This window comes from Podarcis liolepis, assembly GCF_965112155.1.
Source record: "Podarcis liolepis genome assembly, chromosome: 8".
In the NCBI taxonomy this organism is placed as follows: domain Eukaryota; kingdom Metazoa; phylum Chordata; class Lepidosauria; order Squamata; family Lacertidae; genus Podarcis; species Podarcis liolepis.
Window position 1 is genome coordinate 77981600 of NC_139560.1, and position 60948 is coordinate 78042547.

At 44.2% G+C, this 60948-nt stretch overlaps 1 long non-coding RNA gene across 1 annotated transcript; it reads right to left on the minus strand.

Annotated features, from left to right (window-relative positions):
- Positions 1 to 17112: 17112 nt before the first annotated feature.
- On the minus strand, positions 17113 to 36505 carry LOC310714512. The gene is made up of 4 exons (XR_014529854.1): positions 36398 to 36505; positions 19411 to 19495; positions 17675 to 17762; positions 17113 to 17154 (listed from the first exon to the last, which is right to left on the minus strand). It is a non-coding gene; the product is annotated as an uncharacterized lncRNA (long non-coding RNA).
- Positions 36506 to 60948: the final 24443 nt, after the last annotated feature.

The following is a 60948-nucleotide window of genomic DNA, read 5'->3' on the forward strand; positions in this document are numbered from 1 at the left end:
GATCCCAGAATGTCCCCATTTTCCCCACCGGTGCTGCTGCCACTAATAATAATAATAATTTATTATTTATACCCCACCCATCTGGCCGGGTCTCCCCAGCCACTCTGGGCAGCTTCCAACAGAATATTAAAATACAATAATCTATTAAATATTAAAAGCTTCCCTAAACAGGGTTGCATTCAGATGTCTTCTGAATGTCAGGTAGTTGTTTTTCTCTTTGACATCTGGTGGGAGGGTGTTCCACAGGGCGGGCGGCACTACCGAGAAGGCCCTCTGCCTGGTTCCCTGTAACTTGGCTTCTCGCAGGGAGGGAACCACCAGAAGGCCCTTAGAGCTGGAGCTCAGCGTCCGGGCAGAACGATGGAGGTGGAGATGCTCCTTCAGGTATACTGGGTCGAGGCCGTTTAGGGCTTTGAAGGTCAGCACCAACACTTTGAATTGTGCTCGGAAACGTACTGGGAGCCAATGTAGGTCTTTCAAGACCAGTGTTATGTGGTCTTGGTGGCCGCTCCCAATCACCTGTCTAGCTGCCACATTCTGGATTAGCTTAAGAAGGAGGATGAGCCAGTCCTTTCCCTGAGCAGCAGCAGTGGCGGATGTGAGGATCTTGTTGCCTTTCCGTGGTCTTTCCATGGCCACCACTGCCAGCCTCCCCCCTTGGGAAGCTTCTAGCATTTGCTAGACAGCACCCAGCCCTGGAGATCCAGCCCTGTGAGACACGTCAGCTCTGAGAGGCAGGCATAGGGCAGGGTTGCCCTGGGCAGAAAGAAACGGGGAGCAGAGTGGAGCACAATTGGTGTGCATTTTGTGTATGTGTGTGTAAAATAAAATCAGGATTCAGGGGTTTTCTCAGGATGGTGGAGGGGATGTGTGCTGTTGGTGTGGTGGTGGGGGGCACTCACCCTACTCCTGATAGGGCATCCTCTGCAGAGGGGCGGAGAATGGGGGGGTCAAGGAGCGTCAATTGGCCAGAGGGGAGTGTGTGAGAAATGTCCCCATTTCCATCTGAGGAATGTTAGAGGGCATGCTAGAGTGTGTAATATACAGTTGTTGAATGGTTTCTTTAAATTTTAGGTTTCATTATTGTTCCACAAGATGCGTATGTCTTTAAGGGCAAATAACATGACCTAGTTTTACAGCTGTGAAGCAGGATAGCAGGTGCTGTTGAGTTATGTTGATTAAGCTGTTGGGTATAGTATATAAAGAGCAGCAAGCAGCTCTCTCAGTACCCTGGTGGATGGGTCACACTTATTGATATAATGTAATTTAGTGTAAAAGGAGTTTTTGTTTTTGTTATTAAACCAAGCAAAAGTTACTTTTGCATTTCTTGAATGTGTGGTCTCCCCAGAACGCCTTCTGCAGCCCAACTAATCTGCAAATAACCAACAACAACATGTCCCAGAATCCTCTGCAGTGTGCAAGAATTTGGTGGTGACAGCAGCTTCGAGGTTCCTCCACAGGCAAGTATGTCATTGAAATTCTACTCAGTATTGATCCAGAGTAGATTCCAATGCAGAGTAACAACTTTAACACATTGCAGGATTCCCAAAAAATAGACCAGAGGCAATTGTATTTCATTCAGCAGAGCTTTTCTGCTACTGAAGACAAATGAGCATAATGGTCACAAATCCAGCATATTCAGGATTGACACTGTCCATAAGAAATCCAGTTGCAGACTTAACTTAAACTTACAATAACTTATAATAAGGCCAGTGTTTTTTTTCTGGGAGGGGCACGGGGGGGCACATACCCCTAAACATTTTGTGAATTTAAGTTTGGCCTCATTGAGGGGCAGTACTTCAATATGTATAGGAAAATGAGAGTACCCCTAAACATTTTTTTCGAAAAAAAGTAACGAATAAGACTAATCCTTAACACTATATACAGAACACCACACCAGAAGGAAAAGAGATAGAAAGAGAAAGTGGGAGACCCACGCTCCTTCTGACCTCTTGTTATAGTCACAGGGACGCGGACTTATAAAAAATATTGGGGGGGGGGGCGGGAAAGCTCATGAATAATAAATAAGCTCATGAATATGCAAATAAAGTGACGACGCCTCCTCATGAGCGAATAGGGGAGAGCGTGCTGCGCCTATTAATCAGCTCCGAAGGAAATTGGGTGGAGCTTTTGCTCGGGAGGGAGGGCAGGAGGCATGCAGCCCGACCCTGTGCATTTTGGGCTGGGGGAGGGGCGGCGATGGCGCTCTGCTGGAGGGGTGCCGGAGATTATTGGGGGGGCAGAGCCCCCCCAAACAAATTTTTGAGGGGGCTCGGGCCCCCTCAAGCCCCATGGAGTCGGTGCCTATGTATAGTCAGCATGACCTTGAATAAGAGATAACAGAACCAGTTTAAACCAGCTGTACTCAGCTTCTCTGAAGGAATAACCGAAACATCCTGAAGTTTCTTTCACACAGAGAGGCTTCCACACCCTCTTGAATTAAGTAGAATAGGAAAGATCTCCACACATCTGATCAATACTTTCTGTACTAAGAAATGCAAACTGACAAAGTAAACATGAAAAAGTTTTTCCCCATAGAAAGCTGAAAATTTGAATATTATTGCCATAGAACACAGTCTGATTAAGTTGGTATTGTGCCTGACTTTCTGACTAGCCAGAAAATAAATGGTCTGGCCCTCCATTGTTGCTTTTGGGTCAGCTGAAAGAAACACAAGAGGCAAGGCCTTTTCCTCCACAAGTACCCCACCACCATCTCTTGGCTGTTTTATTATTATTTTTAAGCCATACACCATGAATAGATGGGCTTTGTGCTGGGCTTCTCTCCAGATTCCCCCCAAATGGCCTCATGCAAACAATAAGGGTGCACTGTTGGCACTCCCTCCCAAACATGCTGTGCCCCAGAATCAGAAAGGTCCCCAAGTCCCAGTCAGATTCTTGAATATTTGGATTCAGGATTGGCAATCCTATAGTCTCCATCGTAACCACAGCATTCCATATTAGCAGATAAGCCTAACCATGGGCTCATGGAATGTGACCAAGTCCTACTCTTACTCTGGAGTAAGAATAAACATTCCTTCCTATGTGGACCACAATGAGGCTTAGAAGAGGGAGATGTTTTGAGAGGCAGACTAGGCAGACTACTTCTTTCCTATCCGTTCAGGAAATCTCAGAACCATCATGGTGGGGTTTTGCTGATTCATTTTTGTGTGCTTCCAGATAAAGTAACATAAGTTTCCTGGTATTTAACCGCAAAGTATAAGTAACTAATAAATGCAAGCTGTGTAGGCCAGGCACCCTGGGATGCATAATATTACTTATACATACCTTGTTGGTAACAGAACATAAATACTGCAATAAAGCCTCCATTTGTAATTTGTGTGGAACGTTTCTGAACGTATGAAATATGAATCACATTTTGTAATGGCCCTTTGTGTTGAGGTCTGCTGGGAAAATATTGTTCTCTGTGAGACTACAGTAAATTGCAAAGGTTACTGAAGGGACTTCACTCCTGTACAAGAAAATACATTTAATCTGACATAGCTGCTCTAATGATCTCTCGTGTTATCTTTTATTGAACACAAAATTTGGTACAGCCATCAAAGTTCCGTAAACTGCCAAGTGCAGATTACTGATATGGGACTAAAGGGAATTATACCAACAAAATTTACTTAGACCAACCAACACTCTGTGGGGATGTTTATAAGTTTAATGGGAGGAAATCTATGCCACCCATTATAAGAATCATGAATGGTGTTGTGGTATGCCTGTATTCACACACACACACACACACACACACACACACACACACAATTTCTGTATCGAGAATCTAAGACCTCAAGAATGTAAGGGTTGTCTTGCTGGATCAGAGCTACTTCCATCTAGTCGATTGTTCCATTTTCAGAAGTGACAAGCATATATGCATCTAACATTTATCTTCAACCTCACCTTCATTCCTCGTCTCATGTTAAATTGAGCTATGCTTTCCATAGCTAGCTGAGCCTAAAAATGTCAGGTTATCCAATCAGGGAACTTTCAGATGTTGAGTCTTGGCTCAAGGAGCTTTCTGTTAGCTATTGCTTACTTGGTGGTCACGTGTCCTACTTTGCATAGGGTCAGTCTTGCATCTGAAGGGCTGTCTGATCTAAGTCCAGTTTAAAGATAACCATTAGAAGGGAGAGCAGAAGGGTCTTGAAATTCCCACTCAACAGTGCCTGAGCACACACTCTTAACCAGGTGTGTTGCATTTCTATAATAGCGTATAAGTTTGCATCTACATGTACAAAGCAGCATGTGCAAATCTCTGTGATCTTTTGTTCTCTTTTTTATGATGTGTGTCCTCTTTTTCTTTCTTTTTTTACAATGAAAATGGCTGCCCTAGTTGGGTGACTCCCTTCCTGAAAGGAAATAAGATGACAGCCACTTCCCAAATCACATACAATCACATGCAAACTGTAGGATGTGATCCATGAGAGGCAGTCAAATACAACATTCCTTGTTTTCCTAGAGTGGACATGCAAGGAGATGTTTGGTCCAGCCAGTCAAAACTTCCTGTTCCTCCTGGGCTGGAGCATCCTTTCTTTGCATGTGACTAGAGGTGGGTGTGACCTTACCTGTCCAGGTAACAAAAGGATGAGTCACGCAGCACTCTCTCTCTCTTTTTGACTTCCTTCTTCATTTGACCAGTTTTTTAGCTAGGAATGCTCTGCTAGCTTCTCAGCTAGCAGAAGCACTGGGATTATTCCCCCATATGGGGTAGATCCACATGTACATATTTGTAACTAAGTCTGCCTTCAGGAATCCAACTGTGAACTGATGTGAGTAAACTTCTTTTATTGACTTTGAATAAGATTGTGGCGTCTTCGTATTTTTAAGAGGGATTCAAGGGAACTTACCAGGAGTGTACAATTCAATCTGAGACAGACAGAATTGTATAATAGTGAGAGGCTCACATGAGCCTGCAACCAGCTATCTGCTGTGCATGTAAAAAGGGGAATGTAAACTCCGCTAAGTAAAGGAACTTGCTAGTGCAAGTTAGGAAGGATATTAATAAACAATATATCCTCTCCTGCTACCCTGAACTTTCCCACACAAACCAGATTCTGCCTCCTTGGGCTACCTCTGCCATGACACAGTGATAAATAATATTCGTAACTGTCCCAGGTCTTGATACACAGGAAGTGTTTTGCCTCGTGTCACATATCCACATTTATATGGATGCTGCCGATATGGGACTGAGAGCCATTTTAAAATCAGCTGTGCATTCTAACCATTGCAGCTCTGGCAGCCTATTAGTGCAGTTGGTTCTGGCTAGCTTCAGGAGCTGCTCGCTGCCCTGGCACCCGCCATTTTTCCTGTGTCATGGCAACGAGCAGCTCCTGAAGCCAGCCAGAGCCAACTGCACTACCAGGCTGGCCCCTCCTGGGCAACGGCCGCCCGCCTGTGACTCCCGAGCCTCCCCTGATCTGTCAAAACAAAGGGGGGAAGGGGAAGGAGATCAGGGAAGCCTTGGGAGTCACAGGCAGGCTGTGCGCCACTGCCCAGTTTTTTAAAAAGCTGCATATATGTTTCACAGGGTGCGAAAGAAGGGCTTTGCACCTTTATACGATATGCATGTGTGCTTGGGCCCAGGGTCTTTTGCCTCACCATCCCCACTACTGACTCCCTGTTGCTACTCAGCTTCAACAAAACAAAAAAAGTGTCCCCGGATTCGTTGAAAAAATCTGGCAACGATACTGTCAGAGCTGCTTCCAGATCCTAGCTCACAGAGGATCACGCTAGCCAGCGATCATTAAGTAAAAGTCTTTATTGAATTACAGTTTCCATCCTCAAGCTGCCGCGTGCAACTCTACGTCTAGTGGCTAGATCGGCGAAGCTCCGTCTGAGTCTCCGCCCCTTGTGCACCAACTTAATATCCTAGCCCTGCTCCACCTTTTCCGCCTGACTGTTCTCCTCTGGGTCCCTCTGCCCCCCGGGGTCTCTTCCTTCCTGGATTCTTCTGACGCCGACCCCCCGGACCCTCCTGTCTCCTTGCGCCGGGCTTTAGGACCTGGCTCTCTTTCAGGGCTGCCTACTGCGTTACTTTCCTGTGCATTTGAACTTGGCGCGCGCGCCCAACCTTCCACTTTCCGTCTAACCGTTTCTTCGCTCCCCGATGGAGGTGTGGCCACTCCTGACTCATGCCCTCCCCCCTGTTGTGAGCTGCCAGCGCTTGATCCCTGGCTCCCTTTCTCTTCCCTGCTCTCCGGCGGTGACGCTGGTCCCGATTTCCAACTGCTCTCCTCTGAGTCCCCTCTGGCTCTATCTTCCTGGGGTGTCCCCCTAGGCTCCCCCCTTGCCCTGGCCACTGGTGCTCCTTTCTGTGAATCTTCTGATTCACTGGAAAGACTCAGAGATCTCGGGTCGTCGTCATCACTCATCTTTTCTTCTGCCTCCTCCCCCTCGCTCTCTGTTTCCTCCCTTGCCCTTGCCTCTGCTCCTGAACCCCTGACAGATACCATAGTCTGATCCAGTATAAGACAGTTTTATGTGGGAAAATGGCGCAGAAACATAAATAAATAAATAAATAAAGCAAGGGGGGGCAAATCTGTCATAAGCAAAAACACCCTTGTAATGACCCAGTGAGGTCACAGCAAAAGTAGATGGCTGGGAGTTTTCAATAAGCCAGATAATGGGATTTCTATTGTTTTGCGATTTTTCGTTTCCAAAATAAAACTTTCCTGTTGTGGAAAAATGCATTTCAGGCAGTTTACTAATAGCAGCAGCGCTGAAGGATATTGTGACTTTCAGACCGGTGGCAATGTTACTCTTAATGGCCCGCTCACTTTTCCATTAGGGTAGGCTTTGGAGTTCAGATGTCTCTGTCATCACTTTCTTCGACACCCTGTTTGAATCTGAAAACTTTCTCTCTCTCCTCCCCAATCTTGAGAACTGGTTAAGAGTGCAAGTTGACCCCAAGCGTCAGGCTCCCGTTGTCCGAGCACAGGAAATTCCTGCTATCTTTACACAGGGAGATTATACTGAGTGTTTAGGTCAGGTTTGCAGTTCAAGTACACGAAGCGGTGGGCTGAATGATAATGATACTTACCCTGAGTGATAAGTAGAGAATGAACCTGTGTATCCTGAATCAAGGCTGTCTGACAAAACACACGCGGGATGGATAACGTTGCACTTAAATGCCTAATGACAAGGGCCAGGATTAATGTGTCCCCACCTTTTTAGTACGATATATCGGCTTGATGGATATTCTGCTAATAGATCAAAAGAAGAATTGTACCAGAACAGGAAGTTACAGCAGAGGTTAATACATCTTGTAGAGAAACGGAAGATCCCAATCTCTTAACAACCTGCTCACTTACATCAGTCTTTTCCACGGCCGGGGGGGAGCCTTCTTGGACTGAAGGTTGCTATAGGACTGATACCTAAATGTCAGGCAGTAGCTTTTATTCTGGGCAGTACCAAAGGAAGCTGATGGTAACCTATGATGGTCATCTGCTTACAGTATGTGTTGCGTGTTCAGACCCAGAGACCTCCACCCTAAATAAGCTCACACTTGACTCAAATTTTAATTTTGGTTTTTGGCAGAATTTAGGCCACAACTTTATTGATTACAGAAAGAGAGTGGTTGCATAGGCTCTGGTTCGACTAGCTCCCTGCACCCTTGCAGGCAGCGCTGACCCAGAGCTCTGTCATAGGTCAGCCAAAGGTGAACACCTGATGTAGATGGAAAGCCCAGGAACAGACTATGTCCACTCCCCAGATGCTCCCCTGGACTCAGGCACGGGCACAACCCCCTCTCAGGGGTTGACCAAACCAAGCTGAGTCCCTGGATTCCTTTAACGGAATACCCTTCGTATAGGGATGTTGAGAGCGTTCTCCCATCCCTATCACCTAAACCAGTGCCTATCCGCAACCTTACAAGTTGTGATGATTTGCTACGTGGCAGGTGAAACCCAAGTGGCAACAGCCAATCCACCAAGTGGGGAAAATTCCTGCCATGCCCCTGTCCCAATGACAGATGACACACGATGGCATAGCAAGGGTCAGTCGCAAAATGCCCTAAAAGCAGGGAGAGGTGGGCGGGTGTTCCGAAGGCACGAGCCAAGAGAGGAAGCTCTGGGTCATGTGCGTAGGTATAAATAGGTCCCTCGGTTCATTTAGTTAGCTCCCCATTGGCCAGATTAAACCCAGCAACGAGGGACCTACCAATCGGGTGTTGTGGCTGTCCAATAGACCCACCCACAACCAGGAGGTCAGTCTCCAGGTCTCACTGCAATGAGGGAGGACATGATTTACCAAAGGCCATCCCATGTTTTTGAAAAATGCATATTTCTAGAAAAATGTCCCAGATCTCTGCAAATCTTCCTATACTCTTTCCAAATAATGCATCAGTGTCATTGTGACATCAGCAGTCAATATCCCAGTCCTCCTGGTCATCTCACACCTATTTGCATGCCAGCAGTCAAGAAATCTTGCACTCCGGAAAGGAGCAAGCACAGGCACGGCTGTGCTTGTCTTGAAAGCAAATGGGTTAGACTGACCGTGTGCGTTCAAAGGTGAACAACAACCAGCAGTTTCTGGAAATATAATTGCATCTCGGCACAGGCAAGGATCCCAAAAGATGAAAAAAAGAAAAAAAGACTGGAAGCAGGGTCCAAGAGAAGGGAAGCGAGGGCAGAGAAAGGGTAGAAAGGGACATTGGGCTGAGCACTCATTTTCCCCAACAGCTATAATTCACCTTTACAGTCAGGTTTCCATGCACCTTCCAACCACCAAGATCTCACGGGTTAATTTGCAATGTGATTTTTTTAAAAACCAATCTTTTATGCTTGATGGGTTTTCTGTGCTTTATTTACAAACACCTAACTGTGATTGAGAAAAGACAGAGAGAATAAAATGGGGGGGGGGAGAGAGAGAGAGCACTATCTGTTCTATCAAGCATTGATTTTTCAGACAATTAAGGCTGGAGCGCATGTTACTATGCTCCACCCTTACAACCTGGAAAAAAAAATCAATGTAACGTTTGCCACAGGGATTCTGCCAAAAGGGATCCTTTCCTGGCCATCAACATTTAAAAGCACTTATTGTGCAGATCCAAGCTATCGCTACAAGAGCCTCTGGACTCTAGCACCACACCCCTGATGCAGATGGGACCCAAAAGACTTTGGCTGGCTGTGCCACTCTTTATGAATAACTCAGTCTAGAGGATCTTTCTGTTTAATTGATGACTCTATTTATGCTACTGGTAAGGGAGCTAAATTCCTTTTAACTTGAACACAAACTGGGAAGCCGATGGCAAAGGAAAGGCTGCCTTTTGGTGCTTCTGGGAATTTATTTATCTGTATTCTTTTACATATATTATCACATTCTTTCGGTCTGTGATCACAATAAATGGGTTAATTCAATGGTGGAAATAAAGCAAACTACCTAACTGATGGTTTGGTGTCCTTTAATTGTGCTCCAAACTGCTTCCTAAGGACCAAACCAGGTGTGATGCAAATTCCATGTGTGGTCTTTTTGTGCTTGTATTTTTTTCCTTTACTAGAGAGTAGCCTCGCAGGGACCAAGATAGATGTTGACTACTAGGTGGAAGATAGGAGTGCCTGGCGTGCTCTGGTCCATGGGGTCACGAAGAGTCGGACACGACTAAACGACTAAACAACAACACTAGGTGGTTAAAGGGGGAGGTTAAAGGGGGAGGCGATTTACCCCAATCCTGATATGGGGAATGAGATGCTGCTCTTAGAATAGTGAATAAATGGCAGCCATTGAGAAGGCAGGGAGGGGTTTTTTTGAAGAACATCATTCTCTAGTAAACAAATAAAGATGGCAGTTTACTGCATTTCCATGCCAGTGATGTAGAAATAGGTTGCCTATTTGAAACTGAACAAGACTGCAGCATTCTTTTGGTAGAAGTCCTATAGAATACTCTGCCAGCAGAGATTCAGCAAGCACCTTTTGTCTCAACCTGTAAAGCCCCATCAAAAACATTCTTTGACAGGCTTAAGCAGGCACTTAAGAACACATCTTTACATAACAGTTAGTTTGATGGTCTCTGCTTTTAAAATTTTATTTGTTTTTGTTTTTAATTAAGTGGAGATGCTATTGCAAACTGCTTTAATATATTTAATGATATGGCAGTATATAATTTTTTTTATAAATAAAAATATATTCCATTGCCTCTGGCAGGCAATGCTCTTTGGAACGACTGGATATACATCTGGAAAACCATTGACTGGTCCAGGAGCTCAGCTCTGAAATCACAGCAGTATCCCAGCTTTACCAAGCAGTGGCCAATTATTCTTGTTACGCCACTAATATTATTAATATCTTGTTAAGCCATTAATATTAGTAGACTTTCCCCCCTCCTCCTCTTATACATGTATTAAAAAGTTAAATAAATAAAAAAGTAAAAAAGGACCCCTGGACGGTTAAGTCCAGTCAAAGGCGACTATGGGGTTGTGGCGCTCATCTCGCTTTCAGGCCAAGGGAGCCGGCATTTGTCCACAGACAACTTTCCAGGTCATGTGGCCAGCATGACTAAGCTGCTTCTGGCACAACGGAACACTGTGATGGAAACCAGAGCGCATGGAAACACCGTTTACCTTCCCGCCGCAGCAGTACCTGTTTATCTACTTGCACTGGCGTGCTTTCAAGCCGCTAGGTAGGCAGGAGCTGGGACAGAGCAACAGGAGCTCGCCCTGTCGCAGACCACAGCGCCACCCTCGTAGCTGTATTGTGTAGCCAGTTCACTACTACTAAAATCCCTTCCTTTCTTTCTTTCTTTCTTTCTTTCTTTCTTTCTTTCTTTTCCTCCTCCTATTAAAAAAAATAAAGGTAGCCCACAAAAATCTAAATAGCAGCATCCAAAGAACCAAACTAAAATACAGCTGTCATGGGCTCAGGGGCTGAGCCACAGGGGAAGGAGGAGATGGAGAGCGAAGGGGAACAATCTGAGGGGAGTTCAGGAGGGTATGCCAGTGATCAGAGAGATTCCATGAGTCTCTCCAGCGAATCAGAGGATTCCCAGAAGGGGGCCCCCAAAGGCAGGGCAAGGGGGGCCAGTGGGGAGTCTCCAAGCGGCAGCTGGAAATCAGGGGTAGCTTCCCCACCAGAGCGTAGCGGGGGGGAAGAATCCCAAGGGTTAAAACAAAAGCCTCCTGCAGGAGGAGAGAGTGAGGCTGGACTGACCACGCCTCCGTCAGAGAGTGGAGGGGCGGAGGGAAGAGCAGGTCCGGCCAGCCTCCCTGAAGGAGAAAGCAGTGGGGGGAGCAGTGTAGCCGTTAGGAGGAAAGTAGGCGGCTGGGCGCGCGCGCCAAGTTCAAATGTGGAGGCGCGCGGGCCAGCAGAAAACCCGGATTGGGAGCCAGGTCCTAAAGCCCGCCGGAAGGGTGGGGAGGAGTCAGAAGAATCCGCCTCTGAAGAAAGTAGGAAGGAGGTAACCCCAGAGGGCAGGAGGACCCGGAGCAGAAAGGAGCAGAAGGAGGAGAGGAAAAGGTGGAGCAAAGCTCGGGTCTTGAACTGGTGTAGGGGCGGGGAGGAGTCAGACGGAGCTTCGCCGGTCTAAGGACTCAGACGTAGCGCTGCGCACCACGGATGTCAAACCAACAATGAACCACAATAAAGACTTTTGTTTATAAAGAGCAACTGGCGTTGGTCCTCTGTGAGCTAGGACCTGAGGCAGCGCTGACAACAGCTAACTAACATTAATGCACCTCAGAGTTCTGAGAGACCAGATGAATGTTTTCAGTTTTCTTAAATTCAGTCACAGTTCTTCCCTGCTCCCTTTCTTGTTATGTACTGAAGTTCTCACCCTGGGCCAGCAGGGGGATACTGTAGATAGTTATGCAAACGAAGGATCGAAAAGTGACGTTCAGTGATTGGATAGTTTTAGAAAATGGCAACAGTTACATTGTTCTGGAGCTCTATATAAGCAGGCTGACTGAGCTCCTCAGTTTAGTTCTGTTCCAGCTTACAAATAAAGAGCTGCTTGGAAGAATCGCTGTGTCGTCTGATATGTTCGCCCACAACTTAACATTTCTCATCCCTTGTACGTGTGTAAATTTTTTAAAAAGATTGTAAAGCTACAGACAAAGTCCTTTCTTATCCACTTACCTGGGCGGCGGCCGGGGGGGGGGGGAGTCCCACTCAGCTTCCTGGGGCTTCATTGAGTAGGCATGTATAGAATTAGGTACATTGTTAGTCAATTCCAAGCAGAGCAATCCTAATCCTAATCGGCCCAGTCAAGGAGAAAGGTGTAACCAGTTTTTTTCCACAGCTGACGGGCCTTGAATGGGCCATTTTAGGTTTCAGTGGAAACTTGGACAGTCCTACTCTGTTTCTGCCCCCACCCTCAACACCCCATTTCAGGGCACATTGGATACTGCCAGGAGAAACAGGCAGAATAGCCCTAGCAAGCAGAGCAAAGCAGAAGGACACCTTTACTTAGTTCTAATCCCTTCCAGGACCACGAATCAAATATTAGGATTGTGACCTTATATTTTACGATAAACCCAGACGCTTAGATTGTTCATGGATCAGGAGGTTAGTTATTCCTCTGCCATGTTCATCACCTTTACTAAATTTGCTCTTCCTGAACCAAAAATAGGAGCTGAAACACAGCTGTCCTTTGAAATTCCTACTTTTCTGAATGTTGCGAAAACAATGTGCAGAAACGCATTAACTGTATACTCGTGAAAATTGCTTCACTTATGCAAAGTTGTATAAACCAAAATGTACATATTAGGAGAAATGTGCATTGAAGTGTATATTTAATTTTTCAATCGAAAACTGATGTGGAAGTGGGACAAAACAAAGAAAGACGGGAAAAACTAAAAAATGAGAAATCCAAGCTGCCAAATTTATCCATCCCTGTATGTTCCATATCTTTTTGTATAGGCATGATAAGAATCTTCCCACCAGGGGGCAGCACCAAAACAGAACTGCTGAAGCAAGCTGAAGGAATTCCAGAGAACTCCTTGATAACAAAGGATTAAATAAATAGCTTGTTTAATTTCCAAGTTAGAGCCGTCCCAACGGCATCCAACTGATCCCCATGATTAATGATCATTTCTTCAAAAAAGGAGAAATTCTGGAAAATAATATGCAGCCTGTGACCCAAAATATTGACTCAGAGAAAGGACGGTTGTCCTTGGAACTGACCAAAATGGCGATGGGTCAAGGTTGCCCAAAAGAATTCCTGAAGAGACCTCAAAGGTACTGCCATCTGGGAGATTAATTTCCAAGTCCTATATAGATGGTGGTGAAACATTGTCTGTGGACCATTCATTTCACTCAAGTGCTCAAGTCCAACAAACTGTGAGGCAATGTTGTGAGGCAAGCGATACTTGCCGCATCTGGGAGTCTTACATATACCGTATTTTTTGCTCTATAAGACTCACTTTTTCCCTCCTAAAAAAGTAAGGGGAAATGTGTGTGCGTCTTATAGAGCGAATGCAGGCTGCGCAGAGAAGTGTGACTAGCCCAAGGTCACCCAGCAGCTGCATGTGGAGGAGCGGAGACGCAAACCCGGTTCACCAGATTACGAGTCCACCGCTCTTAACCACTACACCACCCTGGCTCTAATGAGAAAAACGAGGCAGAATCTTCTGGGGGGGGGATGTAAAGCCAACTTAACAAAGCTTTAGGCGTTTGATATTTTAAGATTTAAAACAATGCACATGCTCTTAAATACATTTTTTTCCTATAACCACTTTCAATATGTTAGGAGTGACTGTGTATCATTTAAAATAATGTGAAGAGGTGGGGTAAATCCCTGCTAAGATTCCAGGAAAAGGAGGGTAAACCTCAGTATCTTGAAGAGGAAGCCAAGTGCATGCAATTGCTGTTGGTCCCTGGTGGTTTTGCCATTTCATGATTTTTATGAAGAATTGTATTGCCAGTGAAATATCCTTTTCAGTGCATTGTTTTGTTTTATGTATTCTCCACTCTGGGAGCTTAAGGGCTGGTTTAAAAGTCTGAAATAAATAGGCTGATAAATCTACATCGCTGGGTTGAGGATGGGTGATGGGAGGGAAGTGCGATAAAATGCTGTCCTGAACTCCTTCGGAGAAAATGTAGAATATACACATAATTAACAAATTAACAAAAAGAAAAAGAAAACAACCACAGGAAACCTGCAGTGGTACCTCGGGTTACATTCACTTCAGGTTACAGACTCCGCTAACCCAGAAATAGTACTTTGGGTTAAGAACTTTGCTTCAGGATGAGAACAGAAATCGGGCTCCGGCGGCGCTGCGGCAGCAGAAGGCTCCATTAGCTAAAGTGGTGCTTCAGGTTAAGAACAGTTTCAGGTTAAGAATGGACCTCCGGAACGAATTAAGTACTTAACCCGAGGTACCACTGTAATGGAATTGTATGCTTTAAGTAACACATAGTTTGGAAAGCCTGATATATAGAGAGGAATTATTGGGCTGATTGGAAATTTCTCAGAAAAAAAATATATTCTGAGAAATTATCTGAGGATTTCCCTTTGAGAGGATTCCAGAGAGGAAGGAGAGCATTTTCCCTACCCCACCTCTGGGCTATTTAACTGGGAAAGTGAATAACTTTGGATTCAGCAGATTCATCACCCCTCACCCAGACATATCACACACCCAACATCCTGATAATTGGGGGCTCATAAACCAGGTAGTGCCAGTGAGAGATCTGGCAGTGGCAGTTTCCTAACCACCTGGGCCCCGGACCAGTATACCTGAAGGAGCATCTCCACCCCCCTCATTCAGCCCGGACACTGAGGTCCAGCGCCGAGGGCCTTCTGGCGGTTCCCTCACTGCGAGACGTGAGGTTACAGGGAACCTGGCAGAGGGCCTTCTCAGTGGTGGCGCCCGCCCTGTGGAACGCCCTCCCATCAGATGTCAAGGAAATAAACAACTATCCGACTTTTAGAAGACATCTGAAGGCAGCCCTGTTTAGGGAAGTTTTTAATGACTGGTGTTTTAATGTATTTTTAATCTTTTGTTGGAAGCCGCCCAGAGTTCCTGGGGAAACCCAGCCATATGGGCGGGGTATAATTAATTATTATTATTATTATTATTATTATTATTATTATTATTATTATTATTATAAATTATTACTATTGCAGTGGTTCTCAAAGGGTGCGATGCACCACACTGCTGTGGCAGGAGAGGATGGCAAGTGTGGCAGGAAGAATTCAAAGACAATCAAAGAAACATTTAACTATTTCAGTGTAGTATGGACATATGTACAACCAGAAGATTGCTAGGCTTCTGCAGTTCCCCATGACATTGTCATGAACAGGGAGTTTCAACTCTGACAAATCTGAAAAGAGAAAGGCTTCTTTGTGTTGATGAGGAGATGAGAGTTTGCTTGTCTCAAATTAGACCTAATATAAATCAGATTACCCAGCAAAAGCAAGCTCGCACACTATTAAGGCACATATGTAAGAGGCTCATTCATAATTATATTTTGGGAATGATTCATGTTGCTTTGAAAAAATTATTGGCTTTACAAAATAAATCACACATTTAGCACAATTAAATTTCAAAATAAACAAGATTCTTCCGAATCTTATGACTTCCCTCCTTCCCTCCATGGGTCATTTAAATATAATAATCAACTGCATGTTGTAGTTCATCCAAATTATAGTCACCAAAATATTCAAAGTCTTGGTAACATTGCAAGAGTTATTCAAAGCCTGCCAAAGATTTCATCTGCATTGTAGTATTTGGGAAGTGGGAAAACCAAGGGTTAACTAGGTCCTAGATCAGGTCACTTCATGACAGATTTGGAAAAGTCCAATTCTTCAAATAGGACATCCCTAGATATGCATTGTTGGATATTGTCAGTTTTTTATTTGTTTGAAAACCTATGATTTTAAACAAATATGTTGCATTGTACTTGTACCTTTCTGCAGCTAAGCATGTCTGATCGGTGCTTGGATGAATGAGCCCTCAGGAAACATATATACACCGATGGGGAAAATGCAAGGTATTAATGTTAATGAATTATGATGCTGGAGGAGACTCTTGATCAAACCTATCCACTAATAATAATAATAATAATAATAATAATAATAATAATAATAATAATAATTTATTATTTATAGCCCGCCCATCTGGCTGGGCTTCCCCAGCCACTCTGGGTGGCTGCCAACCAGATATTAAAATACACTAATATATCAAACTTTAAAAGCTTCCCTAAACAGGGCTGCCTTCAGATGTCTTCTAAAAGTTTGGTAGTTGTTGTTCTCTTTGACATCTGATGGGAGGGCGTTCCACAGGGCGGGTGCCACTACTGAGAAGGCCCTCTGCCTGGTTCCCTGTAATTTGGCTTCTCGCAGTGAGGGAACCGCCAGAAGGCCCTCAGCGCTGGACCTCAGTGTCCGGGTAGAACGAAGGGGGTGGAGACGCTCCTTCAGATATACTGGACCGAGGCCATTTAGGGCTTCAAAGGTCAGCACCAACACTTTGAATTGTGCTCGAAAATGTACTGATTTCTTAAGGAAATCAGCCCTGAGTGCTCACTGGAAGGGCAGATCCTGAAGCTGACGTTCCAATACTTTGGCCACCTCATGAGAAGAGAAGACTCCCTGGAAAAGACCCTGAGGTTAGGAAAGATGGAGGGCACAAGGAGAAGGGGACGACAGAGGACGAGATGGTTGGTCAGTGTTCTCGAAGCTAATAAGAAGAGTTTAACCGAACTGCGGAAGGCAGTGGAAGACAGGAGTGCCTGGCGTGCTTTGGTCCATGGGGTCACGAAGAGTCGGACATGACTAAACAATTAAACAACAACAAATTAATGTGATACACACACACACACACACACACACACACACACACACCAAAGCAATTTTTTACAACATTGGGGCTCTCTCAACTGCAAAGCTAAGTGCAATAATTTTAACAAATATAGATTGAGAAAGTAGAATTAAACAGGAAGCTAAGGGTCGGCTCTGTGAATGTTCCTTCCTGCCTTGAAAGTATTTTGTGCCCCTGCCAAAATGAGACCCCCTTTCCCCTCGCTTAAGGTAATGGGAAGCGCAGCCCCATAAGCAGGGCTTGCAAATGAAAAATGTTTATCATTCATGCTTGGGAGCCTTCATTATGTACCCAGGCCCAGTCGTTTTCAGGCGAGGAGAGCGTTCCTCATCCCCAGTGCATGCCATTTATAATGCGGCCCTGCTGAAATATCCACACCACTAACATCTGTCTTCCACTGCAAGAAAAAGGGGAGAGATTCCCATAGATAAAAATGCACATGAGGGCAACAAAAGAAAGGAAAACCTATGACATAGTCAAATTTTATTAATGGATCAACCATATGCATCCAGGGAATAATTAACTATTCACAGGTGAAATTAACTGATAGGAGTGTCTGTCGCGAGCAAATCGAATGAGCTCTGATTATATCAATAGTTTTCAACCAGTGTCCCATGGTTATCAAACTATCAAATAAATTTGTCCACTCTCTTCCTTTGGGGTGTAAAAAGGAAAAAAAAAACTTTAATTATCCGGCCCTGGTGTATGGCAGGTCATTAATAAAAGCTAGTTATCTAGCTGCCGGTTTTAGAGTTTTTACTGTTATCAATCTTTTATCTAAATAAATGTTTGGGAAATGTCCTTAAAATTAGTTCCGCTACTTTGCCCCAATGGCTAAACAGATATTTGAAAATAATAATAGTTTTTTTTAAAAAAAAACTTTGCAAGATTTTACAGTACAGTATACAGGATGTCACCTCCAAGCTGCTTTCTCTGCTTTCCCCTTCCACCAAAGGAATTGAATTATGGAGTTTGGCTGCACATACATTGATGAATCTAACCAACCTGCAAATGCAGATAAGAGTAAAATCACTTGATGGCTTAGTCCTCCTTAATGTATATTTACTCAGCCTTTATGTAATGTTTGCATTTTTTTTACTTTTGCGCCACATATATCAATGACAAATGGAAAAATGGAAAAAGGAGTAATAACATAAAAGAACCAAGTGCTTCCTCCCTGAGCCCCAGCCCCCACCCACGCACAAAAGCGGAGCATTCCCAGAGACGGTATCTTTTCATTTGAATAAAGGGCGCATGCTAATATTGAAAGGCCCCGATCTTCTCCCAAGGAAAGTCAGCTTCAAGCAAACCACGCGCTGCAGAACTAGACATTTCAGGCTAGTTATACCACAACAGTAATTGGCACCACCCAGCCAAATATTTAATCACTGATTACAATGAGTTGAAAAAGGTGTTTAAGTACACCTTTCATAAGAAACCAGAGGCCTTCCTCCTGGGCATTGTAGGCCAGAGAGTGTCAAAAAAAGATAGAACTTTTTTTTTATATGCAACTACAGCAGCAAGAATCCTAATAGCCAAACATTGGAAGGCACAGGAGTTACCCACGCTGGAAGAATGGCATTCGCAGCTGATGGACTACATGGAATTAGCCGAAATGACCGGCAGAATCCGAGATCTGGGAGAAGAGGCAGTGGAAGAGGATTGGAAAAAATTTAAGGACTATCTACAAAAACATTATAAGTTATATGAATGTTGAGAATTTGCTAAGCTTTTGGGAAAAACATGCTTCAGTACTGAGATTGGTAAATGATGGAAATTAAGTTATGATTTTGAAAAGTATAAATTACAGATTATATAACTAAATGAAAGTACAAAAACACATAAAATAAGGTATCAATTTGCTGTTTATTTTCATTGTAAAGAAAGCAGGGGATGGAAGACGTGGGGAAGTCCAGTCGATCATGAAAATAGATTTGAAAAAGTGAATTTTCTTTTATAATTTCTTCTTTTTTTCTGTAAAATCGCTTTTGTTGTGTTATTGACGATGTATTCTGACCTTGGAAAAAAGCAATAAAAAAATTATTAAAAAAAACAACAACAAATATTTAATCACTGATGACCCATTGATCTCAAAGAGGAAATCAAGGATGTGCTTAAGGCTGAAATCCAATGTATGCTTAAGCTTCAGTACGGTAAGCCTGCAACTTACATGCATTTAACTTGTGTGCATTCAGCTTTATGTGCTTGGCAAAAATAAAAAAATAAAAGGGGGAAGAGAGGGGACAGGTGTCTGGGGGGAAAGTATTTGGCAATCCCACCCGCCATTGCACCTCATGTGTTTTGATTGTTCGAAATTTTGGCTTTAGGCGCAATCTCCATAACATAACCCCCCGGGTAAGTTGTGGGCTTACTGAAAGCCCAACTGAGAGCAGAGAGCTTTAGCCTACAGGCTTTCAACTTTCACTGGAAAGTTGGTTCAGCTTTCACTGGAGGACCTTAACTGACAGTTGAGGAGGGGTTTTATGCACAACTCTGATTGGTGGCTGCAGGTTTAGAGTTCTTAGACACTGTGATTGACTGATGGGGGCTGGTCAGTCAGCATCAACAAGCATTGGTTGGTGTTTGTGCTGTAGAGCCAGAAGAAGAAGACCATGGAAGAAAAGGATTGTGAAAGAAGAAAGAAGATGCTCACTGATATGAAGTGCTTCAGAGTGGCTTGTTGACTGAGGTCTTGCTAGCTCAGGCTGAAGAGTCAAGGAGAGAGCCAGTCTACATCACTGAAGAGGAAAAAGTGAGAGGTGGTTTGCATAATGCTAGGTTCTGGCATCTGGTAGGAGGAAGATTCCAGGACAGGACATCAAACAGACACCTTCAATAAGTCAGCAGGGGCTGAAACAGAGGCTTCAACAAAAGTCCCTGGTTATAGCATTGGTGAGGCTTAACTGGAGTGGAGTCAACACAAGGCCAGTGTGCACAAATTAATCTTGTAATAAATAAATATATTTGATAAATGTAGTAATAATGACATCTGCCCAGCTTTGGACCATCTCTATATTCCACACTTACCAAAGTTATTGGTAAGTTAAGGATGCAAAGGATATGGTGGCCGTGATATGGGTTTAGGAAAACCATTGGAGTGGAAGTTGAATTTCATTAATATGATAAGGAAGGAAATACCTAATTCCCTCCCTCTGAAAAGTTTTATGAGATCAGTCCTAGTCTTCCTTCCAACCTTGGGGGCGCTTTGTATTCATTCCCCCCCCCCCTCTAGCCCACTATGCTCTCTGGCAAGAAAGGTTTAGTAGGGTTTTGCGCTAATTCAGAAATCTACAGAATAATTCATCTAGAAATCACAGCAGGATAGAAAACAAAGAATATCAGTAGTGCCATAGGCTCTAAGGTACCATCCAAATGCCAATTTCATGTCAGTTTCATTACAGAGACAGTAGCAGGGCATCCGGTTTTCCTGAACCCATTCCATATAGCAAATTTTGACCAAAAAAATTGACATGCTTCTAACTACTGAAATGTCATATTGCCGTGGACTGATTTTGAGATTTGTGTCATGAGGAAAGAAAATCGGACGCAGGGGACTTCTGGGGTGGCGCCATCGGCAATGGCAGACTCCCTCTGAACCGGAGGGACCAGCTCCACGTGAAACGGGTCCTTTCCGCTGCGGCGAAGTGGGGACCCTTTCAGAAATCACAGGCAGATGAAGCCTGTGACTGTGGGACTCAGCGGGCACCCTTAGCACACACACCCCAACCCACAAAGGAACCCACTAACAGGCTCCGAAGCGAAAGGTGAGGCCACTCAGTAGACAGGTAACGGAACAGCAAGCATACCTGGCCCTGGCAGAATTGAAAAACAGGGAAAATAATCTCAGATTGAGAAATATCCCAGAATTTGAGAAGGAGGACTTGATTGGCTTTTTGACAACAGAAATCTCCAAATTTTGGGGATTGACAGAAGAGAAGGACTTTAAAATAGTCACCGCTTTCAGACTAGGAAGAGTGGTCAAGAAGGATAAACCAAGAGATTGCTTGATCATTTTGAGATCTAAGCAAGAAAAAGACAACATACTCGGCCTACATTTCAAAAATCCACTGGTGATTCAGGGGAAGACGGCAGAAATCTTCAGAGATATACCAAAACAGCTTCTGGATTTAAGAATTACGTATAAGGATTTAGCAAGTCTACTGAGAAACAATAAAATCCCTTATAGGTGGGAATTCCCTCAAGGACTATCTTTTACCTTGAAAGAGAGGAAGGTAAGAATCAGAACAGCGGAGGAGCAAGAAAAGTTTCTAAACGACCACGGGGAGGATCTTCGGAAAGGAGTAGCAGGACCCTGGCCACCTCCTTCGTTTGGCTTCAATCCGGTTCCACCTCCAGGTGAAGAAGATAAAAAAGATCCCCCTGCTGACAAATAAATTGACCCAGGATGTCTCTGCAGCTTCTTAGTTGGAATATTAATGGCGCAAATTCTCCTGAAAGGAGGAAGAAGATTTTTCATATATTAAGAAAAGAACAATTGGACGTTATTTGCCTTCAAGAAACACATGTGACCAGGCTCCACAGGAGAGTACTAATTAACAAGAGACTAGGCCAAGAGTTTATTTCATCAGACAAGGTAAAAAAAAGAGGAGTAGTGATCTATGCAAAGGAGAGCCTGTCACCAAAATTGGTTTTTAAAGATGAACAAGGAAGAATTTTGGCGATTGAAATACAGTCACAAGGAGAAAAATTTTTGATAGTTGGAATATATGCACCAAATGATGGGAAGTCGGAATTTTTCAAGAGGCTGCATGAGACAATGCTGGACCATATTGACTATACAAATATCATTTTGATGGGAGACATGAATGGGGTAGTCTCTACCTATATGGATAAGTCACAAAACCAAAATCTGAACAAAGATGGCAGACTTCCAAAGACTTTTTTTGAACTTACAGACAACATGGACTTGATAGACATTTGGAGAACAAAGAACCCTCTAGGCATGGAGGGAACTTTCTTTTCTGAGGCCCACCTATCATGGACAAGAATAGACCAAATCTGGATATCAAGAGGATTGGCACCCAAGACAAAAAAAGCCGAGATCTGCCCCAAAACCTGCTCCGACCATAATGCTCTAAAAATGGATTTGAGACTTACACCAGCTGGATCCTTCAGATGGAGAATGAATGACCATCTGCTTAGAGATCAGGAGATTGTGAAGAAGGCCCAAAAAACGTTGAAGGACTATTTTGAAATAAACTTGAACACCTCAGTGGAAAAGAAAACAGTCTGGGACGCGAGCAAAGCCGTTATGAGAGGGTTCCTGATACAACAGAACACTATTAAGAAGAAACTCTGGAATGGTAAAAAGGACAAGATTTTGGATAAAATAAGAGATGGAGAAAAAAGATTGAGACTAAACCCAAAATCAAAAGAAGTCTTAAGAGAAATAAAATTCTATCAAATACAATATACAAAATTGATAAATCAAGAAATTGAATGGAAAATTAAACAGATGAAGCAAAGATCATTTGAATCGGCAAATAAATGTGGGAAGCTGCTGGCATGGCAGCTGAAGAAGAGGCAAAAATTGAACTTTGTTACCAATCTGGAGGTTGAAGGAGAATGTATTCAGAAACCAGAAGAAATTAGAAAGTGTTTCCAGAGATACTTTAAAAAGCTATATACTCAAGGACCACAAGCAGAGATGGAAATAAATAACTTTTTAAAGAGTAATGGCCTGCAAAAGTTAACACAAGACAAACAAACAGCCCTGAACTGTAGAATAACACAACAGGAAATTGAAAGAGCCATTCAGAATATGCAAATAGGCAAATCCCCAGGCCCAGACGGGCTTACCTCCAAATACTATAAGACACTGATGGATTATTTGATACAGCCATTAATGGAGGTTTGCAACCAGATTATGGAAGGGAAGGGGGCACCAGAATCGTGGAAAGAAGCATTCATCACCCTGATACCAAAATTGGAATCTGAAAAGACCCAACTTAAAAATTATCGTCCCATCTCACTCCTAAATGTGGATTATAAAATTTTTGCTGATATCTTAGCAAATAGACTGAAAAAAGTTTTGAATGAAGTAATTCATAAGGACCAAGCAGGCTTTCTCCCTGGTAGGCATTTGTCTGACAACACCAGGAACATTATAGATGTTTTGGAGTTACTACAGACAAATATGAATACGAAAGCAGTTTTGATCTTTATAGATGCGGAGAAGGCCTTTGATAATATATCTTGGAAATTTATGAAGAAAAACTTGGAAGGGATGGGAGTGGGAAGGGCGTTTCAAAACGGTATTGAAGCAATCTATTCAGAACAAAAGGCCAAATTGATAGTAAACAGCGTGGTGACAGAGGAGTTCAAAATTGAAAAAGGGACACGACAGGGGTGCCCCTTATCACCCTTGCTATTTATTTCTGTCCTGGAGGTGTTGCTGAACTTGATTAGGAGGGATCAGCTTGTGGAAGGAATACAGGTCGGAGAAAAGCAATATAAACTTAAGGCTTTCGCAGACGATTTGGTTTTGACACTACAGGAGCCAGAAACCAGTACAAAAAGAGCTCTAGAACTAATTTCTGAGTTTGGTCGGGTGGCGGGATTCAAGTTGAACAAACAAAAAACTAAGGTTTTAGCAAAAAACCTGACATCTTTAGAAATAGATGGGTTTCAGAAGGAAACAGAATTAAATGTGGTTACAAAAGTGAAATACCTGGGGGTTAACTTGACTGGGAGAAACTTGAATTTGTTTAAGGATAATTATGAAAAATGCTGGTCAGAAATTAAAAAGGATTTGGAAATTTGGTCAAGATTGAAACTTACCTTGACAGGAAGAATTGCTGCAGTAAAAATGAATGTATTGCCAAGAATGCTGTTTTTGTTTCAAACCCTTCAGATTGTGGACAGGGTGGAATGTTTTGGAAAGTGGCAGAGAGATATCACGAAGTTTGTCTGGCAGGGCAAAAAGCCCCGAATAAAATTTAAGATTTTAACAGATGCAAAAGAAAGAGGGGGGTTTGCCCTGCCGGATCTAAGACTGTATTATGAAGCTGCATCTCTCTGCTGGATGAAAGATTGGTTCCTGCTAGAAAACACTGATGTCCTAGATCTGGAAGGGTTTAGCAATGCTTTTGGGTGGCATGCATATCTTTGGTATGACAAGGCAAAGTCTCATAAACTGTTTAAAAACCATATTGTCAGGAAAGCTCTACTTATTGTCTGGACTAAATACAAGGACTTACTTGAAAGTAAGACCCCGAGGTGGTTATCACCGGTTGAGGCTAAGGCTATAAAATTACGTAATATGGAGAGTGGCTGGTTGAAATATTGTGAGATAATTGAAAGAGATGGTGATACCTGGAGGTTGCAGAGTTTTGAAAAATTGAGAGGAAAGGTGCGAGACTGGTTTCACTACGCCCAAATCTTAGAGACTTTTAAAAAAGATAAAAGAATTGGTTTCCAGGTGGAAAAATCAAAATTAGAAACAGAACTACTTGAACCTAAGACGAAAGTGCTTTCAAGAATGTATAACTTGCTGCTTAAGTGGAATACCCAAGATGAGATAGTCAAATCAGCAATGATAAAATGGGCACAGGACATAGGGTACAACATTATGTCTGAAGACTGGGAAAGGTTGTGGACCACCAGTATGAAATTCACGGCATGTAGTGCCTTAAAGGAAAACATTATGAAAATGGTATACAGGTGGTACATGACCCCAGTCAAGCTTGCAAAGATATATCATTTGTCTGACAATAAATGTTGGAAATGCAAGGAGGTTGAAGGAACTTTCTTTCACCTCTGGTGGACATGCCCGAGGGTGAAGGCTTTTTGGGAAATGATTTATAACGAATTGAAAAAGGTGCTGAAATACACCTTTCACAAGAAACCAGAGGCCTTCCTCCTGGGCATTGTGGGCCAGAGAGTGCCAAAAAAAGATAGAACCTTCTTTTTATATGCAACCACAGCAGCAAGAATCCTTATAGCCAAATATTGGAAGGCACAGGAGTTACCCACGCTGGAAGAATGGCATTCGCAGCTGATCGACTACATGGAACTAGCCGAAATGACAGGCAGAATCCGAGATCTGGGAGAAGAGGCAGTGGAAGAGGACTGGAAAAAATTTAAGGACTATTTACAAAAACACTATAAGTTATATGAATGTTGACAGTTTGCTAAGTACTTTGGAAAAATATGCCTCAGTATTGAAATTGGTAAATGAGAGAATTTAAGTTTAAGATTTAGAAATGCATAAATCATGGATAATATAACTAAATGAAATCACAAAAACAACTGAAATAAGGTATTAATTTGCTGTTTATTTTATTGTAAAGAAAGCAGGGGATGGGGGACGTGGGGAAGTCTGGTTGATTATGAAAACTGATTTGAAAAAGTGAATCTCTTTTTTTCTCTCTTTTTTCTTTTTATAACTTTTTCTCTTTTCTGTAAAAACTGCTTTTGTAGTGTCATTGATGTTGTATTTTTACCCTGGAAAAAAAGCAAATAAAAAAAATTATTATAAAAAAAAAAAAAAACAGGCTCCGAAGCGAAGAGGGGGAAGTGGTGTGAGTCAATTGCTTTTTCCGTGGAGCGAAGCCGCATAGCCATTGCCGGAGAGCGCTGCCTTTTTCCTGGGACAATTTGGCATCTAAAATAATCACCCGTGAGTACTTAAACATTGAACAATTGGACTTCAAATAAGAACTGGCGATTAGAAAGGAATTGGACTTAAAATTCACCTTAATTTGGTACTGAAACGGGAAGGTCTAAACAGGAAGTCAGCCTTCCGTTTCCTTGTAGTTAGAAGAAAGCAAAGATAACGTACACTAGAGCTTAGAAAATCACTTTCAAAGGATCGGTTTTCACCATTTAAAATCGTTGAACCCCCCTTCGGTAGCAGGAGAAGAAGGGGGATCTTTCTTGGACTGTTTAAACCTGCAGGAGTGAGTTTAAAGTAAAGTAACTTTCCACTGTCCTGACCCTGGAGTGGGGTGTCAGAATTGACGTTTTGAAGCTCATTGACCAGAGACAAAGGTTTTTGACAGATAGTTAAAAGAAGAGTAACATTGTGATTCCATTGCTTCCTTTCGCATCTTAAAGGAACAAATATTGACAAAATATCTTTAAAAAGAAACTTTGTTGCTATTGTCCTTAAAAGAAAGAACAACCAGAAGTTTTCCCCCTAGAGAGGGACCGTGAAACTGTAACCAATTCTAGGGAGCTTGCAGCTGCTACAGATTACAACCGTGGGAAAGGATTTGTGACCTTGCAGGACAATGTTTTCAGAAGCACTGTTGGGTGCTTTCTGTAAAATAAATGCCCTACTGGATCAGTTAAGTCAGAAGACAGATTTGATGACTAATGAGGCCAGAACATTTGAACAGGTAGTGGGAAACTATATGGAGCCCACCCAGGAACTTAAACAGGAGTGTGTCCTGACAGAGCAGATGAGAGAAGAGGATGTTACAGAATCTGGGGCACCAGAGATGGAGAGACTTTTGGCCCAGCAGGAAAACGAGCCTTTGGATTTGACAAATGAACTTGGAAAAAACTAGATTTGGAAAGACAAAGTTTGGACTGATTTGGAAATGGGGGGTTGAATTGACCCCCCTATGCAGGGATGTTTGGACTTTCCGAGTCTGGCAATGGGCCGTCAGAGGTTTGGAGCTGTTGGGACTTCCAAATTTGGAGGGAATTTGAAACATGTCTTAAAATACCACATGGAGTCTAGTCTGGACTATGGGAAAGGGGCTGATTTGTTGAAAAGGGTCAAAAACACTACCAAGCTGGAGTTCCCACGAGTGAAAGGAAAATATGGAGAAGAGCTGCGGAAGGGACATGGAAGAGATTTGAAGGCCTCGGATATAAGATCACCAGGTTAATGTGCCAGACTAATGGGATAAAAAGGACTGGCAATCCCGGGACCGGGGGGAGGGGACGCTGGAAGAAGATTGGATTGTTTTTATTTTCGTTTTTTATCATTAGAAATGTTTTATAAAATTGATGAACGTTGGAAAAATGTTGAAATGAAATTACTTGGCTCTTGTAAAAATGTTTTAAGAATTAGGTAAAAAGGTAATGGTTATGAGAAGTTGGTAAAAATTAAGATTTAAGTCTTAAGTTTTAAGGTATTTCATAAGATGAAAATAGAGTAAGGTAATGTAATGACAGAATATTATGAATTATGGAAAGGATTTGCTGCAATAATTATTAATCAAGATACAAGAGATGGGAGGAGGAGGAGGTCGTGGAAAGAAGGTAATGAAAGTGGAGAATTTGAAAATGATGGTTTTATTTTTTATTTTTCTGTTTTTGTCTTTTTTCTTTGTAACTTTAAAAAAAAATCTTTTTTCAATAAATATCATTTAAAAAAAAGAAAAGAAAATCGGACACAGCTATAGCCACTCACAGGTTTCCTTCTGCCACATACATGGATTAGGAAAGGTGTCGATGATATTGAAATTAATCAGAAGTGTGGATTTGTGTCATTCTTGTCATGTCTGAGTTTTGCTCTACAAATGATACTTTTAGAGCAAGCAGAGAAAGCAGCAAAGACAGGCTGGCAAAATCAGTGTAGAGTTTAGTACAGGCGTGGAGACAATTATTAGATCATCAGCTATGGTTTGGCCACAGGGATGGGAAACGTCTGGTCCTCCAGATGTTACAAGACTACATCTTTCAGCATGACTGCCCATTCACCATGCTGGCTGAGGCTGATGGAAACTGTGGTCAAGCAGCACCGGGAGGGCCACAGTTTCCCCATCCCTAGTCTAGGGTAAGGGATCAATAGATCTGAGGTTGGGACTGGATCCACAAATTAATGATTTGTGTTTAAGTGGTAGAAAACCACAAGGTGCAAAGGAGAAACATTACAGCGATGCAAAGTCTTTGTCCACACTTTGCATTTGGAAACCAACAAGTTGATCTCAGTTATAGAGAAGGGAAGTATAATAGGAGTAAGATTAATGGGTGTAGAATATTATGGGGGACAAGGAATGGCATAAGAGATGCTTCTTAGGAAATGGCGACTGGGGAAACTTGCTGCTAGATGGAGGCATTGAGCAGACATTGCTGGACTCGGTCTCCCATCATTTGTAGTCTCAAAACATCTGGAGGGACAAATTTGCCTATGCCTGATCTAGGGGGTCTTAGTAGACCACAAGCTTAACATGAATCAACAGTGTGACACGGTGACAAAAAAAGAGAAGCTCATGCTATTCTAGGCTGCATCAACAGACGTCTATTGTCCAGCTAAAGGGAAGTAATAGTCCCGCTCTAGTCTGCTTTGGTCAAACCACACCTAGAGTACTGTGTCCGGTTCTGAGCACCAAAATTTAAGAAGGATAGTAATAAGCTGGCATGTGTACAGAGGAGGGCGACCAAGATGATAAAGGGTGTGGAAACCAAGCCTTATGAGGAATGGTTGAGGGACTTGGGCATGTTTGCCTGGATAAGAGGATGATTGATAGCCATATTCAAATATTTAAAGGGCTGTCACAAGGAAGATGGAAGAAGCTTGTTTTCTCCTGCTCCGGAGGGTAGGACTCAAGCCAGTGGATTCAAGTTACAAGACAGGAGATTCCGACTAAACATCAGGAAGAACTTCCTCAGTAAGAGCTGTTCAACAGTGGAATGGGCTCCCTCAGAACGTGATAGACTTTCTTCCCATGGAGGTTTCTAAGCAGAGGATGGGTGGCCATCTGCCATGGATGCTTTAGTTGAGATTCCTGAATTGCAGGGGGTTGGACCTAGATGACCCTCAGCACCCCTTCCAACTCTACAATTCTATGCTAGTTTTCCCCAGTCCCGCTCTAGAGAAATAGCATCCTCAGCTATTTCACATTCACCTATTTACTTTCTATCGCTCTCCCTTCTCTTTGTTTCAATACTGAACTGAGGTGTTATATTTGTGATATTTGTTATCACATATTCTATAGATCCATGTCTTTGTGATATTTGTTATCACATATTCTATAGATCCATGTCTAAATGGAATAAATGCTTGAGAAGGGAACATGCCCAGTGAAAGAACTGAGCACATATTCATTTATTTAATTGGATATAGTGATCAGGTTTGATTATCTGCTTCTAATCCCCATATTTGATTGTTACATTCCTGGTTAGTCACATTAAGATCCCAAGTCCAATATGTTTATCTGCAGGGTGAAGGGTTAATTTTTTATTTTTATTTTTTTTAAAAAAATCATTTCTCATAGATACTTAGCCTGTAAAATGATGTACAGATTCCTGCAGATCTCTTTGCTCAGGCCCAGGCACTCATTTATGAATCCTTTTTCACTTTCTTGCTATAGGGTAAACAATCACTTCTTGTTCAGCATCTGATTATCTTAATCCAAGGGTAGGCAAACTAAGGCCCGGGGGCCGGATCCAGCCCAATCGCCTTCTAAATCTGACCCGCGGACGGTCCTGGAATCAGCATGTTTTTACATGAGTAGAATGTGTGCTTTTATTTAAAATGCATCTCTGGGTTATTTGTGGCGCACAGGAATTCGTTCATTATTTTTTTTTTCCAAAATATAGTCCAGCCCCCCCACAAGGTCTGAGGGACAGTGGACCGGCCCCCTGCTGGAAAAGTTTGCTGACCCCTGTATAATCCATTGACAGCCATTAGTACAGAAGGTGTTTTTAGAAGGAATAGATCAATTCATGGTGGATGAGCTATCAGTAGGTAATAGTCATGCTAGCTAAAAATGACATTTTAGGGTATAGAGGTAGTATACAGTGGTACCTTGGGTTAAGTACTTAATTCATTCCGGAGGTCTGTTCTTAACCTGAAACTGTTCTTAACCTGAAGCACCACTTTAGCTAATGGGGCCTCCCACTGCTGCTGCGCCGTCGGAGCACAATTTCTGTTCTCATCCTGAAGCAAAGTTCTTAACCCAAGGTAATATTTCTGGGTTAGCAGAGTTTGTAACCTGAAGCGTATTGTCAGGGAACTGCCATCAGTACCGGAGGGAGAGAGCAAAAGCCAGAGGGATTCCAGAGAGCATCCAGGGATCGGGAGAAGCAGCCCATCTTCTGGGGAAGATAATCAGCGTAGCACCAGTGGAGAAGGGGGTCAGATGGGGGAAGCGGCGAGGCGGTCCCATGACTCCTTGCCTGGGACCAGCGGGGAGCGTAGGGGTCCTCCGTTGCCTACGCCCTCCTTGCGCAGAAGGCTTTCGCACAGAGAGAGTAGGAGGAGACTAGGCATCAAAGAGCTTCTTTGCTGGAAGAAGTTTAAGAAATGCCCACTGACGGATTCTGCCAGCGATTGAGTCAGCCACGGGTGAGTGGCTGTCCGGACAGAAAAGGTTCGCTTTGGCAACCCAGCAAGGTGTTTGCACCCAGCCGGGGAGATAGACACCTGCTTACGCACAAGCAACCCCTAGAACCACTACATGTATGTAACCTGAAGCATATGTAACCTGAGGTACCACTGTATTTTTAATTACAAAATGTTGGAAACAAATAATGGAATGTGACCCCTTCAGTGAACATCTGACTGGGACACAGGGTTCTAGGTGGGACATGGGATTCTAGGTGGACCTTTGGTTTGGCTCAGCAAGCCGGTTCCTACGTTCTTTACCAGCCAGATGTGAATTATAAAACTGGATTCTGGTTCAACTGGAATAAGATTATTGATTTTTTCATACATAAAGAGGAAATCAGAACACTCAGCCATAAAAATTTGACCAGCTATGCAAGTTTATAATTTGATGTGTCTTACACATTTTTGGGGGATGAAATCCATCATTATTCTCATGTACCTTATTCAGCAGTTTACCTTTCTGAATGATCAACCTATGTGTATTTGTCCAGCTCATTGCAAATTGTCGCTCCATGTTATTTAGATATTTTCTAGATTTACTGCAAGTTGCAAACAAATCATTTCTCATTTTACTATTATAATCACTCAGTTCTCCATCCCTTGGCTGTGGTGTCTCTGTAATTAAAGTGTGGGGCTTTCTACGGGATGCATCGCACCAAGTGAAAAATGTTAGCTATTTCCACACTTCAGAGACCCAGCTGCTCGGAGCATTAAAATTTTACTTAAAACATAAATTTATTGCGTTGCGATTACCATGGATTATGTTGTTATAAATGAACTGCACTGTAAATTGCTGTTTTTAATTAAAATACAGGTTATTAGGAAAGGCAAGGGAATAAAGTGGGGAGAAGTTATGTTTCATGTAATTGCCTCCATACACAACAATACCTGCAGAGGTAGCAAAAGACCCATTTAGAGTCCAAAAGCCTCTTAAGACTGCAGAGTACAAGCTTCAATTTCAAAGGCTGTATGCAGACTGAATGCAGATCAATGTCCTGATACCACCGCAACCTATTCACTCAGTGAAAGCACCATATTTTTTGCTCTATAGGACGCACTTTTTCCCCTCCAAAAATTAAGGGGAAATGTGTGTGCGTCCTATGGAGCGAATGCAGGCTCCTTGGCTTCAGCAACAGCAACGCGAAGCCTCCAAAGCGCAGAGGGAGCGCTCCCTCCATGCTCCGGAGGCTTCGGGTTGCTTTCGCTGAAGCCTGGAGAGCGAGAGGGGTCAGTGCACAGCGACTCCTCTCACTCTCCAGGCTTCAGGGATAGCCGCCTAAAGCCAGGAGAGCAAGACTCTCCTGGCTTCAGCAAAAGGAACCTGGAGCGCAGTGGGAACTCACGCTGCGCTCTGAAGGCTTCAGGCTCCTTTTGCTGAAGCCGGGAGAGCAAGACTCTCCTGGCTTCAGCAGAGAGGGAGAGCTGCGCAGCGCCCCTTCAGCGAAGCGGGAGGAGAAATGGAAGGGGCTCCGTTTCTCCAGACGCTTCACTGAAGGGGCGCTGAGCAGAGAGGGGGAGAATTTTTTTTCTTGTTCTCCCCCTCTAAAACAATGTGCGTCCTATAGAGCGAAAAATATGGTAATATGGGGACGACTCTGGACCCATCTCTTCACAGCCAGGACTATCTCTCAGAAACCATATTTCTCCAACAGTATAATCATATTCTGCCTTTTCTCTTCCAGCCTTTACACTTAATGTTTTTAATGTTTTTATTTCCCCCTTATTTCAGAGGCAGTGTGGCATAGCTTTGAGAGTGCTAAATGTTTGTTGACTGTGGACGCCAACGTGCTTCAAATGGGGGTTCGTGGAATGGCCAGGAACTCCCTTCTGTACTGCTACTTCCTGTTCTGGTGGGCATGGAAGAAACTCCTGCCCAACCACAGCAACACTTGCACCCAGAGGTTCTCCATTGGTTTCTGTAGGCAGTTGTCACTTCCACACCAGGCAGGGGGAAAGCACTACGGAACTGGTAGTGGAGCAGATTGTGTTTGGATCTGGATCAGTTAAGCCTGCAGCTGAGCGTAGCTGAGCCATTGAATGTTGAAGGTGGCATTTGGCGAAAAGAGAGAAGTGGGGAGAAAGTAGCATGGAATGTCTTCTTGAGCCCCATAATGTTGTTGTTGTGTTGTTTAGTCGTTTAGTCATGTCCGACTCTTCATGACCCCCTGGACCAGAGCACACCAGGCACTCCTGTCTTCCACTGCCGCAGTTTGGCCAAGCTCATGCTGGTAGCTTCAAGAACACTGTCCAACCATCTCGTCCTCTGCTGTCCCCTTCTCCTTGTGCCCTCCATCTTCCCCAACATCAGGGTCTTTTCCAGGGAGTCTTCTCTTCTCATGAGGTGGCCAAAGCATTGGAGTCTCAGCTTCAGGATCTGTCCTTCCAGTGAACCCCATAATAGCTTATTATAATGTGCTTGGATGTGAACATTTGAGTTGAGGAATCTGTGCCATGAGGTTAAAATTTGTTGGATGGATTCTGATGGGTTGGATTAAGTTTTAAACAGGCTTTGAGTTACCTCCTTAGTCTCCATCCCCAGCTGAAACAAAGTTTATGTACACACACTGCACATGCTCATAGTCCCCTTTGCCTCTCATCACCCTCTGTTGCACCTCTCCCCTCAGCCCTGTCAAAATTCAGATTGTAAACTTCTTGGGGCAATAACCTTTCTCCTTTTTCTTTTCTTTTCTTTTCTTTTCTTTTCTTTTCTTTTCTTTTCTTTTCTTTTCTTTTCTTTTCTTTTCTTTTCTTTTCCTTTCCTTTCCTTTCCTTTCCTTTCCTTTCCTTTCCTTTCCTTTCCTTTCTTATATGCCTCTTTAGAGTGTCCTGTACATTGTCTAAATAAGTACTGGTCTCAGGCATAAAGGTAAAGGGTAAAGGGACCCCTGACCATTAGTTCCAGTTGTGGCCGACTCTGGGGTTGCGGCGCTCATCTCGCTTTATTGGCTGAGGGAGCCAGCATACAGCTTCCAGGTCATGTGGTCGGCATGACTAAACCGCTTCTGGCAAACCAGAGCAGTGCACGGAAACGCCTTTTACCTTCCCGCTGGAGCAGTACCTATTTATCAACTTGCACTTTGACGTGCTTTCGAACTGCTAGGTTGGCAGGAGCAGGGACCAAGCAACGGGAGCCCACCCCATCGCGGGGATTTGAACAGCCGACCTTCTGATCAGCAAGTCCTAGGCTCTGTGGTTTAACCCACAGCGCCACCCGTGTCCCTCGGTCTCAGGCATAAAAACCAGCAAATTGGTTTTATAACTTGACACAAAATGCCAGCAGTCCAAAGTTCTAAGCATACAAGAATACCGCTCTCAAGCTTTTGAATATCCCTTGTATTGCTTTCAGTGTTTTTATTTAAAAAACAAAACACCTGAGCTGTCATGGCTTAAATATCCTATCTATCTATCCTTGGAAGATTCTGATCAGTGTGATTTTGAAAACATGAGCTGTGTCTCAGCATACCTTTCAACTAAAATCTGGTTAACATAGAGCAATGGGTTTCATCTCCCCATAAATTTTCTGAAGTCCTGGGAAGTCTCACTTTGGAATGGCTACATTCTTCCATGAAACCTGGAGATGGTCAAGATTGTCTCTTCTCTGGATAACTGTAGATCTGCTTTAATACCCACCTAATGGTTGCAAGTCTATGCTCAAAGCAACGACTGAGCTCTATGGCAGATACTAATAGGAGCAGCTCCATTCCATTTCTCAAGTCCATTTTAAATTAATAAGTGTTTCCCCTTCTGGGTTTTTTCCTTAATCCACAAAAGAGACCTCTCTGCATATTAATCTAATGTTAAATTGATGGATCAAATTATACCAAGCTCAGATTCCATTCTGCACGTACTCACTAGGATAGACCAAATCCCTTAGCAGGGATAAAGCGCAGAAAATGCATTTAGAGACACTGATAAGTCCAGGTCCATTATATTTCATTTTAAACAAAGGGGGACGGAAGGGAAGTCCCCTCTGAGATGCTCTATCAGCTATTAAACAGAAACGTTGCTTGCAGAGGGAGATTGATGATTAGCAGAGAGACCATCTCAGGATGTTTCTCCCCGGGCAGACAAATTCAAGTTCACAGGCAACCCCATACAATTCTCTAGTTTTGTGGCTCTTCTACCATAATCAGTTCACAAGTGCAGAATTCCAGTGTTGGTCTTTGGTGCCAGTGAAGTATCAGGCTGTATATGTATCTAATTCAGTGATTGTGCATTTGCTAGGTTTACTAATATACGTAATTAGGCTGATGCTGCAGTGGGCAGGGTCCATGCTTTCAGGGCCGGCCCACCCATGAGACATAGTGAGGGGACCACTTCAGGCGGCAGGATCCACAGGGGCAGCAGACCCCAATGTAAATTTTTATTCCCCCTTTGTTCCTGATGTAGATCTTCACTCCCCTCCCCCTTCTTCCCTGTTGGGGGAGGGTGTTGCCATGTTGTGATTTCGCCCCAGGTGCCAAAATGTCACGGGTCAAACCTACGTACTTCGAATGCAGAAATTCCTAAATTCAATCCCTGGCATATTCAGTTAAAATGATCTTAGGTAACAGGCTTGTGTCTTGAGACCTTAGTCAGTAGACAGAACAGAGGTAGATGGGCCAATGACTTTGCCCATTATGTGGCAGCTTCCTATGTTCGTGGGAAGACAGGTGCAGCTTTTGCAGGATTGGTCCAGTGGGTGTTCTGGGAATGCCTAATATATTTGCATTGTTGCAGCAAATCATATGTGTTAAGTTGTGGGTGAACATATCAGACGACACTGCGATTCTTCAGACAGCTCTTGTTTATTCACAGGCCAGAACAGAACTGAACTGAAGGGTTCAGCCAACCTGCTTATATAGAGCTCAACTACAAAGCAACAGTAACAACTTTCTGTAACTATCCAATCACTGAATGCCAATTTCAATTCCTTATTTGGATATGCGGACCTGAGTGAACTACAGTATCCCCCTGCTGCCCCAGGGTGAGAACTTCAGTACATAACAATATCTGCATCTGCCCATCCACGCTTTCGATTGGTGAAGCAAGAAACTGCAGCAACAGAGCCCAGCACAGTCAGATTGATGTAAGAGGAGAGATACCCCTGCCTCATCCAAGCCCCCTCTAGTGTCACTGAAAAAATAATAATGGGTATTTTAAAATATATAAAACTCAGGGTTTTATTCTGATTTTGGTTGCTTTGAGCTGTTGGAACAGATGAGAGGAAATGCTTTAACTAAAAAAATAAAAATTGCTGTACTGAAAGGACCCACCAGTCTGTAGCTGATAGCTTTCCATGCCATTGCTTCCATTGACAGCCCAACCTTTCAACCAATGTATGCACTGCTCTTGCAAACTGAAGAGTGGCTTGTCTCTTTCTCCCTTGTATGACGCCTATAGTCATCTGAAGTGCACACAAAAGGCTTTTCGGTTCTTTTTTTGAATCCTCCATAAAGGAGGATGCAATGACTTTCCTGGCATGAGCTTTGTGACAGAGCAGGGATTTGAACCTGGAGCTCCTCTGGTCAAATCCAACACTCTTTGTTTGGGTTTGTTGTTGATGTTTATTCATTTAGTCATGTCTGACTCTTCGTGACCCCATGGACCAGAGCACACCAGGCACTCCTGTCTTCCACTGCCTCCCGCAGTTTGGTCAAACTCATGCTGGTATCTTCGAGAACACTGTCCAACCATCTTGTCCTCTGCTGTCCCCTTCTCCTTGTGCCCTCCATCTTTCCCAACATCAGGGTCTTTTCCAGGGAGTCTTCTCTTGTCCTGAGGTGGCCAAAGTACTGGAGCCTCAGCTTCAGGATCTGTCCTTCCAATGAGCACTCAGGGCTGATTTCCTTCAGAATGGAGAGGTTTGATCTTCTTGCAGTCCATGGGACTCTCAAGAGTCTCCTCCAGCACCATAATTCAAAAGCATCAGTTCTTCGGCGATCAGCCTTCTTTATGGTCCAGCTCTCACTTCCATACATCACTACTGGGAAAACTATAGCTTTAACTATGCGGACCTTGGTTGGCAAGGTGATGTCTCTGCTTTTTAAGATGCTGTCTAGGTTTACACACACACAAACACACACACACTACAAAAAAAACCAAACACTTGTGGGGGTTGGGGGAGAGAAATGCCTTATGCAGAAGTGCATTCAAGGATGCTGATCTTGAAACCAGCTATTTCTTGAGGGGATACCCTAGGCATGCTACAGGAAGGTTATACTGTCAAATCTAATTAGATGTGCTTCTATAACCCATGGTATACGTTTCGTGGGTCTCTCAGGAACTTGCTGAGATATTCCACATCCTATTTTTTAAAATGTAAATAAAACATATAGGGCTGGCTCTTTACCTGATGTCAGCCAGCTGATAAGCAGCTGGTGGTGGTCTGCCCAACATGCCACAAAGATTAAAAGAACGAAAAATCCAGTAGTCTTTCTATGGCTGTAAACGGCACGATTGTTTTCCTTGGGAAAAGCAGACAGTGAAAACAACATTTATAGGATTTGCTGAAATGCTTTAAAATGTCTTGAAATAACCCTGGAAGTTCATTCTCAACGGGAAGCATTAATATAAGTAAATCTATCACCACCACCCTGGAATGTTTCCAGAGGCTGCAAAAGAACAACATTGATTGGGGACTGCTATTTTGGATCTTGCTCATTGCTGCAGGACTTGGGAGAGCTCCCAAGTTCATCTCGAAGAGCCCAGGGTTTAAGTGAGCCATTATATCCCCTGACGATAACAACCAGAATTTGCTGGGGATGTAAATGGGTGGTGTTCTAACTTAGGCATGTGCTCCCCACCTTCTTCACTAGGTACTCCTCAGATGATAAATGGCCCCGTCTGAACCGGAAAAGGCATGAGCTGTTTCTCATAGTTTCAGAAGCTCATCCTGTAATTCCAGAGAGGCATTCAACAGGATTTCCTTATTTATTTATTTGACTTGCTTGTAAAACGACAACAACCACCTCCCAACAGAATTGTGGTGCCTTTCTATGATCAGGAGATGAGCTTAGGGGGTGATGCTGGACTTACACCTCCTCTTTTGAGGGGCAGGTAAAGGGGTGGTGAAGAATAGAAACCAAAAGTAACCCAGTAGAACAGAAACTGAAAGTGATGAAAAGGTTCCCTTCAGAAATGAAACCTTAGTACAGTCATACTTTGGGTTACAGACACTTCAGGTTGCATTTTTTCGGGTTGCGGACCACCAAAACCCGGAAGTACCAGAACAGGTTACTTCCAGGTTTCGGCGGCCACGCATGCACAGAAGCACTAAATCATGCTTTGTGCATGCACAGCTGCACTGAATCGCAACCCGTGCGTGTGCAGATGTGCTGCTGCGGGTTGCGGACGCTGCGGGTTGCAAACATGCATCCCGCACGGATCATGTTTGCAAACCAAGCGTCCACTGTACTAGTGATTTGATTGGGTGAAGACTGAGATAAAGGGCATACCCTACAACATCTTTCCAATGAAAATAGGGACAACATTAATAATAATAATAACAATAATAACAATAATAATAATAATAATAATAATATACCCCACCTGTCTGTCTGACTGGGTTGCCCCAGCCACTCTAGGCAGCTTCCAACTTATATGAAAACATAATAAAACATTAAAAAAAAACTTTCCAATACAGGGCTGCCTTCAGATGTTTTCTAATGGTTGTTGTTGCTGCTGCTGCTGTTGTTAGAATTTATATACCGCTCTATACCCGCAGGACTCAGGGCAGTGCACAGGTTGTATAGTTACTTACCTCTTTGTCTTTGAGGTCACATAACTCCATATCCTCCAACATTTCTCCCATGAAAATAGGGACGTCCTAAGGGAAAGTGGGACATTATTGGATCCAGTCAGAAAGTGGGAAGGGTTCTGTAAGTCTGGGACTGTCCCTGGAAAATAGGAACACTTGGAGGGTCTGTATAAGGTTTTAAGAGGGAGAAAGCAAAGAAACAGAGCTGTTTCTATTTGTTTAGCTCTGGTTGCCCACAGCCACTTCAAAAAGCAGAGAAGAGTAAGTGAGCCCCAGACATACTGTATACTGAAGGCACTACTTCATTAGATGTGGTGCCTTCTAACTATTGTCCTTGGTTAGTATTCTCTGCTGCTTTGAAAGGATGTGTATGCCATTATTGCATTTTATTTCTCCAGCCAGTAGCGCTGCAATTACAAGGGACCTTCATTACCAAAGTTGTATCAAGCACAAAGACTTCAAAGAAGCTGCAAGAGAAGCTCTCACAGAGCGGTGAGTTCACAGGACGATGCTTTGAACTTCCTTTATGTCTTGAGCAGGAAAAAAGTGTCAGTTGAACAGAAGACGTCATATGCAGGAGCTGTAGAGGAAAATACAACAAAAACTGTACTCTGTGATATCAACCATTGTTTGGTGTGAGTCACATGACCTTGTGCTTCATTGACGCCACAGGTAAAATGATAGACCTCTTGCAGTTTCACGTTGAGACAGGGGATGAAATATTGGGGCACACAATGCAAAGTATACCTCTTCAAGAATGCAGAACGAGTGGATAATGTTGTGTGGCCAAATTTTGAGGGAAGATAATGTTGAAAGCTGATGCCTCCATGAGATTCTCAGATTTAGCAGGTGAAACAGCAGATATTTCTGGCATAGAAAAACTGCTTCTAGGTGTAAGATTTGTGGAAGAAGCTGACGGGTATATGAGGAATTCCTTGGGTTCATTTCAGTCTCAGACTAAACTGCCAACACAATTTTATCTGCGTGTTCTGATTTTGGAGTAGATTTCAATAAATCAGTTGGATGAGGATACAATGGTTGTTTAGCTATGGCCAGAAAACAAGGTGGGGTTCAAGCACAAATGAGGGCATTCTATCCTCAGGCAACCTTTGTCTGCGGCTCATCCCATAGACTTAATCTCACTGTAAATGATCTGAACACTGTAGATGATGTGTGGTGTACAGTTGGCACAATTAAAACCATCATCCTTTTTTCCATGAGACTGTCCAAACACAACATCTAATATCCAACACGTCAATGCTATGTGGAACATGGTGGACTCAAAAATACAAGAACATCCATGTGTTTGCAAAAAAAAAAGTACAGATGTATCATCTCACAACTGATTCAATTAGCTGGATCAAGGGAAATGATGGCAAAGACAGCTTTTGGACCACTTGTTGTGTGCGTTGCAGATTTCAGCTTTTACTGTTTCTCTTGGAATCAGAAGGAAATATTATTTGATGCTGGAGTCTGCAAACTATGATGTGAGATGTAATGGAAATGAAAGCACATATATGAGAGTTGCTGAGAATGCTGGAACAACATGGGGAACTTAGTGAGGAGACCTTTAGCACAATAATAGAAAAGTGCAAGAAGCTGGCAGATGAAGCTGGCAGATGAACGATCTAGACACACCATGCACAACAGAAAATGTGCAAATCATCCCTATCAATCCACAGAAGAGTTATACTGGTGGTCCAGCTATGTTCCCTACCTGGATTCACTTATAACCTCACTGAGGATTCATTTCTGTTCTGTTTCCAGTTTGTGGAAACTACGTCCATTTCAGATGTGCTGCAGTGGAGAAGACTTTCAAGCCCACATCAATTCCATCAAGAAATGTTACTAGCTTCAAAACTTGGGGAATGAATCTGTTACTTAGTATGAGCTGTGGAGAAAAAGACATGCCAAAGAAATACACACATTATTGTTGCTCGTAAGGCAACACAGGCCTTAATGAACTATTGGACCACACCAAACTGTTCCCTGCAATTAAAATGGCTATCCAATTTCCCTCCCAGTTACAATTAGCATTTTGCACAGGGTGAAGACATGATTGTCTGAAGATCGTGTATGTTGAGCGTTCATAGTGAAAAATGGAAGACCTATCCCAAGGAGAAACTTCTAAAAGAAGTTATCAACCGTTTTGGCCAAGATCCCCATTTTTTGTTTAAAGAATGACCCACTTTGCACTGTATTTTCATAAGAACATACAATGAGCCTGCTGTATTAGCTTTAGGTGAAGTTTAAAGTAGTTCTTGTACAGAACCCTTGAAATCTCAGGGTCAATGGATAAGGGACCCTATTAAGGCATTAGTCTTAAGATATGAGGAGGAGGAATAGGGATGAGGGTGCTTGCTCTGTCTTCCTGTCACTGCTCAGAAACTGAATGGTGAACTTCTGGAGCAAGGAGCCTCCTAAACTCATGTAAGTTCCTCATCCAATGCAGAATGTGGATTCTACGTTGTGAGTTACTCCTATATAGGTGAGTATGAGAGCTGCTCCCAAGGCATTTTTTTCCCCAGCTGGAGCTCACAGGAGCTCGGCTCTGGTACCTCTCTGGTGGGTGCCATTGCCATTCTAAGAGAATGAGGGAGAAGTTTGTGGTGAGCTCCAGAACCTCATTTTCTAAAAAATAAATAAAAATAGCACTGGTTACTTCTATATACATGAGTATTTAAGCTTACAACCTTATTTGCAAGTAGGCTCCTTAGACATCAGCGCAACTTACTGCTGAGCAAGCATACTGCAAGTTTCCAATCCTGAACACATTTGCCAAGAAGTTAAGTCCTATTTGCTGAGGGGAGTTTTCTTCTTCAGTATATATGTTCATTCAGCTGCAGGCAGTGATGAGTGCCGGTGTTGACATTCTCTTAAAATGCTGTTTGTCAGACCCATGAAATGAATCTACGCCACGGAGCTATCATGGGAACGTTTTCAACATTTTTCTATATTCCACCGGGCACATCATTCTCCTTCTAAGACACAATCTAGCAGGAAGTCCTCCAGCCCAAGCACCGTTCCAATGAATGGCTGCCACAACAGAGCATTCATGTTCTTGCACTTCTCCCATTGATTGTAAAGGGGCTTGCAGTGGGATCGACTGCTGATGCGTGCCCAAAGCAGGCTGTATTTTTGTGAAGGCTTTCCAACAGAGCTGTGCTCTCTCTTTCCGCTCCACAGTATGTGCTCTACTCAGTCTGTCCTTTGCATTGGTTCCACCAGAACGTGCATTACAATCAATTCTCAAAGCAACAGCTCCACCCTTTGTTTGTGAAGAACAATGCAGAATTTACAGTGCATCAAACCACAGAAGAAGAAAGAGCACACTTCAGAATGACATTTACTGTTATTTCTATTGATAGTCTGCTACTTGCCATGGGCTAAGAGAGTATTATATGCTTCTCTGCTTCCCTAGGTAGTGAGAAATTCAAGGGCTAGGACTATTGCATTGGATGCTGAAAGTATCTTTACAATGTTTATTGCATTTTTAGAAGTACAAAAGGGTAAATGTAATTAATGATGTAATTCTTTTGTTGGTCGCAATGCAGATACGATACAATAATCTTTATTGTCATTGTCCCATACAGAACAACGAAATTGAAAAAATCTACATAAGACATTCAAAAACCAACAAGCCTGCTATCCCAACCTGGCTAGCCCCTAAAAACTCTGATACCCCATTTTTAAATACAATATACTCCCATAGAGACTCCTTACACTGCGTTTAAAATCAAAATCTCATTTGGATAGAAGCTGTTTCTCAGGCGGCTAGTCCTAGTCTTTATAACCCTGTACCTTCTTCCAGAAGGCAGAAGCTGAAAGAGATCATTTCTGGGGTGTGCACTATCCTGCACTATCTCTGCAGCTTTCTTATGGCACCTGGAAGCATAGATTTAATCCAAGGTGGGAAGAGTGCACCCAATTATTCTCTCCGCAGTCTTTACAACCCTGGACAGCATTGTTTTTTTCCCCTGACCGTGCAGCTCCCAAACCACACATAGAGACCATGTTAATATATTCTCAACAGTACAATGGTAAAATGCCACCGTTATGATTCAAGGGATTGATCACTATTTTTAACTCTTTCTGATCTGGTGGTCCTTTAGCTTTTCAAAAATCACAGAAGACCTTTCTGGTGGTAAGAGCTGTTTGACAGTGGAACCGACTCCCAAGGTGGTGGGCTCTCCATCTTTGAAGGTTTTTAAGCAGAGCTTGGATGGCTATCTGTCATGCGTGCTTTAGTTAAGATTCCTGCATTTCAAGGGGTTGGACTAGATGACTCTCAGTGTCCCATCCAACTCAGCAATTCTATGATTCTATGAACGTTATTAGGGACGCGGGTGGTGCTGTGGGTTAAACCACAGAGCCTAGGACTTGCCGATCAGAAGGTTGGCGGTTCGAATCCCCGCGACGGGGTGAGCTCCTATTGCTCGGTCCCTGCTCCTGCCAACCTAGCAGTTCGAAAGCACGTCAAAGTGCAAGTAGATAAATAGGTACCGCTCCAGCAGGAAGGTAAACAGTGTTTCCGTGCACTGCTCTGGTTCGCCAGAAGCCATGCTGGCCACATGACCCGGAAGCTGTACGCCGGCTCCCTCGGCCAATAAAGCGAGATGAGCGCCGCAACCCCAGAGTCAGCCACGACTGGACCTAATGGACAGGGGTCCCTTTACCTTTATGAACTTTAAACATTATTGTTTACTTTTTTATGATGATTTCGGAACTGGCTGAAAACTCAAGGAGCCGGAAATTGTCAATTGAAGTATGCACCTTGGCTTAGGGTTCAAGTGAGGATGAGGATTCCATCACCACCCTTGGAGTTGCTGCTGTTTGTCATTTTTTTTTTCTTATTAGCAGTCAAGAAAACGAGTGACCCACCACAGACACACACACACACACACACACACACACACACACATAAAAACTGAGTTCATATGGGATTCAAGGCATGTGCTTATAATTCTGCCCCCTTCCCAAACACTTTCTCCAGAAAAAAGAAAAAAATTGTTTTTGCATGGATCAATCAAGAAAAGTAATAAATATGAACAGGGTGATAGGGAAACGAACTGCTTATTATAATGCAATAAATAATGTCATAGTGTTACAGTGGTACCTCAGGTTAAGTACTTAATTCATTCCGGAGGTCCGTTCTTAACCTGAAACTGTTCTTAACCTGAAGCACCACTTTAGCTAATGGGGCCTCTTGCTGCTGCTGCGCCGCTGGAGCACGATTTCTGTTCTCATCCTGAAGCAAAGTTCTTAACCCAAGGTACTATTTCTGGGTTAGTGGAGTCTGTAACCTGAAGTGTATGTAACCTGAAGCGTATGTAACCCAAGGTACCACTGTATTACAAAAATATATGCATCAGCTGCACATTTTAACACTCAAACAGTCCATTTTTGGGTTACATTAATAAATGTAATAGGTTCACATTAAGTCCCAATGGCTGCACTCTGTGTGTTTGGCTAAGTCACAGGGAGCAAAAAAGAGAAGATAAAGAGGTCAACAATAAAACAACAATTAAACAATGGATGTTAATGGTGGTTAACGGCTAATAATCACCTTAACAGCAAATCAATGAGACCAAAGCTTTCACATTTCAGCAGTACTTAGTTAGCAAACAGTTAAGATGAAACTTCGATGATGATAGCAACTGACTAAATTTTATCATAACAAATATGTTTTAAAAATAAAAAGACACTCTCAGGGAATTCTGCAGAAAGTCAATGCAAACAAGACCTTTTTGCAAAGAGAGTGAACAAATGCACTAGAGTCCAGCTCAAAGCTCAGTCCACTTGTGGAGATTTCTGCCACCATCCTTAAAATGGAAGCAAACAAACACTTCTATAAATAGCGCAGCTGCTTATCCTGTACCAGATCTTCAAAGACAGCAACTGCATCTCAAGACTCCTTCGGCTTCAGGATCACAGCAGGGGTAGAGGAGGGAATTTAATCTCCTCCCTGCCAAAGGCCCTGGGGAAAAACCCACCTATGAAAGTTGTTTGTATCATAAAGAAGCATCCCTCTTGTGCATGCGGCAATTTTGATAATCTGCTCACTCTACTCCCAAGCTGATGCTATTTTCATTTTCTTTAAAACCTGAAGGTTAAACACAAAGATGCATTTTACACCATGTCTTGCTTGGCCCTCAGAGTCTAGTTCTACAGGCAAATAACCCATTCATTTTGGCCCAGTTCTCCAATCTGTTATGGTCGTTTTGAACCCAAATATTGCCTTCTGCAGCATTAGCTACCCCTCCCAGTTTGGCATCACCTGCAAATTTGATGAACTTCCTTTCAATTCCTTCATCCAAGTCGTTTATAAAGATGTCAAACAACAACAGGCCCAGGACAGAACCCTGTGGCACCCCACTTGCTACTTTTTCCCAGGATGATGAGGAACCATTAGCGAGCACTCCATGGGTTCAGTCAGTCAACCAGCGACAAATCTTCCTAGCAGTTACCTTGTCTAGCCCACGTTTTACCGGCTTCTCTGCAAGAAGATCATGGGGGACTTTGTCAAAAGCCTTACTGAAATCAAGATACACTATGTCCACAGCGTTTCCCTGATCCACCAAACTTGTAACTCTATCAAAAAAGTGGGGGACAGAAATGAGATTCATCTGGCATGACTTGTTTTTGAGAAACCCATGCTGGGTCTTCGTAATCACAGCATCCTTTTCTAAGTGCTCACAGACCGACTGTCAAATTACCTGTTCCAGGAGCCTTCCTGGTATTGATGTCAACAGAGCCGTCTTTCTCATACAGCTTAGTGGCGCGCTGCGCCACAGCACCGCCTTCTCAGGGACGCCCCAGCGAGTGGGAGAGCTGGTCTGCTCTACCAGTGGCCTCCCCTTTCCCTGCACGCCTGGGCTTGCAGCTTGCCTCCCAAGCCTCCTGTGCAAGGCAGGAGCGCAGGAGGAGAGCCCTGAACCAGTAGCTAAGTTCCTCTATTTGATTTTTTGTCGCCAAAGTGTGCTACAGGATACTGCCCTTGCTGGAAACCCACAGAGATGAGGTGGATTGCTTGCCTCTTCTGCCCTTTGGCGGGTGACTGTGCCGTTGGGGTGGTGACGAGATCGCACTGGCCTATCTCTTCTGAATGTTCTTATGTGATGCCAATAAAGGTTACTTCACTTGACTTGAGAGCCCCAAAGAGGCGGGTGGGAACAGTTTTGACGGGGAAGCTGGAGCCTCTCCCAGCAGCTCCCTGTCAAAGTTCCCCACCAGCAAGCGAGGAGAAGGGAACTCCAAAACATTTGCAAAGACTCTGTGTTTTTTAATTATTTTTTATTATTAAAGATTTTATTGTTTTACAGAATTATGTGTAATGTCTCTTCTATTTTTTCCATGTAACATTTTTACAAATCCGTTTCATTTGTTGAGACATTAGGGGGAGAAAAAAAGGGGTGGAGGGGGGAAGATGGGTGGGGGTGGGGTCGGGTTGCGATGTTTCTATTTTGCTTAATGTATGTAGGGTTTGGTGTCAGCGTTGCTCGTGCTGTTCATTTGTGTTCCTTTGGTGGTGAGAAAGGTTGGGGTTAGTTGGTTGTGATGGGCTGTGGTGATCTTTGTTTTCGTGTGTGAGTGGGGTGGGTGGGTGTTTTGGATCAGGTTAGCCATATTGATTTGCATGCTGTTGGTGGATTATTGTCATTGTCTTGTTGGGCTGTGTATGTGATAAAGGGGAGCCATACCAGGGTGAAGGCGTCTTCTTCTGTTTGTCCCCGTGTCATTTTCAGTTCGTTGGTTAATTTTTCTAGTAGGGCTGCTTCCCATACTATTTCGTACCATTGGTCCATGCTTACCCCAGGACTCTCCTCCTCTTCACTCAGGGGTAGAAAGAGCCACTTTGGCTGCTGTCCCTGCGACTCAATCCATGCTCGTTTCTGGAGACCAAGCTGAACTCTGACTGAAAGAATTATTTCATGGGGTTTGCCCAAGGCGTTTTGCTCCCCCCCCCCAGACCCGGCCTTAGCTGTGCCCAAGTGCACTTTTATTTCTCCCTTTAAGTAGCGTTGCGAAATGCAGTGGGCTGCACACACACACACCATACACTGTGTGTGTGGTCATGAGTGAGGACAATGTGCTGCTGTCGCACCGCACCCACCCACCCACTCACTCACTTTGAGGGGATCAGGGAAGACTGCGTGGGTGGGAGGAGCGACGCTATTACTGCCCAGCTCAGCTTCCTGACCACCCCCCTCCTCTCCTCTCCGTCGGTGGGTTAAATGCCCTCTCCTTCCTGCTTTCCTCTCTCCCACTTTTTCCTCTCTCTTTTTATCCAGTAAAGGAAGGGGTAGATTTCCCCCACCCCCAGCTCTTGCCTCTCCTTCCCTATAGTGAAATCTTGTTGAATTCCCAAGTTCAGGTCAACAACTTTGGGGTCCCCACCATAGGCGCCGACTCCATGGGGCTTGAGGGGGCCCGAGCCCCCTCAAAAATTCGTTTGGGGGGCTCTGCCCCCCCCAATAATCTCGGGCGCCCCTCCAGCAGAGCGCCATCGCCGCCCCTCCCCCAGCCCAAAATGCACAGGGTCGGGCTGCATGCCTCCTGCCCTCCCTCCCGAGCCAAAGCTCCACCCAATTTCCTTCGGAGCTGATTAATAGGCGCAGCACACTCTCCCCTATTCGCTCACGAGGAGGCGGTGCCACTTTATTTGCATATTCATGAGCTTATTTATTATTCATGAGCTTTCCCGCCCCCCCCCCCCCAATATTTTTTATAAGTCCGCGTCCCTGGTCCCCACCCCTTAAAAAGGTCGACAACTCTGGGAAACCGGGGGGGGGGAGGGGTACCGGAGGGATCTTTGCACCACGGCGTCGGATATGCTTAAGACGGCTCTGGGTGTCAAGCCGACCAGTTGCTAGTTAACTGGATATGCTTTTTTCCTCTTTTTGAAGATGGGAACATTTTTCCATCTCCAGTTTGCAGGGACCTCACCTGTTCTCCACGAATTCTCAAATATTATAGACAGAAGGTCTTATATTACAGGTGCAAGCTCCTTTAGTACCCTTGGGTCCAGCTCATCAAGCCCTGGAGATTTGAATTCATTTAAGGCAGCTAGGTGTTCCCTTACCACATCGCCTAATTTGGGCTGTAGCTCCTTCCTTGCATCATTTATTCTGTTGTCACCAGGTTGGGCACTGCTAACTGTAACCCTAACTCTAACTCTAACCTCCCTATGTCACTTGTTTTGGGTTTAGTTTGTTGTATCTGAAGTTCATAAGCATAGCCTATTCCTGAACTCAGCCTTAAGCTGTTCCACAAAAGTTGCTCAGGCATTTTGAAAGAACTCCCCCCTTTTTCACCTACTGACGAATGTTATCAAACTCCATTTTTCAGACACCCCAGACTTTTAAAACTTATCCTAAGCTGATTGACCAAGTATTTCCAAGCAAATACTATGGATTTGGATAGGCATATCTGAAATTCCTGTAGCATTAAGTCTGTTAATGTCAGTGGGTTAATGCTGACTAAAACTAAGTTGCCCACAACCCTGGCTTTCTATTTACAAAACACACAATAGCTACCTAGGCCTTCTGCAAGGTCAGGTTATTTGTCCAGTTAGGCCAGCATTGTCTAGCCTAGACCCTCTAGGGTCTCAGGCAAAGAAAGGCATTTCCCAGCATCTGTAAGCTGATGCTTTTAATTGGTTGCATGTGCCAATTTACTTAGCCCCTGGGCTATGGTTCCTCCACACATACTGTCTCTATGTCTTAAATAAGGTACCTACGTTTTCTTGCTTTTGTAGCAGATATTATAACTTTGCTGGCATACGCAGAGTTTGAAATTTCCGAGGGAGTAATCCTATACACAAGAAGCCATCAAAAAGCAAGCAGGTGTTAAGTTAAAGTTACACCAGATCCAAACTCTGTTCACAGCAGGGCTACCACTGGCAAAGCCAGCTAAAGAGGAAGGACGCCTTTATCTGGTCCTAAACATTTCAGACATTTTAAGTGTGTCATTATGGGGCATATAGGGAGCATTCCTGTGCTCAGAAAGCTGGTGTAAGTTACACCATCATTTTTGCCTGCTAAATTTACAGCAAGTTACCAGGTCAGGTGACCGAGCTGGGTGGGATGGTTTTAACGGGGATGAGGTTTTAACCTGGGTGGGTGCTGTTTTGTTTGGAGGGTGGGGTTGTTTTAAATTCTTGTTAAATGTTGTATGTTCATTTGGATTAATACCATGTTGGCAAATGCTAATGTTGTAGATATGGGGGCTGAAGTGCCAGTTTCTGCATGAAGCTAAAACCATGGATTACCTTTTAAACTGGTCTATAATTGGTCCATAACCCTGTCCGTTTATGTTATGTACTGAAGTTCTCACCCTGGGCCAGCAGGGGGATACTGTAGATAGCTTTCACTCAGGTCCACATATGAAAATAAGGGATTGAAAGTGACGTTCAGTGATTGGATAGTTACAGAAAATGGTTACTGTTGCGTTCTAGTGGAGCTCTATATAAGCAGGCTGGCTGAACCCTTCAGTTCAGTTCTGGCCTATGAATAAACAAGAGCTGTTTGAAGAATTGCTGTGTCGTCTGATATGTTCACCCACAACTTAACAGTTTACCTGAGAATAAGCCCTATTGAACTCAGTGGGACCTAATTCTGAGTAGACAGGTGCAGGATTGTGCTGTTAGACATTTACAACCACATGTGGTTAGCTGTAGGAACTCGGGAAACATTTGTGTTCTCCATTGTTTTCTACATCAAAAGGTATGTTATATTCTGCATTAGATCTCATTTCCCAGTCCAGGCCCTAAGTGTTACCGTATCCACACATGGGTAGTCCATGTTCATTTTAGTAGTTATAAGGGAGTTACTGTCTTAACAGCTAAGAGGCATACCAGGAATTAACATGACTGTCTCAATGTAGAGTTGTTAATTGGTTATCTAGCTGATCATCTCCCTCATAACGGATTGATCCATTTATTTTTAAGTAAACTCACACATCAATGAAAGTTCAATTTAGACATTCCTGAGGCCACTGGAGAGAGTGTGAGATCCTACAAATTTAATACACAAAAGCTAGCATTCATTACAACAATTTAGGAAATGTCACCTCTGATATGATTCTTTTGTGGTTGCAAAGGCTTCAGATCAAAAGATAAAAGCCACAATCCAGCATAAAAATGGGCATGCTAAAAGCCTATGAAATAAATTAACTTACAGCCCATGCTTGCCTACTCAAAAGCCCCACTGATTTCAAGAGGGCTTACTCCAAGGTAAATGGATATTAAGATGTGGCATTAAGCAAGACAGACTCTGTGTTCCTTTGTGTCTTACAATCTCACTAAACCTGCACTCCTAAACTCACTCACTAGTGAGCAGCACCCATTGAGCATAGTGGGTGGGACTTATTACTGAGCAAATATGCACAGGACTGCACTGTGAAGCTATCAGTTCAGCTAAATTTTTTTTATTTTTTAAAAGATATTTATTGAAATTTTACAGACAATAAAAAGTTACAAGATTAAAAATAAAAAAGAATAACAATAATAAAAGAAAAAGAGATACAAAAATAGAAAGACAAAACACATAAAAAGTAAGAAAAAATTAAAAAGAAATCAATATTTTCATGTCTTATATTTCATTTACTTGTTTCCTGACCTCCTCACACACCCCTTTTTTGTATTCCAGTTCACATAGTTAATTCAGCAAATCCTTACCCTCTATCATTTATCTTTACTCAATATCTTAACCTATTATAACTATATATTTTAAACCATTATCAATCCGTATTCACATATTCTTGTTAATCTTTTTACCAATACCGCTTATTTTCAATCCAACATCCCTTTAACATTCATTAATTTTACAGTATTTCTGCAAGTAGTCTTTAAATTTCTTCCACCACCTCTTCTCCCTGATCTCGGATTCTGCCAGTCATTTCTGCCAATTCCTTGTATTCCATCACCTTCATCTGCCATTCTTCCAGTGTGGGTAAATCTTGTGTCTTCCAATACTTTGCAATCAATATTCTTGCTGCTGTTGTTGCATACATAAAAAAAGTTCTGTCCTTCTTTGGTACCAATTGGCCAACTATGCCCAAGAGGAAGGCCTCTGGTTTCTTCAGGAAGGTATATTTAAATACCTTTTTCATTTCATTATAGATCATCTCCCAGAAAGCCTTAATCTTTGGGCACGTCCACCAGAGGTGAAAGAATGTACCTTCAGTTTCTTTACATTTCCAACATTTATTATCGGGCAAGCGATAGTGTTATGTAGTGTAGTTTCACCCTGGGCCAACAGGGGGATACTGTATATAGTTTTCACTCAGGTCTGTAGATAGTTTTCACTCAGGTCCGCGGCAGTTATTTTAGGCGGGAACTCTGGGGTTGTGGTTACAATGTTGACAGCCGGCTGCCTATAAATACAGGCCGGCTGAGCTGTTCGCAGTCAGTTCTATTTCAGCTTACCAGAATAAAAGAGCTACTTGAAGAAATCGCTGTGCCGGCTGCTATGTCAACCCACGACTTAACACTGGCGACGAGGATGGGATAGATGGACATCAGAGCACAGCCAGATGCGGCCAGCCTCTGAACTGAGCTGAATCACAGAGCGAAATCACTGAGCGAAATCACTGGGCAGAACCAATTCAGAGCTGACTCTTCTGGCTGGAGCACTGTGTTCCATCCATCGCCCTTCACGCCGGCATCGGAATCATGGCTTCACTTGTGCCTCTACTGCCGTTTGCGCCAGCCTCTGAATCATGGGACTCCTACCTCGCTCGGTTCGACTGCTACCTCCAAGCCAACGAGCTGACAGCAGTATCAACGGATCGGAAGCGGGGCCTATTCCTCAGCCTCTGTGGGCCTGAGGTGTTTGAGACGACCCGAGCATTGGTTGCGCCTGAAGCAGTCCAGGCAACACCATGGGACACGATCCAAGAGAAGCTCCGCAACCACTACGCACCGAAGCCGTCCAAGATTGCTGCCCGCCATGCGTTCTACCACCGGAACCAGGCAGAGGGGGAGTCAATCAACAACTACACCACCGCCCTGCGACAGGCTGCAATGCACTGTGAGTTCCGAGACTTAGACGATGCCCTGATGGATCGAATCGTCTGCGGGGTCCGGGACATCCATCTGCAACGGCGTCTCCTAGCCAAGCCAGACCTCACGCTACAGAAAGCCATTGAGGAGGCTGTGGCCTCAGAAGCTGCTGAACGCTCCGCCCAGGAGATCCGCAAGTCCAGCAGCCCGCGTCTTGCTAGGGAGCCAGTTCCGGTGCATCATGAAGAGGCCAGCAGTGAGGAGGCATCCTCCAGTGAAGACGATGACGTGCACCAGACAAAGCGGGAGCGCAGGAAGTTCCAACAGAAGTCCAAGGGCCAACCGGAATGTGCTGGCTGCGGAGGCAACCATTCCCGTGCCAAGTGTCGATTCAGAGACGCCATCTGTAGGAAGTGTTCCAGAAGGGGCCACATCGCTAAGGTCTGCCGATCGGCTCCATCTGACACCCCCCCTTCATCGACTCGCAAGTCCAAGTCTTCACTCCAGTCAGCCAAGGAAAGTTGTTTCGCTCTCACCAACTGCCGCTGCCCGTCTGGAACCACGATTGGCCAAACCGACTCGCCTACGCGACGCAAGCTGAACGTCACGGTGCTCATTGAAGGAGCTCCATGTGACATGGAGATCGACACCGGGTCTGCCCTGTCCATCGTGTCATGGAGCACCATCAAAAGACTGGTACCCAGAGTGTCCAAAAGGCAACTCGGCTCTCACCGCGTACACCTGAGAGACTACCAGGGAAACGACATTCCCGTGGTAGGCGTTGGCCGGTTCCGGATCGCCTTCAAGGATTTTTCGGGCCTGCTCCGGTTGGTGGTGGTCGAAGGTCAGCGGCCAAGCCTCCTAGGGCTAGACTGGTTTAATGCCCTCGGCCTGGAAGTCACCGGCATCAACTGCATCTCTAACGCAGAGACTGAGGGTCTGGTCAAAGACTTTGCCGAGGTTTTTGACGGCACCTTGGGGCAATATACAGGTACACCCATCTCCTTTAGCCTTGATCCACAAGTCGCCCCCATCAAGCTAAAGCCACGCCGGGTTCCCTTTGCTCTCAAGGCTAAGGTGGACGAACAACTGGACAAACTGATCGCCCAAGGAGTTTTGGAGCCGGTTGACCACGCAAAGTGGGAAACCCCCATCGTCACGCCTGTCAAGCCAGATGGATCGGTGAGAATCTGCGCTGACTACAAGTGCACGATCAACAAGGCACTTCAGCAGCACGCTTATCCGGTTCCTGTTGTCCAACACCTGCTGCATTCCCTGGGTGAGGGTAAGGTCTTCGCTAAGCTGGACCTTGCCCAAGCCTATCAACAACTGCCAGTCGATGATGCCACTGCTGAAGCCCAGACGATCGTCACCCACCGGGGGGCATTCCGTTGCCGCCGGTTGCAGTTCGGGGTGAGTGTGGCTCCTGGCATCTTCCAAAGCCTTATGGAGCGTCTCCTGCAAGGGCTTCCGGGCGTGGTACCATATTTTGATGACGTCTTGGTGTCTGCAGACTCACACCAGCAGCTGTTTGAGCGCCTCCGTGCCGTGCTGACCAGGTTCCAGGAGGCCGGGCTCAAGGTAAAGAGGGAGAAGTGCCAGATTGCCGTTCCACAGGTAGAGTTCCTGGGCTATCTTATCGATGCCTCCGGCCTTCATCCAACCACATCCAAGATCCGCGCTATCCAGCAGGCCCCCACCCCAAAGAACAAAACGGAGTTGCAGGCATTCCTGGGGCTGCTGAACTTTTATAACATGTTCCTGCCCCACAAAGCCACAGTGGCTGAGCCTCTTCACCGACTCCTTAGCACTAAGACGCCTTGGGCCTGGGGTCATCGGGAGACAGCGGCCTTCAACGCGGTCAAGGCTCTCCTTTCTTCAGACAGTGTGCTGGTACAGTACAGTGAATCCAGGCCGCTGGTCCTTGCCTGCGACGCCTCACCTTTTGGCATAGGTGCTGTCCTTAGTCACCGTTTTCCAGATGGAAGAGAAGCACCGCTCGCTTACTTTTCCAGGACACTATCTCCGACGGAACGGAATTACAGCCAGCTCGACAAGGAGGCATTGGCACTTGTGGCTGGAGTGAAGAGGTTCCATGAATACCTCTATGGCAGGACTTTTGACCTCATCACTGACCACAAGCCACTCCTGGGCCTCCTCGCCGGTGATCGTCCAACTCCACCGGTCCTCTCACCACGCATGCTGCGATGGACTGTTTTCCTGGCTGCCTACCACTACCGGATCATCCATCGCCCGGGGAAATCGATGGGCCATGCCGACGCCCTCAGCCGTTGCCCTCTTCCAGCATTTGTGGAAGACCCGGCTCCAGCTTCATCACTCCTTCTGATTGAGGATCTTCCGGCAGCGCCTGTATCGGCTGCCACTGTGGCCTCCGCGTCTGCCCAGGATCGCACCATCAGCCGGGTGCTCAACTGGGTGTGGAGGGGGTGGCCACAAGGGCCTTTTGCAGCAGAGTTCCAGCCCTTCGCAACCAGACAACATGAACTCTCAGCTCATCGCGGCTGTCTGCTGTGGGGAGACCGCGTCGTGATTCCCCAGGGACTCCGTCAGCGCGTCCTGGAGGCTCTGCACGTTGGCCACCCGGGAATTGTCAAAATGAAGGCGTTGGCTCGGTGTTACGTCTGGTGGCCTAATATGGACGATGCCATCACTGCCTGGGTGTCCGCCTGTCAAGCGTGCCAAGAGTCGAGGCCTGCACCACCGGCAGCTAAGGGACACACCTGGGAGACGCCAAAGACACCCTGGTCGAGGGTGCACATCGATCTGGCTGGCCCCTTTCACGGCCGGACCTTTATGGTAGTGGTGGACGCCTATTCCAAATGGCTGGAGGTCGCCCTGATGCCCTCCACCACCACCGAAGCTGTCATCCGGGTGCTGCGAGGCCTGTTTGCAACGCATGGGTGTCCTGATGTCCTTGTCTCTGACAACGGACCACAGTTCACGTCAGGCACGTTTGAGCGGTATCTTTTGGGACTGGGCATCCGCCATGCCCTAACGGCACCTTTTCATCCATCCAGCAACGGGCAAGCGGAAAGAATGGTGCGCTCAACAAAAGAGGCACTGGCACGCCTGGACCGGGGAGACTGGCATGAGCGGGTCGCCGAATACTTGTTCGTGCAACACATCACCCCTCATGCGGCCACAGGGAGGAGTCCTGCTGAACTGCTTATGGGCCGCCGCCTCAGGTCACCGCTCGACCGGCTACACCCAGACTTTGCCGTGGCTGAACCCCCAGGCTGTGCCAACGCACCACGGTCATTTGTCCCAGGAAACCAGGTCTTTGCCCGGAACTATGTGGGGGACATCCCTTGGGTGCCAGCCACAGTAGTGGGAGTCACTGGACCTCGCTCGTACCAGGTGGCACTCGAAGACGGACGCTTGTGGCGACGGCACATAGACCAGCTTAGGCGCAGGGTTGGGGACTTGGACACTACCGAGGTGCCCCCAACTGCGCTTGCGGCTCCAGAAGAGACACGTACAGATGGCGAGGCCCCACTTACACCTCCCTCGCAAACTGCCAGCGTGGAGCCGAACCAAGCCATTTCAGAACAGACTCAGACCACTCCACTTGCGGAGGCTCCACCCACAGCAGCGGATCCAGGGGAGTTGGTTCCAACGCCACCTAGGGTCGCACCACAGCCTCAGCGAGAACTGTGTGGCCCTCCGGACTTGGCTACCAGTCCCCGGCGGTCTGGCAGAGTTTCCAAGCGCCCAACTTATTTAAAGGACTATGTTGTTGGACAGGTATCACTGTTGGTCTAAGTATGGGAAATGTAACCGATATGCTTTTGTGCCTAATTGAACCATTACGCGTGGTGCTGTATATAAGGAAACCATTACGATTGTAACTAACGCCTTATCTCGGTGGGGAGGGGTGTTATGTAGTGTAGTTTCACCCTGGGCCAACAGGGGGATACTGTATATAGTTTTCACTCAGGTCTGTAGATAGTTTTCACTCAGGTCCGCGGCAGTTATTTTAGGCGGGAACTCTGGGGTTGTGGTTACAATGTTGACAGCCGGCTGCCTATAAATACAGGCCGGCTGAGCTGTTCGCAGTCAGTTCTATTTCAGCTTACCAGAATAAAAGAGCTACTTGAAGAAATCGCTGTGCCGGCTGCTATGTCAACCCACGACTTAACAGATAGATTTTTGCAAGCTTGACTGGTGTCATGTACCACCTATATATCATTTTCATAATATTCTCCCTTAAGGCATTACATGCCGTAAACTTCATACCAGTGTTCCACAACTGTTCCCAGTCAGCAAACATAATGTTATGCCCAACATCTTGTGCCCATTTAATCATAGCAGATTTAACCATTTCATCCTGAGTGTTCCATTTTAACAGCAAGTTATACATTCTTGAAAGTGTCTTAGTTTTGGGATCTAACAATTCTGTTTCCAACTTTGATTTTTCCACCTGGAAGCCAATTTTTTTATCCAAATTATATACCTCTCTTATTTGGTAATAATGAAGCCAATCTCGCACTCTATCTTTTAGCAGTTCAGCTAATTTAAGCTTGCACCCCAACTTCCAATACATTTCAAAGTTTAGAAAACCTGTGGGGGTTTTTTTGCCTCTGGCTGTGCTCTGAATGGTTCCAAATTCTGAGCTAACTAGAAGTGCATTCTGCGCTCAGAATAAATAAAACGCTTCACCTTGTTAGGATAAACAAACAACCAAATCACCTCTTAACCTCCTTAAGCCCCCCATCAGAGCCAAGTCCTTGAGCTTTTCTCTCTACAGCTGATTTGATGCTCTCTAACATGCTGCAAACTCCTTTATCAAAAGGCTCAAGGGACGTGGCTTCTTGTCAGATAAAGCAGTGTTTGGTTGATGGAACTGCAGACAGCTGTCAACTGTCATCCTTCAAAGTTCTGCAAGCCCCAGCAGCCCTTTATTATACTACAGACTGCAAGTTTCAACATTTAATCTAACTGCATTTTATAGAGCAGGGAGTGTTTTCTGCTTTAAAGGTGACTGGAATCCAGCTCAAATAACAGTAATCTTTGAGATTCCCTATTAAAATGTTTGGGTAAGGGTTTGAAAAAAAACGGATGTGTTGCACAAGTCGGTCATTCTGATCATTGCCAACTGTAATGTTGCAGTCTGGTCAAGCAAAGCATGATTGCCACCTGGAAAGGAAGTGGCTTGTACACACCTGCTTTTATCTGGTGAGGGAAATTCCAGGCAAGTTGAAGTCTCAAGCTGCTAGATCTCAACAAGTAGATTTCCCCTCTTCTCTGCATCGTTATTCCTTTACTATCGAGCAAAGACCAGTATTCTCTCATCAACACAACAATAACAGTTGTGGATATACAACTAAGATGTTCGTGTGGTTATGCCCTTCTTTGTGGAACCCTTTGTGGTTGTGGCAAGCTCAGAAGGACTGAAAAGCAGCTGGGAGAGACGTCAACAATCTTCAGATGAAAATAGGGACATTTCTCATGCCCTGCAAACTGACCCTTCTCAACCCCCCCCCCCCATTTTTTGTCCCCGCTCCTCCCTGCAGAGCATTTCCTATCAGAAGAAGGGCAAGTGCCGCCCCCACCTCCATACCAATGGGACACAGCACACCCTTGATTCCAGTTTTATTTCATTTTATTCTTTGGCAAATTTATAAAAAGAACACCCCAGTAAATAAATTTTAGAAAGGGGCAAGATTAGACGCGGACACACAAAACATTAAAATGGGGGGAGACTCCTTTGGTTTTACAAAATCAAATTGCCCAGTCCCAGTTCACAGTCTTGCATCTCTATTCTGGACGAACTGATGTTTCTGAATCATTTCCCCCCTCTTTTTTCCAATTTAATTTTTTCTTGAATTTCAAAAGTTTTTACATACAGTGGTACCTCTGGTTACGTACTTAATTTATTCTGGAGGTCCGTTCTTAACCTGAAACTGTTCTTAACCTGAAGCAACACTTTAGCTAATGGGGCCTCCCGTTGCTGCCGCACCACCGCCACCCGATTTGTGTTCTTATCCTGAAGCGAAGTTCTTAACCCAAGGTACTATTTCTGGGTTAATGGAGTCTGTAACCTGAAGCTTATGTAACCTGAAGCGTCTGTAACCCGAGGTACCACTGTATTAACTTCAACTTCAATATTAATTCCCTTAGATATTTTGATTTCCCACCCTTACCTCCATGGTGTTTTTGTTCCCATGCTTATTCCTACTGTGGGATGTGATCCATGAGGGGCAGTCAAGTACAACATTCCTTGTAATGCTAGAAAAGACATGCGAGGGAACGTTTGGTCCAGCCAGTCAAAACTTCCAGTTCCTCCTGGCTGGAGCATCCTTCCTTTTGCATGTGATGAAAGATGGGTGTGACCTAACCTGTCCAGGTAACAAAAGGATGAGTCATGCAGCACACTTCCCTCCTTTTGACTTCCTTCTTTGTTGGACCAGCTTTTAGGTAGGACTGCAGAAGCACTGGGATTATTCCCCCATATGGGGTAGATCCACATGTACATGTTTGTAACTAAGTCTGCCTTCAGGAATCCAACTGTGAACTGATGTGAGTAAACTTCTTTTATTGACTTTGAATAAGATTGTGGTGTCTTCCTTCTTTTAAGAGGGATTCAAGGGAGCTTACCAAGAATGTACAATTCAATCTGAGACAGACTGAATTGTATAATAGTGAGAGGCTCACACAAGCATGCAACCAGCTATCTGATGTGCATGTAAAAAGGGGAATGTAAACTCTGCTAAGTTTAGGAAGGATATTAATAAACAATATATCCTCTCCTGCCACCCTGAACATTCCCACACCTACTGCATTAGATTAGACATCATACATTTATCCAATACATAACCTTTCTTACATTTATCATCATTTTGTTTCGGCTGCTCATACTTCGAATCCTGATCGCGACTCCATCTGACTGTGATATTTTCTCAGATAGTTCATAATGGGTTTCCGCTCTTTGCTTTGATCTCTTAACAGTTGCTGTCAGCTTTGCCATTTCTGCAAACTCTATTAGTTTTAATATCTGTTCTTCCTTAGCTGGAACTTCTCTTTCTTTCCATTTCTGTGCATATAAAGTTCTAACTGCTGTTTTTGTGTACATAAATTATTTTACTGTCTTCTTTGGGACATCTGTCCCTATTATCCTGAAGGAGCGTCTCCCCTCCATCCAGTCTGGATACTGAGGTCCAGCTCCGAGGGCCTTCTGGAGGTTCCCTCTCTGTGAAAAGTGAGTTTACAGGGAACCAGGCAAAGGGCCTTCTTGGTAGTAGCACCCATCCTGTGGAAAGCCCTCCCATCTGATGTCAAGGAGATAAGAAACTATACAACCTTCCGAAGACATACCCTGTACAGTGGTACCTCAGGTTAAGTACTTAATTCATTCCGGAGGTTGCACCACCGGAGCACGATTTTTGTTCTCATCCTGAAGCAAAGTTCTTAACCTGAAGCACTATTTCTGGGTTAGCGGAGTCTGTAACCTGTATGCTTCAGGTTACATACGCTTCAGGTTACAGACTCCACTAACTCAGAAATAGTGCTTCAGGTTAAGAACTTTGCTTCAGGATGAGAACAGAAATTGTGCTCCGGCAGCGCGGCGGCAGCAGGCGGCCCCATTAGCTAAAGTGGGGCTTCAGGTTATGAACAGTTTCAGGTTAAGTACGGATCTCCAGAACCAGTGTACCAGTGTAACAGATCCCTAGTGGCACACTGGGAATTAGCAAGGCAAATACGAAAGGTGGTTTGATCGTTTTGGGGGGCATAAAGATTCGGGGGGCTATCTTGCTTTTTTAATATAGAAATAACAACAGGTGCATATGAACTCCCTGTCTTGAAATGGTTAATAGTATTGTGTAAGCATTTCCCATACAGCATTGACATATAACTGTACAGTTTTGATTACACACACACACACACACACACACACACACACACACAGCTCAAACAACTCAAGGCAAGCTGTCAGTCAGGTGGATATTAGCCTAAGGGCTTATTTAAGGTATATAGGAAAGAAAACAGGAAGAGGTTTAGGTTTTGGGTGGTTGATAATCTCTCCTGTTTCTCTTCCACTAGAGCTTGAAGGACTGGTAGGAGTTCAATACATGTTGAAACAAATTGTGGTCCCTTTTGTGAATGATGCCGTTATTTGTACAGGCTGCCCTACATGACCCAATCAATTCAGCAGTGCAATAAACACCAATGGCTTACTAAAGAATTTAACCTGAGAAACACGGTGTCTGAAACAAATGTCATTTGACCTAGATTGGATTTCTCTCTCTCTCTCTTTGCGTGTTCATTAAAACCGTTTGTGGAGCTCCATTTCCTGAGGCGACTTAGCGGGGGCAGGCTACAGCCCAAAGAAACAGAAAGCATGTGAAATGTAAACTTTGGGGGATCACACCTTTCATATTTCCACATGCTATTAGAGAGAAGCATTCTGTTCTGTACACTGCAACCTTTCGTCTAAATATTATAAATCATTAAGGCATCTTTTGCGTAGATCTTGCTTCCTGTTTTTATTTACAGTGCAGCCCAGTAAGTCCGTCCATGAAGTGACTAGCCTGCAAATATGTGTGTGTGTGTGTGTGTGTGTGTGTGTGTGTGTGTATTACTAGCCATCTGGGGCTTGGCCTAGGAAGGACAGAGTGTTCTGTTCTTCCTACAGAAGGGCCCACCACCAGTTTGATCCCATTAGCCAATCAAGATTATCCTACAGTACTGGGTGCCCTTGCCACCATCAAAGTTGCATCGCGGGTCCCAGTTGAAGACTAGAGTCAGCCCAGGTGCAGGTTTATCTCTCAGGCTGTGTACACACCATTCATCCAAAGCATGTGATTTCCCCAAAGAATCCTGGGAACACATGCATGCACACAGGGTATGCCTAGCCATACCATAATGTTGTTGTTGTTGTTTAAGGGAAGGTCATGGCAAGGAGGAGAGAGTATGGAGCAGCACCCTGGCTCCTTCAGCTGCCACAACCCATGGGGAAATGGGGTTGGAGGGAGACAAAGGGAGGAGGTGGAAAGCAGACAGAGAAAGATGCAGGCAGAAGAAAAAGGCTGGCATGGGAATGCAGTTTCTGACTGCATCTTTCTCTGGAAGCAACATAGACAGAATCAGCAGGTCCATTCCAGCCTTTTTCTTCTGCTTGAGTCTTTCTCTGTCTCATGGCTCTTCCTCTGTCCACCATCTTTTGCTCAAATGTGGTGAGGTCTCATTCTCTAGGACAGAAAGATGAAGAAACCTTAATTTGTTCTGGTCAGTTTAGGTTACCTCATTATATTGATGGAGATGGGTTGAGGATTAAATCTGTAATTTAAAATTTAAACCTCCTGCCCCACATGTTTGAGAGAAATATGAGAGTAAAGAAGCTGTGAAGCCCTTTTAGCAGAGTAAAAACACTTATGCATTTTTGCAGCTTACTGGAAGATTAGGCAATTACACTTTTTATCCCTGTCTGCTTTACTTTTCCCCTCTCTGTCCCCTTTGCTAAGAATGAACCACGTGTTTTAGTAAAAGCAAAAGGTTTACTTACATTTTAATGCAGGCAGCAAATATATCATGTTTAGGGAAGCTTTTAATGTTTAACAGACCACTGTATTTTAATATTTTGTTGGAAGCCGCCCAGAGTGGCTGGGGAAACCCAGCCAGATAGGTGGGGTATAAATAAATTATTATTATTATTATTATTATTATTATTATTATTATCATCATCATCATCATCATCATCATCATCATTATCAAAGTAGTATGCAGGTAGAAATACTTCTTAGTTATGAAATACAAAATTAGTTTCCAAAATGGAGCTTGAGCTCTGAGCACAGCCCAGGCATGTATGTCTGCTCACTTTATATGGTCAAAAGGAACAGAGACTGAGGCAAGGAGGAAGGAGAAAAGATTAATATCCTTTGTCCTATTTTCCACCGCAGGAAGTAGAGGCTATAATCTGCCTTTTCTAGGAATATAGGAACTCTGTGAGTCTTAACCCCTGTATAGGACTATTTTGCAAACATAATTGTCATTCTGACTGCAAATTTCCCCACATATCCAGTTAAAGATAAAGATTATTGGCTATAACTTTGTATACACTTGGTTATCATTGCAGCAAAAATCTGGTGTTGTCTCTCATTTTTTAAGTTTATATTTTTAAACT